The sequence below is a fragment of the Dendropsophus ebraccatus genome, chromosome 9 (assembly GCF_027789765.1).
Source record: "Dendropsophus ebraccatus isolate aDenEbr1 chromosome 9, aDenEbr1.pat, whole genome shotgun sequence".
Taxonomy (NCBI): domain Eukaryota; kingdom Metazoa; phylum Chordata; class Amphibia; order Anura; family Hylidae; genus Dendropsophus; species Dendropsophus ebraccatus.
In genome coordinates, this window is record NC_091462.1 from 94,056,802 (window position 1) to 94,128,890 (window position 72,089).

At 42.6% G+C, this 72,089-nt stretch overlaps 1 protein-coding gene across 3 annotated transcripts; it reads right to left on the reverse strand.

Moving 5' to 3' along the window:
- Positions 1 to 29,144: 29,144 nt before the first annotated feature.
- Positions 29,145 to 56,983, reverse strand: IL21R (interleukin 21 receptor). 3 transcript variants are annotated; one of them, XM_069982025.1, is made up of 9 exons: positions 56,898 to 56,983; positions 48,493 to 48,583; positions 43,927 to 44,041; positions 42,916 to 43,100; positions 42,514 to 42,659; positions 42,253 to 42,430; positions 40,104 to 40,200; positions 38,947 to 39,031; positions 29,145 to 31,102 (listed from the first exon to the last, which is right to left on the reverse strand). In XM_069982025.1, the coding sequence occupies exons 2-9, from the start codon at positions 48,560 to 48,562 to the stop codon at positions 30,371 to 30,373; spliced, it is 1,608 nt and encodes a 535-aa protein (XP_069838126.1). In that variant the 5' UTR covers positions 48,563 to 48,583; positions 56,898 to 56,983; the 3' UTR covers positions 29,145 to 30,370. The 3 variants fall into 3 exon arrangements, with proteins under 3 accessions (XP_069838126.1, XP_069838127.1, XP_069838128.1); XM_069982026.1 differs by lacking the exon at positions 56,898 to 56,983 and adding an exon at positions 53,148 to 53,221; XM_069982027.1 differs by lacking the exon at positions 56,898 to 56,983 and adding an exon at positions 52,953 to 53,040.
- Positions 56,984 to 72,089: the final 15,106 nt, after the last annotated feature.

Here is a 72,089-nt window from a genome sequence, read left to right on the forward strand (position 1 = left end):
ATTGTTAGTCTCACCATGGGCAGCAACATATGAAAAGTTATGTTTGAGTTGAAAACCCCTTTAAAGTGTAGTACTACAACTATAACAGACAGGAGCAACAATAAAGATGAATATTCAAAATAAATAACAGTTTTAAACATTTAACTGTTGTACTAAACTATAAAGAATACATGACAAAACATTATGTAACTTATTATGTAGCTTAAATAATAAAAAAAAAAAAAAATCAAGTTACCAGTGAAAGGAAAAATGTTGAAAAAAATGAAATCTTTGTAAGACACTTTGCAGAGTAATGTCAGTACCTGCCAGCAGACCGCTCTTCTTCACTCTGAGACTGTTCTGTATTTTGCTAAACTCATGAGTGGGTGAGCAGTAGCAGAAAATACATTATCTCCCAAAAAAATCACCCTTTTATTTCCTGAGAAAGGGGAGGGAGGATATAGATAATCATATAGAGGTTTTATTTTAATCTCTCCTGGGACACGTACGCAGACATGGGCTGTTAATAGTGACTTAGCATTGTGCTATTATGATGTAAAAAAAAATCAGTAATGTGAATTTTACACAGTATGATCAGTATACTGTAGGTAAGCTGTAATAGCACAAGATCTCTGGAGCGTGGAGAGATGAGTAAGGTTATGCTCACATATGTTTCTAGTTTTAGATGGTTAATTTTAACATATAGAAACACAGAATTAACCACGTTTTTGTGTACAGTCATGGCCAAAAGTTTTGAGAATGACACAAATATTATATTGATCACATGATCTGCTGACCTCTGGTTTTTATGTGTGTTTGTCAGATGTTTTTATCACATACAGAAATATAATTGCAATCATATTATGAGTAACAAAAGCTTATATTGACAGTTAGAATGAGCTAATGCAGCAAGTCAATATTTGCAGTGTTGACCCTTCTTCTTCAGGACCTCTGCAATTCTCCCTGGCTGCTCTCAATCAACTTCTGGACCAAATCCTGACTGATAGCAGTCCATTCTTGTACAATCAATGATTGTATTTTGGCAGAATTTTTTGGTTTCTGTTTATCCACCCGTCTCTTGATGATTGACCACAAGTTCTCAATGGGATTAAGATCTGCGGAGTTTCCAGGCCATAGACCCAAAATCTCTATGTTTTGTTCCCTGAGCCATTTAGTTATCACCTTTGCTTTATGGCAAGGTGCGCCATCATGCCGGAAAAGGCATTGTTGATCGCCAAACTGCTCTTGGACGGTTGGGAGAAGTTGCTCTTGGAGGACATTCTGGTACCATTCTTTATTCATGGCTGTGTTTTTAGACAAGACTGTGAGAGAGCCGATTCCCTTGGCTGAGAAGCAACCCCACACATGAATGGATTCAGGATGCTTTACAGTTGGCATGAGACAAGACTGGTGGTAGCGCTCACCTCGTCTTCTCCGAATAAGCTGTTTTCCAAATGTCCCAAACAATCGGAAAGGGGATTCATCAGAGAAAATGACTTTCCCCCAGTCCTCAGCAGTCCACTCCCTGTACCTTTTGCAGAATATCGAGTTGCCCCTGATGTTTTTTCTGTAGAGAAGTGGCTTCTTTGCTGCACTCCTTGAGACCAGGCCTTGCTCCAAGTGTCTCCGCCTCACAGTGCATGCAGATGCACTCACACCTGCCTGCTGCCATTCCTGAGCAAGCTCTGCACTGCTGGTAGCCCGATCCCGCAACTGAAACACTTTTAAGAGACGGTCCTGGCGCTTGCTGGTCTTTCTTGGGCGCCCTGGAGCCTTTTTGGCAACAATGGAACCTCTCTCCTTGAAGTTCTTGATGATGCGATAGATTGTTGACTGAGGTGTAATCTTTCTAGCTGCGATACTCTTCCCTGTTATGCCATTTTTGTGCAGTGCAATGATGACTACACGTTTCTTTAGAGATAACCATGGGAAACAGAAGAGAAACAATGATGACAAGCTCCAGCCTCCTTTTAAAGTGTCCAGTGGTGTCATTCTTACTTAATCATGACAGATTGATCTCCAGCCCTGTCCTCATCAAGACCCACACCTGTGTTAATGGAGCAATCACTGAAACGATGTTAGCTTGTCCTTTTAAGGCAGGGCTGCAATGATGTTGAAATGTGTTTTAGGGGATAAAGTTGATTTTCTAGGCAAATATTGACTTTGCAAGTAATTGCTGTTAAGCTGATCACTCTTTATAACATTCTGAAGTATATGAAATTGCCATTTTAAAAACTGAAGCAATAGACTTTGTAAAAATTAATATTTGCATAATTCTCAAAACTTTTGGCCATGACTGTACGCCCCCCCCCCAAAAAGGTTCCATTTTGATCCGTTTTTTAAATAATGGAAGTCAATGGAAAAATTGATCCAACGGATAACTATTAGAAGTTACTTCTTCCTCCAAGGGACTTTACTATTAACTCATACGCCCTTAACTCTCAACACACCCTTCACTATGTAGGTGTTAGCAGTATTGGCTTGGAAATACAGTATATGGCTATGTTTACACAATGGGGGAGATTTATCAAACTTGGTGTAAAGTGAAACTGGCTTAGTGGAATCTGATTGGTTGCTAGGGGCAACTGAGCCAGTTTCACTTTACACCATGTTTGATAAATCTCCTCCAATGTCTTTTTTTTCTGTTTACCATTTTGGCCCCAAAATGCATCCAGTTAAGGCAGATTAAGCCAGTGATGGCTTTAATTTGCTAAAATGGTTACAAAAAAACAGTAGCTATGACCAAAAAAAGACATGTATCAGGACTTGGGGACTGGAGGACACAAGACAGGTGATGTCCTAGCACTGACATCCGTCTGTTGACTGTTCTTGCCTGATTACCTCAACTGTTCTAAGTGGCAGTGGATAACTGGTCGACAGTCCCTGGCCTGCACAGGTGTAACACAAAAAACGGAGAAGAAAGAGAAACACAATAATACGTAGTCAGGAATCAAAAGCAACTAACGCTCTGCGCAGTACAAAAACATAGTCAATAGAGTAATCAAAAAGCCAAAGCCAAAATTTAAGAACCAGGATTACAATCTGAAGAAAAGGTAATGTAACAATCAGGCAAAGAAGACATATAGAGTAGTATATTTATGGAGGCTGAGACTCCAGCCCCAGACCACACACTTCAAGCTGACTGCCGTTGCCGGCCGCCAATTCACAATGATGGGCATCTGTGCTGCTTGACCGGGGGCGGTGAAGCCCCTCCCACAGCAAGATCAAAGGACGCCGCCACGCCCCTAGCAACCTGGCCGGGCCGGTTGCCAGAGATGCTGATGCTGTCTGTGTTGGCGGCCGTTATTTTATTTACCATTATTTTTACCTAGTGGGAACATAGCCTAACTGCTTGCTTACCGCCCATTGACTTCAAATGTCTGGCTGGTCAGCAATTAACTCTGCATGGATCATCAATATGGCCTCCTGGCGATCATATGATTGCTCATGCTGGGTAAGGACAGGAGCTGCAGGAGCTGCGCCAGAATTCTTTTTTAGCTAAATTTATTAACTGCGCAATTTTTTAAAAAGTCGCATATACTGGCGCATCGCTACGTCTGCTCCAAACCAGGTGAATTTATTAGACTAATTAAAAGACCATTATTTTTAAGACACATTTACAATGCTAATAGACAATTTACATAAATTTGACTAAACACATTAGATTGGAAATTATGCCAAAACATCTTTGACAAAATCGTGTTTTTAGATTTGTTAGTAAATGTCCCCCCATGTGTATGAGCAAGAAAATTTTTTAACCCGAAGTATCCCCTGAATAAAAAAGATATAAAAATTAAAACAAACTCTTGTGTTGTAATTTTTCATTTTACCACATGCTGACCCGCTGACCAGTTCTGCCCGGCTCACATCCCCCTTTTAGCAGCCGTAGAAGCTGTGGCCACTCAGCTTCTGGGGATTCCCCGCCGCTATAATGTTTAGCACGCTAACTGGGTGAGCGGGCTGAACATAAGAAATAGCCTCCTGCTGCTCTATTCATTATCATAGGCCGTGGGCACTTTGTGTCTGTAGCCTATAAGACATGATCTTTCCAGCAGGCGCAATGATATGACGTAATCTGAAGGATCCATCCTGCGGCTGACAAGGTGGAAGCTAGAAGATGGAGAAGAGCTGCTCCAGGCCTGGAATAGATGAGCATTATTAGGCTGGGATCACACACACTATATTTCAGTCAGTATTTTGCAACCTTACTAAGGCTGGGTTCACACTACGTATATTTGAGGCTGTATGTTTGAGGCTGTATAGCAACCAAAACCAGGAGTGGATTAAAAACACAGAAAGGCTATGTTCACATAATGTTGTAATTGAGTGGATGGCCGCCATTTAATGGCAAATATTTGCTGTTATTTTAAAACAACGGCTGTTATATTGAAATAATGGAAGTTATTTACCGTTATATGGCGGCCATCCACTCAATTTCAACATTGTGTGAACAGATCCTTTCTGGGTTTTCAATCCACTCCTGGTTTTGGTTGCTATGAGGACCTGACATGAGGACCAAATACAGCCTGAAATATACATAGTGTGAACCCAGCTTAAAGCGTAACTGTCATTTCAGGGTAATTTTTTTTAAAACATTAAATATCAATAGTACAAGCGATTTTAAGAAACTCTGTAATAGGTTTTATAAACCAAAAGAGTTTCCTTCTGGACTGAAAGAGCAATCTCCCAGCCTCCCCCCTGACTTCAGATGAAGCAGGATTTCTGTCTCCATTATGTGGCTATGGAGAGGGGAGGGGCTGTTAAGAGTGACTGAGCACGGAGGATTTCTGCAAAGCACAACACCCTGCAATCTTCTCTCAGTAAGTTCATAGATAAGCACTGACCTTTCTGACCCCAGAATCCTGCGGTTTAGGTGCCCAGACAGTCTACAAACAGCTGACCTTTATGTCACCTCTTCCTGCTCCCTCATCTCCCTCGGCCCCTCCCCCCTCCATAAGGATAGAATGGGAGAGCAGAACCCGTCTTCGCTGGCTTCTCTGTAATGAAGACGTGTTTGCCTGATAATGCACAGATAAGAAGTCAGGAGGGGAGGCTGGGAGATTGCTTCTTGAGTACAGAAGGAGGCTTTTTTGGCTGATAAAACCTATTACAGAGTTTCTTAAAATCGCTTATACTACTGATTTCTGCAATAAAAAAAAAATATGACAGTTACGCTTTAACCCTTTGAGGACCAGGCCCAAAATGACCCAGTGGACCGCGCAAATTTTGATCTTAGTGTTTCCGTTTTTCCCTCCTCCCCTTCTAAGAGCTCTAGCACTCTCAGTTTTCTATCTACAAGCCATGTAAGTGCTTATTTGTTACAGGAATAGTTGTACTTTGTAATGGTTTCTTTCATTTTACCATAACATGTATGATGGAATTCCAAATATATTATTTATGAAGATATAAATTGGTGAAATCGCAAAAAAGAATGCAATATGGTAACGTTTGGGGGGTTCCTGTGTCTACGTAATGCACTATATGGTAAAAGCGACATGATACCATTACTCTATAGGTCAGTCCGAACACAACCATATGCAGGTTTACGCAGATTCTCTAATGTTATATATATTTTTTAAATGAAATCCTTTTTTTTGGCAATTAATTATAAATAAAATGGGACTATTGTGACGCTTATAACGGTTTTATTTTTTCACCTACGGGGCTGTATGGGATGTCATTTTTTCCACCATGATCTCTAGTTTTTATTAATACCATATTTGTGAAGATCGGACGTTTTGATCACTTTTTATTAATTTTTTTATATATATAATGTAACATCAAATCGGTAATCCGCGCACTTTTTTCCCTCTTTTCGTGTACGCCGTTTACCGTTCGCAATGACGCTTGTTATATTTTAATAGATCGGACAATTACGCATGCTACGGTATATTATATGTTTATCTATTTATTTATTTTTATATGTTTTATTTATATAATGGGAAAGGGGGGTGATTTAGACTTTTATTGGGGGAGGGGTTTTGGGGTAGTGTGTTAGTGTTTTTAACTTTTTTTTTTTTACACATTTGAAGTCCCTTTGGGGGACTTCTACATTCACTACTTGGATTTTTACACTGATGAATGCTATGCCATAGGCATAGCATTGATCAGTGTTATCGGCGATCTGCTCATTGAGCCTGCCTGTGCAGGCTCAGTGCAGCAGATCGCCGATCGGACCGCACGGAGGCAGGTGAGGGACCTCCGGCGGCCCGTTTTACCGATCGGGACCCCCGCAGTCACACTGCGGGGGTCCCGATCAGTAAGTGACAGGGGACTCCCCCTGTCACTTACACTTAAACGCCGCGGTCACGCCGCGATCGCGGCGTTTAAGGAGTTAATGACACGCGGCAGCGCGATCGCTGCAGCGTGTCATTACCGGTGAGGTCCCGGCTGCTGATTGCAGCCGGCCCCCACCTGCTATGAAGCGCGCTCCGCTCCGGAGCACGCTTCATAGCGTGAGAAACACCCAGGGCGTACGGTTTCGCCCTAGGTCGTCTGGGGACAGACTTCCATGGCGTAACTATACGCCCTGAGTCGTCTAGGGGTTAACCAAGAGTGGATTAAAAACACATGAAGGATCTGTTCACACAATGTTGAAATTGAGTGGATGGCCGCCATATAATGACAAATATTTGCTGTTACAGTGTATTATTATTTATTATTCAGAATAAAAACAGAATTCATAATTGCTGAAAATAGAAATATTCTACCATAAAGGGAAGGAAATACGAATGTAATATAAATAGATAGGTTACACAATTGATGACAAGCAGATAACATATAAATACTCAGATATAAAAGGGAAAAAGAAAAGGGCAAAACAAATTATAATATCATTCCATAGACCTTCATATCTATATTTAATATGTACACTTTACCCAAAAGTCACAAAGTTCAAGTTCACTTATGGTAAGCCTACGCATACAGGAATCTAATCCCATTTACAGTCACATCTATATATATCGCTCTAGTAGCTCAGTACGTATATATGTGCAGAAGACCCTGATGCCCGTTTTGAATCATATTATTTATCATATTCAAATCTTTTCTAGAATTTATAAAGCAAATGTTAAAGGGATAGTTTACCAAAAAAATTTATTCATATCAGCTGCTGGCAGAAAGTGCCAGAGATTTGTAATTTACTTTTATTAAAAAGTCTCAAGTCTTCTAATAATTATCTGCTGTATGTCCTGCAGGAAGTGGTATTCTTTCCAGTATGGAGAACAAGATAGGTTTTTCTATGGGGATTTGCTACTTTTCTGGACAGTTCCTGTGACAGGCAGAGGTGGCAGCAGAGAGCATTGTATCAGACTGGAAAGAATACACTACAGCAGCTAATAAGTACTGGAAGACTTGAGATTTTTTAATAGAAGTAAATTACAAATCTCAGGCACTTTCTGGTACCAGTTGATTTGAAAGAAAACATTTTTTGGTGAACAACCCCTTTAAAGGAGTATTCTACAGATTTGTTTCTTTAACTGTGGGCAGTTAAAGAGAAAAAAACTATACTTACCCCTCTTGCTCCCCCTTTTGCACTTACTATCTCTGTGTTGGTCCCCAGCTGTGCTGGACTCTCTTGTATCTGTGTCACACAAGAACCTACAGGTCAATTAGTCAGTGGCCTAAGGGGCGCCCACCTCAGCCCTGATTGGCTGAGCAGGAAGGACCTTGTGTGACACAGATAAAAGTAATTGCAGCACGGAAGGGAGCCTACATGGACTTAGCAGGGGAACAATGGAGGATAAGTATAGGTTTTTTTCTATTGAAGTGCAGGCTAAGAATTTATGGAAGACCCCTTTAATTGATTTTTTTTTATTTTCACTATAGTAACTTTGTAAAATTGTTGCATATTGTCTCAAAGCTGAATATGGAGTAGTAACTGGATATTGCTGTATACAGTACAACTGAACATGTGCTACTATCCACCAAAACCTGTAATTGAAATATATCCAAGAATGACTGTGATATTAGTAAAAGTACCTATCTATCTATGACGGTTTCTATGGACCCCCCCCCTCCTTTTACGCCGTTCACCGTGCGGGAACAATAATGTTATATTTTAATAGATCGAACCATTCTGCATGCTATATGTTTATTTTTTAAAAAACTTTTATTGGGTGGGGGGTTTATAAGGTTTTTTTTTTAAAATATTTTTAAAAACTTTTTTATTATACTTTTTTAGTTAAACACTTTTAATCAATAGATTGCATATACTGCATAGCACAGCATAGATCAGTGTTATCTGTGATCTATGAATAGAGCCTGCCCGAGGGCAGACTCTATACATGGATCGCCCATCCGACAGGACGGAGGTAAGTGGCTTACCCCTGCCCGTCAGTACAAGCGATCGGGATCAGGTTCCAATCAGTCAGTGACAGGAGCTTGTCCTGTCACTGAGTACTTTAAACGCTGAGATCGCTATAGATTGCAGCGTTTAAGGGGTTAATAAAAAGAGCAGCTGCTCTCCCACTGGAGTGTACTCTGCCCAGACACTCGGTGGACGGGGTCTCGGTAGATTTGTCACACAGTGTCCTTGTTTACGGATAGTAACCAATCACAGCTTGGCGTTCACATATTATTTGCTCTGGTAGGGTGGGTTAGTGAAAGGGGAGCTCTGATTGGCTGCCATGGGCTACTAAGGACACTAAGGGAAATGTATTGTGCTGTCCTATAGCAAGAGACCCATAGTAACCAATCACAGCTCAGCTTTCATTTCTCACATTGTTCTGGGAATATGAAAGCTGAGTCGTGATTGGTTGCTATATGCAACAAGGAGAATACTACCATTAGAAAGCTTAACCAATCACCCCCATTCTTAGTTGCGTTCACACTTAGTGTTTTTGTTGCATTTTTGCGATTTTCTGGCTATTGTACTGCTAATTCTTTAGAATGCACGTAGGAACGAAGCACTTTACTTCGTTCCTATTGTAACTTTGCTCATCTCTAGATTCAAGGACTATAAAAGAGTCTAGCATAACCCCAAGACATTGCGTGTACTGCTTGAGAGTTATGGTAGTGCCACACACTGAGATGGAAATGTAGATTAACCCTTAGGGGACACAGCCAGTTTTCATTTTTGCGTTTTCGTTTTTCCCTCCTCGTGTATATAAGGCCATAGCGCCTGCATTTTTCCACCTAGAGACCCAAATGAGCCCTTATTTTTTGCGCAACTAATTGTACTTTGCTATGGCAGATGTAATTTTTGCCTAAAATGTGCCGGGAAACCAGAAAAAAATTCAAAGTGTGGTGAAATTGAAAAAAAAAAACGCATTTCTTTTATTTGGGGGAAATGTGTTTTTACGCCATTCACCCTGGGGTAAAACTGACTTGTTATGCATGTTCCTCAAGTCGTTACGATTAAAACGATATGTAACATGTATAACTTATATTGTATCTGATGGCCTGTAAAAAATTCAAACCGTTGTTAACAAATATACGTCACTTAAAATGGCTCCATTCCCAGGCTTATAGCGCTTTTATCCTTTGGTCTATGGGTCTGTGTGAGGTGTCATTTTTTGCGCCATGATGTGATCTTTCTATCGGTACCTTGATTGCGCATATATGACTTTTTGATCGCTTTTTATTACAATTATTCTGGATTTGATGCGACAGAAATTGCGCAATTTTGCACTTTGGGATTTTTTTGCGCTGACGCCGTTTACCGTGTGAGATCAGGAATGTGATTAATTAATAGTTTGGGCGATTACGTACGCGGCGATAGCAAACATGTTTGTTTATTAATTAATTAATTTATTTTTATTTATAAAATGGGGAAAGGGGGGTGATTCAGACTTTTATTAGGGGAGGGGGTTTTGTGTTATTAAAAATACATTTTTCTTTTACTTTACACATATACTAGAAGCCCCCCTGGGGGACTTCTAGTATATGTACTCTGATCTCTCATAGAGATCCATGCAGTATAGTTATACTGCATGAATCCATGAGATCGGTGTTCTATTACTTTTGGCTGCTGCAGCCAAAAGCAATAGAATGCCGAGCCGGGATCAGCGCCATTACGGAGCAGACCCCGGCCCGGGATGGATGCAGGGATCGCCCCCCCGCAATCGCGCCGCAGGGGGGCGATCCCCCCACTAGACCACCAGGTATGGAGATTAGCAAGTATTTAGAAGCAGCTGTCAACTTTGACAGCTGCTTCTAAGTACTTAATTAGCGGGCACGGCGATCGGACCGTGCCCGCTAATAGCCGCGAGCCCGGGCTACTCGCGGCACCCGGGATCGCGGCAGTTCAGAGGGTGGTCGCCGCGCGACCCCCCTCTGAACTCCCATAGCGGCACGAGGACGTTCAATAACGTCCTGGTGCAGCTATGGGTTAATAGATGAGGAACAACAAGATGTTCAGTTTTAGAAAGATTTAGTTTAAGATATAGGGAAGACACAATGTGTGAGATGGCAGAGAGGCTCCCAAAGATGTGCTATGTCTTGTTTTCAGGGGATGTCTTATTTTTCCATGAAGAATTCACAAAAAAAATTAGCAAAGAAAAAAAATTAACATTTACTGTACAGTAGTTGTCATCACAAACCAGCATAATCAGACATAACCCTGGTGGCAGAGGGGGTCTAAAGATCGGGGGATGCCTTATATTCAGGGGGTTGCCTTATTTTAAGCTATCCTGTAAATCCTCCAGTATTTTCAGAGGATGTTTTATTTTCGGGGAAACAGTAGCTGGGTGTCTTTGGTGTAGAGATGGTACTGAAAGCCAAATCTGCTGATACTTTTCCTGATGGGGAAAGTATAGAGTGAGAAAGAGGGCCCAGTATTTATGCCTGAGGAACCTTGACAGGAAGAGGAAGGAGGTCAGAGAGTAAAGAAGAAAACCAGTAGAGAACAGAGTGCGGGAATCACTGATTGCAGGGCCGCAGTCAGACAAAGAATAATAAAATATAACATGTCATATATTTTCATAAAATCACCCAATACTGGTCCATAACAAATTACATGTAACAATAACGTACCCAATCATGTGACAATGAGGGGTTAGAAACTGAGACTGGTACATGGAAAAGTCCAATGAAGAGAGGAAAGAAGTGCGCCCTGTACTTGACTAGCATTCTTTTCCTGCCTTTCAAGCATTTATTACTTATTGTGTGTATTTTTGTTGCCATTTTTTATTTTTCAACATTTAAATGATTCGCTTTTTTTCTGCCATTTTTTAGATCCTAAAGAGAAGCCTAAAGGAAATATGATAGATAGATATGATGATAGATAGATAGACTTCCACAATGGAGAGCACTCTGCTTCAACAGTGCCCGCGGCTGGAGACCGAATCCACATCTCCCCTTTAAATAGTCCAAGAATCCCGCAGCACATCCAAATATAGTGGCAAATCAAAAATGCGTTTTATTTCATATTAAGGGGAGAATTCACATGCAATGTTTCAATCTCATCACAAGATCTTTGCTTGAGAAAGATCTTGTGATGAGATTGAAACGTTGCATGTGAATTCTCCACTGAATATGGAATAAAACACCTTTTTGATTTGCCACTATATTTGGATGTGCTGCGGGATTCTTGGACTAGATAGATAGATAGGAGCAAACTGAAATTAAGTGAGGCTGGATATACACTGAATTTAGCAGAAATTCGATTCATTGACAAAGCGAATTTAAGCTAAATTCTTTAAAAATTTACCCCAAAAAATCTCATAAAATATAACCTTTACATCCTGCATTTAAAATACTTTCACAAATATCTTTACAAAAACCACATACTATTTACATTCTTAACGGTTATTTCCCGAGGGTTCATAAGGGCCAGGTCATGCAGTTCAAAAACTCAAGACTGCACTATCCCCCAGTTTTTCTACCTACTGATACTGTGCACACTTAGGAGGACTTTTATGAAAGTCCTGCCTGAGGCATACACCAGGGAGCCTGCCGCATCCTCCGCTTACCTGATAGGCGGGCTCGAGGGCGTGGAAAGACGGGGAAGAGGCTTATGATGCGTTTACACAGGCAGATTTATCTGACAGATCTTTGAAGCCAAAACCAGGAACAGACTATAAACAGATCCATTCCTGGCTTTGGCTTCCAAAATCTGTCAGATAAATCTTCCTGTGTAAATGCACCATTAGCCTCGTTCCGCGCTCATTTATCATGATTTATGCCTGTTAGCAGGTGTAAATCTTGATACAAATCTACACCTGCTGGAAGCCTCTGCCTCTTAGTGAGGCGGAAAGGGGACAGGGCCTAATTTAAGACCGGCATACAAGTACTTCAGTCTAGATAAGTCCCCTCTATGTGTTTCTATAGCGAATTCACTCTTGTGCAAATGAAACGTTACTTCTTAGATTGCTCAGTCCCGCAATTTTATACATTTCTACATGCATTCCTTTCGCAGATTTTTCTGGCAAATAGTTTACCCCTTATTTTGGGATGTATAGCACTCCTATTGCACTCACTCTTATATAGACTTATGTCCATTCATGTAACAAATTTACTTAGCTTAACCCTTGAGTTGCTCTTGGTATTTGATTAGTCCATGTTTAGAACTTACATTCAGCTTTATGCGTTTCCCACTCATCAGTGGTCATCAGGAGCTCATCATTTGGCCTCTATTAGGAGACTTCTATCACAGTCAGGGTCCTATAAGGCACTGGTGACTACTGTCAATGTTTATTTTTAATATTTTGTTATATACCAGATATTATATGTCCAGCCTTGTGTAGCTTTTTGCAACTAGTCCTAACTAAATGTTTATTGTTTTGTGTCTACAGCGTGTATAAAGACCTAAACAGCATACACTGTTCACATCTGCTCTATAATGCTCTCCCCACTGCTGCGGCTTCTTAGGGTAGATATGGAGACATATGAGAGCAGGATCCCCTCCTCCATGTGTGCGCAGTATATGGGAGACATCACAGAGGCTAGACTACTCCCACTTGCTCAAGAACAACAGAAAATTAAAGATGAAGTCTGCAGAAGGGAAAACTGCCATATACAAGGCTTGTATACACATATGTCATCCTGAAAAGTTACCTGAGGTATATTTTAAGTGGCTGTATTCACATTTCCTTTTTTTATTTCAGCTTTTTATGTGCTTGAGACACACACACACACACACACAATATATATATATATATATATATATATATATATATAGTAAGGGTGATAGAGCTACTTATAAAAATAAACTTTGGCTATTACTAAGAATTATGAGTTACTGTTATATGACTAATTCTATGTTTTTGGGGTTTAAATCTACAATGAAATAACATATTTACACCTACAACTGGGTAAGAAATAAGAACGTTGAATATGATTTGGTTACATCGAGGTATCACATAAGCCATAAATCGGACCGCAATTTGAACCAGTTTAAGATAGAGAAACGTAAACGAGTGAAACCAGTAACCTTCCTAAGAAGTCTGAATAACCCAGAAAAAACAACTTCATTGCAGTACAAAATTATAATTTTGGCTTTTTGGCTATTTTCTTTCTTTTATTTATCCTCACATTCTAAGAGCCACAATTTCTTTCTATTTTTCCACTGCCGTAGCGATGTCAGGGCTTGAACTTATCTTTTTTACAACAAAACCACTGGATGAGGCCTTGTTTTTGTAGGATGAGGCCTTGTTTTTAGTACCTTTTTGGGTATACAAGACTTTTTGATAGCTTTTTATTTCTTTTTCTATTCTTTTTTATGGAGGGGTGGCTAGGTGACAGTACAGCCAGCAGAGACAGGTAGCCATTTTGTAGGTCTGAGCCAGGGGAATAACCCTCCCCAAACTGACTTTTTAGCCTGTTTAAGGGTGAGGAGAAAGGGGGGGTAAAGTATCTCCCACCTGCTCTCTTTATGGAGGGGGTGCTATACTCAGCCCCCCCCCCCCCCAAAAAAAAAAAAAAAGTAAGACCCCGCTCTATGAAGAGAGCAGGTAAAAGATACTGTATGCCCCCCTCTGGCGTCAGTCTCCCTGAGTGAACACGTGTGCCTGGGGAGGACTGAAGGACTATTATGATGTCATGCCTATTGTGATGTCATAGACAAGAATCTTCCAATAGCATTGCTCACTAGCTAGTTGTACACAACTTTTTTTTATAGAAACTCTATGTGCGATTGCATGCTACTTATTGAGTTAAATGTCACGTTTGAGTCTAGATTCGGTCAACGATAGTCTCAGGAAAAAGAACAGCAGAAGTGTTGCTTATGTCAAATGTAATCTTCAGATCTCATCAGTTAAGCCGCCTGACCGTATCTCCCCAATCTGGGTTGTGTACATCTGCTCCATTTTTGTCTCCCTATCTAAATCTTAAGGTTACATAGACTTGTCCTTTTTGAATACCATTTCACATATAGTGTTAATGTACCTGAAAAGTTGATTAACTTTATTATTAACTTTAGTATTATAAACCAGAGCTGCAAGCTGCATTCACAATTCTGCAGTATTCAGAGCTGCAATCTCCCAGAATTGCTAAGTAGCTCATTATCTATACAGAGATTATTTGAGGTTATTGTTATCTGTACTCCAAACTACTAAGCTACTGTTCCGAATTATGATAAGAGCTCAGCCGAACCATATAGGGGAGCGTGCAAGAAAAAGCACGTGAGCTGTTTCCAACAACAATCAGAATCATGAATACAGCTCTGGAGCAGGCCTGATTTGATTAATCTGACTCAGATTAGACAAATGAATATCATACCCCTATGCAGATTCAGAAGTGTCCTGCCCGTGCCGTTTCCCATGCAAACTAAGTACAGTAAATACAGTACAGAGGTGCACGCCAACGGGACCTGTGCCTGCTGCGGGCCTGCACAGAAATCTACACCTGCTCAGCAGGCATAAACCATAATAACTAAGGCGTGAGAGGAGGCCATGCCTCCTCCCACCTTGCTACACCCTCCTCTTTCCTACCTATCACCGTAAAGGCCAAAAAATGTGCCTTTTTTTTGTGGTGTACCTTGGGGGCACATAATAGTAGATTTGCCCCACTAACTCAAAGTGAGTGGCCGATGGCTACCACTCACTGTACGTTAGGAGGCCACTTAAGTTCTCCCAATCCATTTCAGTCCTTCCCTGATGAAGGGGTTTTTATTAGTGTTGAGTAGAGATGAGCTAACTTTTCAAAAGTTCGTTCCGACCAGACTACCCCCGATGATACGGGGGTAGTGTATTTGGTTGAATTTAGGGCTCTTCACGTCAGTAACATCATTATCTTTTCAATATCTCAAAGTCAAATTTTTTTTTAGACTTCAATATTCACCATTACAGGGTCTATGCAGGAAATTCCCCATTACAGGGTCTATGCAGGAAAAAGGTCACAAATGCAGTGAAGGAGCAGCAGTAGTCATTGGAGGCCAGTGGAGGTCCAGCAAGTTTTTAGAGTTTTATTCTACACACATGTACAAGGTATATATTTGTGCCTCAGGAAAACACCTATTTCATATAAACTTCCCAAGGGTCCAACTATAGTACTTGTATATCTGTATAGCACGTTTTTGTTCTGTGCACCCTTTGCTCTCCTATGCCTAATCTATCTTTCGCCCTCTCTTTTTTTCTCTCTCAATCACTATATGTTTCTCCTCTCTGCTTTCCTAATAATTTTTTTGTCTTTGCTTTTGTACAATATCTTCTCAGTGCAGCAGCAGCAGCAGCAGCGTTTAAAGCAATACCCACGTCACACAGGGGGTGGGCTAGTGCAAAATCCCTGCTGATTGGATGTGTTCCGGGCATCATGGGAAAGCGCTTTTCCCGCCCAGAACACTTCCTGCTTTCTAAAATGGCGGCTGCCATTTTAGAAAGCAAGAAAAAAAAAATTTCGGAGCGGACTTCCAAAAATCCAAACCGGATTCCATACCAGCCGAATCGGTTCGCTCATCTCTAGTGTTGAGCAAGCACTTAAATGGTTGAGTGTTCGGTTTCAATACTTGAGTAGCAAACCCCATTGAAATCTATGGAAGACTTAAAGCGTAACTGTCATGTTTTTTTTTATTGCAGAAATCAGTAGTATAAGCGATTTTAAGAAACTCTGTAATAGGTTTCATCAGCCAAAAAAGCCTCCTTCTGTACTCAAGAAGCAATCTCCCAGCCTCCCCCCTGACTTCTTATCTGTGCATTATCAGGCAAACACGTCTTCATTACAGAGAAGCCAGTGAAGATGGGCTCTGCTCTCTCCATTGTAAGCCTATGAAGGGGGGAGGGGTTGAGGGAGATGAGGGAGCAGGAAGAGGTGACATGAAGGTCAGCTGTTTGTAGACTGTCTGGGCACCTAAAACGCTAAATTCAGGTGTCACAAAGGTCAGTGCTTATCTATGAACTTACTGAGAGAAGATTGCAGGGTGTTGTGCTGTGCAGAAATCCTCCGTGCTCAGTCACTCCTAACAGCCCCTCCCCTCTCCATAGCCACATAATGGACACAGAAATCCTGCTGCTTCTGCAGTCAGGGGGGAGGCTGGGAGATTGCTTTTTCAGTACAGAAGGAAACTCTTTTAGTACATAAAACCTATTACAGAGTTTCTTAAAATCGCTTGTACTATAGATATTTATTGTTTTCAGAAAAATGACCCTGAAATGACAGTTACGCTTTAACCCTTTGAGGACCAGGCCCAAAATGACCCAGTGGACCGCACAAATTTTGATCTTAGTGTTTCCGTTTTTCCCTCCTCCCCTTCTAAGAGCTCTAGCACTTTCAGTTTTTTATCTACAGGCCATGTAAGGGCTTATTTGTTACAGGAATAGTTGTACTTTGTAATGGCGTCATTCATTTTACCATAACATGTATGATGGAATTCCAAATATATTATTTATGAAGATATAAATTGGTGAAATCGCAAAAAAGAATGCAATATGGTAACGTTTGGGGGGTTCCTGTGTCTACGTAATGCACTATATGGTAAAAGCGACATGATACCATTACTCTATAGGTCAGTACGAACACAACCATATGCAGGTTACGCAGATTCTCTAATGTTATATATATTTTTTTAAATGAAATCCTTTTTTTTGGCAATTAATTATAAATAAAATGGGACTATTGTGACGCTTATAAAGGTTTTATTTTTTCACCTACGGGGCTGTATGGGGTGTCATTTTTTCCGCCATGATCTCTAGTTTTTATTAATACCATATTTGTGAAGATCGGACGTTTTGATCACTTTTTATTAATTTTTTTATATATATAATGTAACATAAAATCGGTAATCCGCGCACTTTTTTCCCTCTTTTCGTGTACGCCGTTTACCGTTCGCAATGACGCTTGTTATATTTTAATAGATCGGACAATTACGCACGCTACGGTATATTATATGTTTATCTATTTATTTATTTTTATATGTTTTATTTATATAATGGGAAAGGGGGGTGATTTAGACTTTTATTGGGGGAGGGGTTTTGGGGTAGTGTGTTAGTGTTTTTAACTTTTTTTTTTTTACACATTTGAAGTCCCTTTGGGGGACTTGTACATACAGTACTTGGATTTTTACACTGATGAATGCTATGCCATAGGCATAGCATTGATCAGTGTTATCGGCGCTCTGCTCATTGAGCCTGCCTGTGCAGGCTCAGTGACCAGAGCGCCGATCGGACCGCACGGAGGCAGGTGAGAGAGCTCCGGCGGCCCGTTTTACCGATCGGGACCCCCGCAGTCACACTGCGGGGGTCCCGATCGGTAAGTGACAGGGGACTCCCCCTGTCACTCACACTTAAACGCCGCGGTCGCGCCGCGATCGCGGCGTTTAAGGAGTTAATGACACGCGGCAGCGCGATCGCTGCAGCGTGTCATTACCGGTGAGGTCCCGGCTGCTGATTGCAGCCGGCCCCCACCTGCTATGAAGCGCGCTCCGCTCCGGAGCACGCTTCATAGCGTGAGAAACACCCAGGGCGTACAGTTACGCCCTAGGTCGTCTGGGGACAGACTTCCATGGCGTAACTATACGCCCTGGGTCGTCTAAGGGTTAAGCATTTAACCAGGTGCCCCCTACTTGGCAGAATGGAGGCAACCTGGTTAACCTATTACATTTTTAGTCCTAATTTATGTATATTTTTCCCCTTGAATGGATATTTGAATGAAATATACAAAAATTAGTTTTTAGTGTGGAAGCAAGACGCCTAAGATGTATGCTATGCAAAAATACTGCGAAGACACCATCACGTGTTTCTCAATGTTAGTGAGCTAGCCAGACCTTTTAACGAGAAGGAACAACAAGCCAAGGGGGTCTCCAGTCAATGAAACCAACTTCCAACAAGCCACAATCAAAAATGACAGGACTTGCAAAATACCTTAGCAAGGTATCCATCCACAGACAGCTGTTTTGGGGTATTTGCCCCTCATCAGTGTGCAGTAGGATTCTGGCTAGTGGGAGCAAAGCCTAGTAAGTGCTTTCAACAGAATGATGGTTAACCTTAGGGAGATCAACCAAAACACCCAACGTCAATAAATCTAGGAACATTTACTGTGGCTTGTTGGAAGGTGGTTTCCTTGACTAGGGAAACTTGGTTGTTCCTTCCCGGAGGAAGGTCTGGCTAAGGGTGCGTTTACACAGAAAGATTTATCTGACAGGTTTTGGAAGCCAAAGCCAGGAATGGATTTGAAAAGAGGAGAAATCCCAATATTTCCTTTATGACCTATTCCCTGTTTATAGTCTGTTCCTGGTTTTGGCTTCAAAGATCTGTCAGATAAATCTGTCTGTGTAAACGCACCATTAGTCACTGATGTTGAGAAACACATGATAATGTCTCAGCAGTATTTTTGCATATTTGGTTTCCCAGGCGGCAATGTTCCTAGATTCACCAACGTTCAGAAACACGTTATGGTGTCTCTGCATTTTTTTTGGTTGATCTCCCGGAGGTCAACCATCATTCTCTTAAGATGGATGCTAAACACAGCTTGTATTAGTGAGGCGGAGATGACTACTTAGTGAAGGGTGTTGCTGCAAGCTGGAGTCTCACATGTGGAGGATGAGAGCTGTGTTCTTGGCATGGGGGGGCATAGTGATCCACACCCCTCACAGAAGTAAGTTCTTTCTGCAGATATACCATCTATTTTTTACATCCATAAATCCATACCAGGCCCAGATTGGTAATCTGGCAGACTGCGCTGTTCACTGACCCGCTGTGCCAGGTTTAGGACGGGCCCCCTTCCCCCTGCACGCACACATAGGGGCCACTCTGCCTCTTTAAAATTCACTTCTGAGTAGCAGACGTGCCGCGCGCAGGCACCTCTGCTACAGTGCACCCCTGACGACTGACCTCACTTCCGTGCCGCAGAGGATCCTGGAGGGTTGAGCAGAAGACGCCATCAGGAGCCGGGACAGCAGGAAGCAAGAAGACGCTGCTGCTGGGGACTCGGAGCGATGTGGCAGGTGAATATGCTTGTTTTTTTTCCCCACTGGGGGGCTGCACTGCAGGGGCTGCCTGTTCTACATGGGGATATTACAAAGGGGGTGCCAGCTATTCTCTATGTGGGGGGAAGCGGGCTATTCTCTATGGGGGGGGGGGAGGTTGCTTAATACAGGGATGTTACAAGTGGGGCCTTTATATGGGGATATTACAAAGTGTGTGGGGGTAATTTTATATGGGGATGTTACAAAGTGGGGACTACTATTTGGAGGCACAAACTGGGCCTAACTGCTTATATGGGGGTACAGAGGGAGCAAGGTTACTGTGTAAAGCAATACTCTTGGGGAGTTTGTATATAGATGTGGATGATGCTGGAGTGAGGAACCTAAAATGTTTGTCTGGTAGATGCTACAGAGAGGAGTCGTGGCCGGAGAAGTCTTCATGATGGTCGAGCAAGAAAAATCGAACAACTTCAGCAAAAACATAACTTGCAATCCATGCAGAGAAGACGCCTCCTGTGAGTAGGTGGATGTAATTGCACTATAATCACTCCATTTATAATCATTCTTTTCATTACCAGCTGAAGTGTCACAGTGACAGCCGCAGCACCACCATGTATGTCAGTCAGAGGTGCAGCTGTGGCTTGGCTCCACCTCTGTGACACTTTTGCTAGTAATGAAATAGAGAATTATAAAATTTTACACTGGCTAAAGGTCCTGTCACTTATACTGTATCTCCCCCCCCCACACACCTTTCTACTGCTCTGTACTTTGTATGGCCCTCACAGATTCCCTTTAATGGCATGTACATACATAATCTATCGCAGATTTGATGCTGCTAAAATACATAAATATTTCACATCTAATCCACAGTAGATTATGTTTTATCTTTATTTTTATGCGTTGATGATGGGGTTCACATATTTAAGTAAGTAGTTAGGAACATGGCAAGTTAAAATAGAATGAAAGCAGAATTCGCTACAGCATGTATACACTGCTATCTATAATATATTGGGGATGATATGGTAAGTGGGCTGCTGAGGTTTGAGTGCCAGGGCTGATTTCAAGTCCCAGTCCTGCGCTTATCCATACATATTCATCCCTTGCATTATACTATATGCCTTAGATAACCTGAGACGCATAATGTAACGATGTATAAAATTACAATGCTGGATCACGTTTTTATAGAGATTTTTGCTGTTTCTCTGCTCTTTTATGCCTTCTGGAAATGTATGAATAAAGTGACAACTGGGCGTTACTATTCACATTCTGAAATGGGTGTGGTCCCTACACTGTGACGCTGTCCAATCGCTGCTGTGTAGGGAAACAATTTATAGGCATAGGGAATAGTGAATACCAGTAGTCACTTTATTTATACATTTCCAGGAAGAACCTCAGAGGAATGGAGAAGTTACAAATTCTCTTTACAATATGAACGGCAATAAACAAGAGAACAACACTAAAATTCTAGTTCACATGGTTTACACTCTAACCACTCATGTTGTGGAAACCAGTCATATGGTGTTAGGGGAAACCAGTCATATGGGGCCTTTTATGTTGAATAGAAGGTACCAGACTTTAGTATCAGTTATACTTTTGTGTTACATGTGTTATTTTCTGAGGTTTTCACTGGAAACATATTTTAAACATATTCACATGAACTGTACATAACTTTGTGAATTTAGTAGGTTAATTCATGTATGCATGTGATATTCTTTTGGGGTATTTTTTTTTGTTTAGGTTTTTTTATCACTTTAAATTTTTTGGCGTGGTGTCCCACTATTAAGTGCCTTATGCACCTGTCACAAAGTTCTCTCACAGGTTAAAGTGGTGATGAGGTATTCCGAAGTTTCAACACTAGGTGTCAGTGCTTTCTATATGCTTATGTATTCTATGCACAGCTGCAGGAAGTTATGGGTTAATGTTTCTGTTATGTCATGAGTTTGTTGCTCATCAATAGGAGGTGCTTTCTCTTTTTCTACCAATCCCTGCTCTCTACACACTCACCCCCTGTAGGAGGAGTTAGCGCCGTATGGGAGACAGTCAGTTGAGTGCAGTCTAGTCTAGACACAGGAGTGTATAGATGCAGCAAGAGACAACCAATTATTTTACTACTACTATTTTATCTATTATGCAGTTCTAAACACTTTAACCCCTTAAGGACCGGGCCAATTTCGATTTTTGCGTTTTCGTTTTTTCCTCCTTGTGCATAAAAGGCCATAGCACTTGCATTTTTCCACCTAGAAACCCACATGAGCCCTTATTTTTTGCGTCACTAATTGTACTTTGCAATAACAGGCTGAATTTTTGCATAAAGTACACTGCGAAACTAGAAAAAAAATTCAAAGTGTGGTGAAATTGAAAAAAAAAACGCATTTTGTTTATTTGGGGGAAATGTGTTTTTACGCCATTCGCCCTGGGGTAAAACTGACTTGTTATGCACGTTCCTCAAGTCGTTACGATTAAAACGATATGTAACATGTATAACTTATATTGTATCGGATGGCCTGTAAAAAATTCAAACCATTGTCAACAAATATATGTCACTTAAAATCGCTCCATTCCCAGGCTTATAGCGCTTTTATCCTTTGGTCTATGGGGCTGTGTCAGGTGTCATTCTTTGCGCCATGATGTGTTCTTTCTATCGGTACCTTGATTGCGCATATACGACTTTTTGATTGCTTTTTATTACAATTTTTCTGGATTTGATGCGACCAAAAATGCGCAATTTAGCACTTTGGGATTTTTTTGCGCTTACGCCGTTTACCGTACGAGATCAGAAATGTGATTAATTAATAGTTCGGGCGATTACGTTTGTTTATTTTTTTATTTATTTACTTTTATTTATAACCTGGGAAAAGGGGGGTGATTCAGACTTTTATTAGGGGAGGGGGCTTTTTATTCACAACAACACTTTTCTTATTTTTTTTACACATATACATGTTTGACAGCTGCATCTGATTACTGTATTAGCGGGCACGGCAATCGGACCGTGCCCGCTAATACCTACGGTCCCGGGCTACACGGGGCACCCGGGACCGCCGCGGTTCAGAGCGGGGTCGCCGCGCGGCCCCGCTCTGAACGCCCTTACCGGCAATAGGGAGTACCTATACGCCCTTTGTCGTTAAGGGGTTAAAGGGAGAGGTCACCAAGGAACACCCTGACCCACACCGAGAACACGTCTACACAGAGCATGGCAGTATCCTGAAACAAGAGGAACTAGCCTCGATAGGACAAAGCAGCCAGTACTGAAGGCCTACGTATCCTATCGTGCAGTGCAGGTAACTGGCACACCCCCGGACACTTAGCTACACCCAGATAACCACGGCTGGGGCTTGTATTACCCTACTCGGACAGATGGGTTCAACGATAACAGGGGGCAGAAGATGAGCAGACTAAAGTTTATACACAAATACAAGTAAACTTCTCACTACAAAGATTTCTCCAGGTTCCGGCAGAGTACATTGCTACACTGGGTTGGTGCTCCTCTGGCCAACTCCTCTACGCTACTCTACTCTACTCCACTCTACTTTGCAAGCACCGCTACAACTACCTCTCTTACTTCTTCTTAGGCACCTCCTCAAGCACAAAAGGTTAAGGACTAAAGGCTGTTTAAAGATTTATCTACTCTGTGAAACGTGTACTGTTATCCTGAAAAGTCTGACAGTAAAGCCGTTTTAATTTTATACTATCGGGACTCTGTCATCTTTTAGACACACCAGCACCTATACACACAACACCGTAGGCCTTGGGTCGTTTTTCTCCTTTCTGTGGGTGGCGGTACCGACAGTCTGGATTGGTCAGTTGCCACTCAGGACTGCCGTGACAAGAGCCCAAGGGAACCGCAAAAACCCGGCAGGTTGCAGACCATTTGGGGACACGAACCGGGCATCTACAAAACAGGTATTAAAATCACACCTGTGTGCTGGACAAGCACTGGCGTCACAACAATAATACTACTGGCCGAGTACCACACATGTTATATTGTTTTATATAAATAAAAAGGTGTCATTGTGCTGACTGTTTAGTTGATGAAATGTCCCCATTTATTCCTGGATATGCTATGAAATGCATGCAGCGCCCCACCGGGAATACACAGCTGTTAGGTGTAGGACCAGCTGGAACTAGGAGACACCAGCATCCATTTTGGCAAAAACATGGGGTATGGCAGATGTACTACTCCAGATAGAAATGGTGATGTCATAGTTGGGCTGAGTTCACATCTCATTTATTATGTATGTGAGATGTGCATGTTCTTTCCCCCCCCCCACCAAAAAAAAGCATCTGAATGTACACTATGACGCGTTCATTCACTTTTATAGCACAACGTATGCACAAAGTGTGCCCTTTTTGTGTGTTTTGCTTATAATGTGTCATTACCCTTTCTTTTTTCTTTTACAAAGTATGCTAAATCGAGTACAAAACGGATCCATTTTTTTTAACATTGCTGTCTATGGGTGACATGCACGGCACATGCTCAACATATGCAATGCAAATGTAAAAAAAAAAAAGTAGGCATATGGTAAAGTAGTACATAGGTTCTAGGGGTAAGTTGACATATATAGCCACTGTATGGCAAAAAGGAGATGTGAACATTGCCTAAGACTAACCCTTATAGGGGAACTCCGATGAAAAATGTTTTCTTAAAAATGATGTCAGAAAGTTCTATATATTTCTAAATCTCAAGTCTTCCAGTACTTATCAGCTTCTGTATGTCCTGCAGGAAGTGGTGTATTCTTTCTAGTCTGACACAATGCTCTCTGCTGCCACCTCTGCCCATGTCAGGAACTGTCCAGAGCAGGAAATGTTTTCTATAGGGAGAGAGCACCATGTCAGACTGGAAAAAAATACTACACTTCCTGCAGGACATACAGCAGCTGAAAAGTACCGGAAGACTTAAGATTTTTAAATAGAAGTAATTTACAAATCTACATAATTTTCTGGTACTAGTTGATTTGAAGAAAATACATTTCCATCAGAGTTCCCCTTTAAGGACTTTTTGAGTGTTACTGTAAACACAGTTCATATATATGCAGCTACTCATCTGTGCAAGAACCATTGTAGCATAAAGGATTGTGACATAATGCTATATATGTAGCAAAAGTACAAAACTCCAGCACAGGATGTAAGCTGCATAGTCCATTGCTTCATTGGTTTTCTAGGTAAAAGGGTGTGAAATTTTTAAGTGTGAATGTAACTGATTTGCCAACTATTTTTGGTTACTTTTGTGTCATAGTAGTGTTGTAGTGTACTGAGAAAACATAAAAACACTTACTGACATTAGCATTAGTACCAGGTCTTAGTTAAAACAGCATAATACTTAGCTAGGGCCAGACTGGGAAACTCAGCTCTGCCATTCAGAGTACACAGGCCCACTTGCTGTGGGGCACTCACCCAGGAATCCGGGAAAGGTGTCCTGGAGTGCTGAACAGTTTAACACTGGCCCTCCGAGGGCCGATCCTGCCTTCCTAGTGGCCCGGCGACTCTTTCTCCCTACTGTAGGGGGAGGGAGTCATTGTGCCTGGAGGAAGACAGCATGGGCCCACAGAGGGTACCGGCCCATTTGGCACTTGCCCGAAATGCTAGATGGCCAGTCCGGCCCTGCTTATAGCTTACTATAGAGTCTGGATGATATTATTGTCTGTCTGTGGGATACAAAGTTGTGGTTAAATTGAGACGTTTTGCTTCAATTTTGTGAAAAATCACAGTAAAAATGCAGTTTCTATACATTTAACAATAATCCTATCACAAACCTTCTGGGACTTATGGCAAAAATGCATTTTTACGTTTTTTTGCCCCCGACCATCAAAAATGCACCATGTTAGACCAGCCTAGGGCATCAGGATCCTGAGTATAAATCTAAGCATTAGACATTGGTATGAGTGTCTCTGTATGCCTACTTATGAGTCTCTGTGCTATACCTTGTGATCTACCATAGATTGGTGTACATATCTGTATCTACCTGTTGCGGTTTTTGGCTGTTTTCACTGCTGACTCTGCCTTCCTCTGAGGATATCCTGGAGATAATGTCTAGAGTTCATTTTCTCATTTCTTGCTGAATTTTTGAACTCTTCTGTGTCTAGTATTGAACTCTTCTGTGTCTAGTATTGAACTCTTCTGTGTCTAGTATTGAACTCTTCTGTGTCTAGTATTTTACAATACTTGAGTGCTCTATTAAAGTCAATTGGAGATTAGAGCATTTCTTTTGAGAGGTCCTACTCAGCAAAGGGGAGGGTGCCTGGTCCACCTGAAAACCGTTCAGTAATGAAAACACCACAAGAATGGAACAGCAGGGGGAGCATGTATGGATGCATCTAAGGGCCCTATTCCACGGGACGATTATCTTTCAGATTATAGATAAATCATTCAAATCTAAGCGATAATCGTTCGGCTGAATAGCAGTTAACGATTAACAACCGAATGAGAAATCGTTGATCGTTTAATAAGACCTGGAACTATTTTTGTCATTGCTCGTTCGCAAATCGTTCGCATTGAATAAGACTTTGTTCGGTCGTTCGCAATAGTGACGAACGCAATAACGATGACAAGACGACCGCAAGAACGATCATAAGTAACGATTATTGTTCCATGTAAATGGGTGAACGATTTCAGTAGGAGACTTGCACACATACCACGTAGTACTCAAAATTCAAATATTAAGTACTTTCGAGCACCACAATTCTCAAGCAAATAGTATACTCGCTCATCTGTAGTTACAGATCTACTTAAGTCTCTTATCGGGCTGTAATGTGCCTATGTAAATGGAGCCTTAGGCTGCTGGATCTTCATCAGTGTAATCCTTCAGAATATCATACATTCAGTGTAATTCTCTCATTCTGAACGTCTGTTTATACAGTGTGAATGGAGGGTGCCATCTATTGGACAATTTCGGAAACTTTTTTAAAATCAAAAGGTTTATACCCCAAATCGCATTAGAGTAAAGTTTGGCCGGAGGAGGAGGGGGGAGCGGAGGGGGATGATAGCTGCTGCAGAGTGATGAGCGGCTCCCCCTGCGCCCATCAGCAGCAGCACCAGCGGCGGCAGCAGCGGCGATAGAACCCAGCTACTACTCTCTCTGATGAGAGTAGTAGTTGAGCGTAGTCCAGAGTGGCGGTTCGGCGGGCGTTCGGTGGCGGCGGCGGCGTGCTTACTGTTATGTACTGATTGATTACATTTATGGAATACTTTGGGGGGCAAGAACACTTGCTCCCCAAAGTATTCCATAAATGTATTCAATCAAAAACACTGTATACTGTACATACACATCCATTGTAATTTCAATGGAGTGTCCAGCAGGGGCGCACTATATATAGAAGTCAATGGTACTCATTGACTTCTATATATAGTGCGCCCCTGCAGGCGATCCATTGTAATTACACCCCCGGTTCGTGACGTCATCTCTTTTTAGAGAATCTGAAGTTTTCCTGATCTACTAAATTAAGGGAAATAGCCATATATGTGCATTTCCCATAATTAATGTACATTAGAAATTTGTCTAACTTTCTGTAAGTAATAACATATAAAAAAATAGTTTTGGCCGGACTTCTCCTTTAATGCAGTAGTAAGTGCAGGGAAAAAAGCACTTTATAAGCATTTCCTGTAATTTTGTACATTGGTGATTTGTATAACTTTTGGGGGGCAATACAATACTTTAATAAAAAATTTCACCGGACTTCTCCTTTAAGTCCTCTCACTACTTTTTTTTTTACTACTACAGGGCTTTAATAAAGTTATATTACTTTGTAATACAACTTCTTTAAAATAAATGTATATAAATGTGGCAGGGGCCACCTGCTGCTTGTCATGGCAAGGCGTGGCCTCATTTCTTGCCTAATTTATCATGATTGGGTGTAAATCATGGCAGAAATCGACATCGTCTCTGGTGCAGGTGTAGATTTTTGTGCAAGCACAGGTCCTGCAGCGGTAGCTCCTCTTTGTAAATCGGGGGAAGGGGGGGGGGGGGCTTAATGTAAGACCAGTGTCGGAGTACGCTGGTGTATAAAAATGTCCCCCTATACAGTAGTTCCACTACTTTCTGGACGTTGCCTATCCCTTCCAATTAGACATCTATAACAGTTTCACATAACACGATGATGAACAACTTGCCTTCATTCAGTTTATGTTGCTTTATCCAGGCGCACAACCCTTATATTGTTGTTGTGAATCTATTGAAGTGGTTTCCTGAGTGCTAGTACGTGTGCACCAGAAAGACTAGCAAACATCTAAATAAAACACATTTAATGCGCCCTTCCTTTCCTACGCCAGACAGTAGACAAATAATAAATCAGATACACACCCTCAGAGAGAGAAAACAGGAAGGGGTTAAAATCAGTCAGACACCCTCAGACCCATCTTACCAACAATTGACTAGCATGACATTCAACTGTTTCTATAGTCTTATGCAACTTGTGGTAACACAGCCGCTGGGCCGGTTACAGAGCTTCACCAGTATTTGCCACTGTCTCCTCTAAGCCTTTGCGGCTAGTGAGTGGGAGAATTCTGGCCACTCTTCTTTTTAAGCCAGACAATCCAAAACAGCATCAGATTCATTTGGCCATATAGCACCCAAAGTAATAGCCGCATAGTAATAGTAACACTGCATCCAGATAAATAGTGTTATACAGCATTCAGATATATAGTTTGACCCCTTCTCAACATATGTTACATACATCAAGATGTCAGTGGGGAACAAATGGTGGGTTTACTACTGCTGAAACCTGTACTGCCCAGGATCAAAGATAGCTCAGATCCCAGCTATTTAAAGGAGAAGTCCGGTGAAATTTTTTATTAAAGTATTATATTGCCCCCAAAAGTGATTCAAATCACCAATATACACATTACGGGAAATGCACATAAAGGTTTTTTTTTTTCCCCTGCACTTACTACTGCATCAAGGCTTCACTTCCTGGATAACATGGTGATGTCACTTCCTGGATAACATGGTGATGTCACTTCCTGGATAACATGGTGATGTCACTTCCTGGATAACGTGGTGATGTCACTTCCTGGATAACATGGTGATGTCACTTCCTGGATAACATGGTGATATCACTTCCTGGATAAAATAGTGATGCCACGACCTGACTCACAGCGCTGTGCGGGCTGTGGCTGCTGGAGAGGATGATGGGAGAGGGATGCTCAGTGTCCCTCTAGTGCCCTGTGTCCCTCAGTGTCTCCCTGCCATCATCCTCTCCAGCATCCACAGCCTGGGAGTTGGGTCGTGACATCACCATGTTATTCAGGAAGTGACATCACCATGTTATCCAGGAAGTGAAGCCTTGATGCAGTAGTAAGTGCAGGGAAAAAAGCACTTTATAAGCATTTCCCGTAATAAGTGTATATTAGTGATTTGCATAACTTGGGGGGGGAAGCATACAATACTTTAATAATTTTTTTTTACTGGACTTCTTTAACCACCTAGATGCTTCAGTCAATAGCAGCCACAGCATCTAAGCAGTTATAGAGCTGTTAACTAATCAGTCCTGTCGAGACATGAATATGGAGCAGTTAAGAGTAGGCAGGCTTAAGGTCCTTTGAGACGTAACAATTTGTGGCTATCCACGGCCACAAACAAGATTGGCGCTCGGCTGCAGTGCCTTAACAAGGCAGGATCATTCACACGGACAAGTAAATTTTTACACAATGAGAGTTGGGCGGCTGATAATGATGATGGCCTAGGAGGGCTCTTTGCCAATAATCGGCCCATGTAAGGGGGCCTTTACTTAAAATCCCCCATTTCTGCTATGTTACTCCTACTACACCTTAACAGAGGCAGGGTGTATTAGGAATTGTGTTCATAATGCAATACAGTGTAAAAGATAAAGTGAAAAAACAAAGATGTTTAATAAATAAAAATATATAAAAAACCCACAAAAGTATGTAAAGGTAAATCCCCCATTTCCTATTTGCAATACATTAAAAAGCAATAAAAATACTAACATAAAATTGATATCACTACGTCTTAAAAGTTTAAACTATTAAAATATCATGTAATTTATTTTGCATGGTGAACACTTCACCCTTCTCTGGAATTTTACTTTGGGTTGACCTTGTACTATATGGTACATGGTGTCAATGATACCAGTACAAACAACCGCTAACCTCACACAGGCCCATTGGTAGGGGGAAAAAAAGGTATGGGTCCCAGAATATGTCAATGCGGAAAAAATATTCAAAAATTTGTAAAACATAAAAAAGTATTATTTGATATCGCTGTAATAGTATAGACCCACAGAATAAAATGAACATTTCATTTATACCACACAGTTAAAATATGGCAGCTGTGCATACTTCATACATCAAAAGTTTTTCACTATATTCGATGGTAAGTTACACACACATGGTAAAACACTTATGGCAGAGTGAAGAGACAATAAAAATGCTGTCACCAAAATTGCTGCATTAGGAAAGGATCAATAGTGTTTTGCCAATGTCCCAGGGTACATAGAGTATTGCAGGTGTTAATGCAAACATCCCAGGTGGTTTTGGCAAGGATTTCGTCTGGGGCTACACAACTAATCCCATTTCCATGACCAGAAATCACAGTGTCTCACTGCTTTTCTCACCATCGGAAATCACCATGTAGCCCCAGTCTTATGGTAACAGTGCATAGGTCTAAGGCAGTGGGAGTTTTCAACTCCACATCCCTGGTGGGCTAGAGCAGATAAAAGAGACACTGTTTTATACCTGGAATCTAGTGGGTTGCACCAGTGTCTCCTCTGTAACAACTGATAGCTTAGTCCTCCCTGTTCTTAATCGGGACCTAATAACTCTATGATCGAGCAGAGCACTTATTACTCTTTCGGTCTGATCCCCAGTGGGCGGCTCATGAGATTTTCGATATGGTGTGGATACTATGTGCACTCTTCTTTGAGCTAAACACAGTGGTAGCACACATATCTCTACTGAGAGTATAACACCAACAGCTGAGTGAGCAGGACTAGGCTGGGACAGGTTCTAAGCCTTCTTAAAGTAAACCATGCATATTTCCAACTACTACCTGAATCAACAACCTGAAAACACAGAAGTTGCTTGCACTTCATTATACAAAGAGTGAGCCATAGTTCCATAGAATTCTACAGCCCTCCGCATGGTCTTTGACTAGAGCGCTTTGGGCACCCATTGCTGCACATAATTTCTTCTACTTATTACATCTTCTTCATTGTCCAGATCTGGTTTTGTTGGAATGTCATTATGTCCGAAATCACTGTCCACCGGACTTCCACATTCAGAGTCTACAAAACCACTGTCAATAGTGTCCATGTCCAGGCGTATCCTAGGATAGCCAAAGTCACCACTATTTCCTGAGTCCGGAGACAGTGGGTTATAATTATCATCCTTATAAAACACATTCTCATCATCCTCACGGGAAGGAGATTCCTGCAGTTCCCATTCTTCTGGAGGTACTGACACCAAGTTTAATATATTTATGGATCTAAGGAAATCTTCCTGAAGACCAGACTTTAATGTTATTGTGCTTTGTGGGTTTGATCCTTGATCTAGGAGGCGATCCAACATGTTGCCACTATCAAGATTAACGTCAGGGTAGCTATCGTCTCCACTCCTTTCTTCTTCATTATTGAGGTCATCAATGGTGGTGGTGGTAGAGATCATGCATTGAAAACCACATGGCGCACCAGGCTCCTCTTTCATGCAGCCACATATTCTGAAAACGTCATTCTTCTCAGTTAAACACATCTTAGGAAGAAACAGCATCGTATTTTTCAATTTATTGCCTGAATTATTGAAGTCGACTTCAAGATCTTCTGTGTAAGTGGAGACTCCCTCATATGGGGTTATTGGGAATGGGATGTAGTGAGGACCCAACCAGCTCTGTGAAAAAAAATTCAAGAAAATGATAAAATAATTCACCCTACACAGAATACTAATTTATACAAAGCCATATTTAAAGGATAGTGATTACAAAGAGCACTCCAAAGCACACCATGACAAGCGGTAGCAGCATGGAGGGCATTATAGAGCAGTACTGAGCACTGTAAGCTAGAAACACCAGGTGTGTGGTCTCCTTGCAGATTTATATTCCTTCTGACACTTTTCAGTCTCATGGCACAAAACAAAACACCACCTAAAGTTTCCTGTCTCGTTTTCTTAAGTGCATGTGTAAAGAACACTGCAAGTTTATCTAGGGTTGCAACTTCACCTCTGCATCCTCAAGATGGTGCTAAAAGATACTCTGTAGAAACAGCTGAGATGGTGTGTGCATAGATCAAACGTGCTGAATTCTGATCTTAAGGACTACAAGGGGGGACAAGGATGGGTTAAATAGTAGACAACTGCATGTAAATATACTGCAAAAGGCTCTGTTCCAAAACTATGCATGAGTCCTGCAGGGAGATGCCGTAGGGTCTCTTTATTCACACATCTAGAATTATCCACCAATGTGTCTACTGTCCCTGTTGCAGTATATTCAGTGGTTTTGCACTTAAAATGATTTCTCGTTTTCAGTCTTGTCTTGACTACCCTCCTTTTTGAGCTTTTTTTCTTTATGACGTTTGTGTATATAACACGATCATTTTGTTCTTTACTCTTAGCACTTATACAGTATATATACTAATTGGGGTAAACCACATCCTTTATCGCATTACTGTATGTATGAGGTTCCATTTACAATAATTAATGCTGTGGGTGGAAAGATTTTGCCGGTAAATTTCTTACCAATATTCTTTTTTCTTTGAAATTTTTTATATTTTACTAGTTTTATGGTGTTTTAAAATTTGTGGATTATTCTGTATTAACCCTTCTTATGTGCGAATATGGGCTATTGATGTAAGTAGAGTTTTGTAGAATATCACACTCTCACACCTCAGATACAAGTGACACATGCAATGCTTACACTTAGGACATAGGTGATATGTGTGATAATTACAAATGGGAGACGTGCCGTGCTAGTGCAACAAAGACATACTGTAGGACACATGCCATACACAAAGCAGCTCATCCGTAGGACACATGGAAAGTATTTTTGCACTACGGGTTTATTTCGTCCAGTGGCACATATCAAACATGTAAGTACCCATCATAGACATAGACTCCTGTGTTAAAAAAAATTGCGCAGTATATATTTTCTTTACAGGATTTAACCATCTAAATGAAGGCTAAAGAGACCCTTTTTTGTCATTAAGTTATTGGGATCCATGAAAACGTATACGTCATAACTATAACGTGTAGGTATAAGTTGAAGAGTGCCTTATACCCTAGCCAAACATAATGGGAAAAAAAGTCCACTATTTGAATATATACTGGCACTACTGTAATGGGCAATCCCAAGCAAAGGACGTGTCTATAGCAAATGGCTTTGGAACTAGGGATGGTCCGAACCCGCTCGGCATCGCTGTCCCGCTGTCTGCCTGCTCCGTGCAGCGGGCGGATACAGCGGGAGGCCTATGGCTATGGCTGTATCCCAGTTTTCCAGGCGTTCCTCCCACTGGATCCGCCCGCTGCACGGAGCGGGCAGACAGTGGTAATCATTGCGGAGGGTTCGGGTTCGTCCGAACCCCGTCCGAACCAGGTTCGGACCATCCCTATTTGGTACAGTAATGCATTCGGGAAATGCACAGCTGCAGATAAGACTGTCTTTAATCCAATACCTGAAGAAGAACATAGCGGCACTCGCCACAATCTGCAAACGAATACTTTATTCCAGGGTTAGAAGCATCGTCAAACAGGTGCAATAGACATAATGGGGGACATTTATTAAGTCCGCCGTTTTTTTACGCCGGACTTAAAAATGTCCCCGCATCTCCAGCGCTACGGGGATTTATGTAGAGGCGGACTGCCTCTACATAAATCCGTGCGCTCGGCCGAAAACCTACGCCAGCTGAGGACTGGAGTAGGTTTTCGGCCTATCTTTTGGTGGAATGGATGGTGAATCGCGCGGACTCTGAGTCCGCGCCCTCCGTTTCGCCCCCTTCACACCCCCTCCCCGCCCCCCCCCGCGTACTTGGCGGAAAGTGCCGATTTGAGAATATTTTATTTGCAAATCTGCCATTTGCGAATAAAATAATGCGCAAATCGCCACTTTCCGCCGAAAATAATCCGTACGCCGGATGATACATGTCCTTCAATGTGCTAATTCTATAAATTGCACCTGTTTGACCCTGCTTTTAATCCTGGAATAAAGTGTTTGTTTACAGATTGGGGTGAGTGCCGCTACTTTAAAGGCCCTATTCCACGTAACGATTATCGTTCATAAACTCGCTCCAACGACCGCTCGTTAACGATAATCGCTTTGTGGAATTGGTGTAAACGAGCGAACGACAAAGGCGAAATTGTTATACTGTTGTTCAAAATTGTATTTCAGCATGTCGAAAAAAAGTCGTTGGTCTTTGAAAGACAATTCGCTTATCGGTTCGTAAAATTAGAAATCTTTCAGTCGTTTGTAAAAAGGTTTAAAAAAAGTAGGTGTGTCGTATGGTCATGATCACCCCGTCGAACCTTTTAAACGACCATGTAACGACCGCAAAATATATCGTTCACGTTATGTGTTATCGTTCGCTAAAAAAAATCGTTTAGTGATCGTTAACGAGCGGTCGCTGGAGCGAGTTTATGAACGATAATCGTTCTGTGGAATAGGGGTATTATTCGGGTTTTGGATTTTAGTGTGAAAAGACACCTGGTTCCTGACTAATAAATTCCCTCCATTCAAGCAGGATCTCTCTCTGAGACACATCCTTTGCAAAAGTAACTTACGCCCCTCGTTCATTGTTGTACAAAGTGAGCCCCCTCCTATCTAGGCCCCTGTGCATCTTCACTGGCTTCAAAGTCAATATGTCTGCCTCTCCATCTATTGGCCCTGCTGTATTGGTTGCAGATTATAAAAAGGCCTCTTCATATTAGCATTTCCCAGTCATATAAAAGTGTAGGACCGCATAATATTGTCATCCCTCATAGATTTTATATAGCATATCATTATCAGACACAACAACATGAAAAGCCATTGGTGGTTAGGGGCAGGGCCCAGATATAGCATTTCCCAGGACCCAGGATGAAGAAAGTATATGAAAACTACAGAAAATCTGCAACCTCCCTGGTTTCAGATCTACCTCGGTTAGTTTGTCTTGATTATAACAGGAAATCACAGGAAACGGAAATCTTCTTTCTTTGTATTCTTGTGGCTGCACAAGTTTGCAGGTAATATCCCTATTCTGCAGGTAAAACGGTGGTATGTTCTGTAAACTTTTGCAGACAACCAGGGCCGGCCTTAGGGTAGATGGCGCCCTGTGCAGAATATTCTATCGGCGCCCCCCCCCCCCCCCCCGGGTGATTGTAGCCCATCCCAAGCCTATCTCTTGGAGACACACACTGTATATACTGCTTACACCAGGGGTGGAGAACCTCCGGCCCGCGGGCCGCATCCGGCCCCTGAGACCTCCCGATGCGGCCCGCGGCCCGCAGCTCCCCTGTGATGCGCGCCGCTCTGGAGGAGGAAGGAGCCGGCATACACCGCATCCTCCGGTGTCTGTGACAGCTGCCGGACACAGGAGGATGCTGTCTATGCCGGCTTCTTCCCCAGCAGAGCGGCGCGTGTCTTCAGTCTCCTGCGGGCCGCGCGCGATGACGTCATTTCATCGCGCGCCGCCTGCAGGAGAAAGACTGGCACAGAGGACCTGGGACAGAAGAGGACATGGGCAGCGTGGGAGCGGAGGTAAGGTGAGTGGGATGTTTATTTTTTTTATTTGGGGGTTAACTAGGCCACCAGGGACATGCCTGATGGGGGTTAACTAGGCCACCAGGGACATGACTGATGGGGGTTAACTAGGCCACCTGGGACATGACTGATGGGGGTTAACTAGGCCACCTGGGACATGACTGATGGGGGTTAACTAGGCCACCAGGGACATGACTGATGGGGGTTAACTAGGCCACCAGGGACATGCCTGATGGGGGTTAACTAGGCCACCAGGGACATGCCTGATGGGGGTTAACTAGGCCACCAGGGACATGCCTGATGGGGGTTAACTAGGCCACCAGGGACATGCCTGATGGGGGTTAACTAGGCCACCTGGGACATGCCTGATGGGGGTTAACTAGGCCACCAGGGATATGCCTGATGGGGGTTAACTAGGCCACCAGGGACATGACTGATGGGGGTTAACTAGGCCACCAGGGACATGCCTGATGGGGGTTAACTAGGCCACCAGGGACATGCCTGATGGGGGTTAACTAGGCCACCAGGGACATGCCTGATGGGGGTTAACTAGGCCACCAGGGACATGCCTGATGGGGGTTAACTAGGCCACCAGGGACATGCCTGATGGGGATTAACTAGGCCACCAGGGACATGACTGATGGGGGTTAACTAGGCCACCTGGGACATGACTGATGGGGGTTAACTAGGCCACCTGGGACATGACTGATGGGGGTTAACTAGGCCACCTGGGACATGACTGATGGGGGTTAACTAGGCCACCAGGGACATGCCTGATGGGGTTAACTAGGCCACCAGGGACATGACTGATGGGGGTTAACTAGGCCTACCAGAGGCATCACTGGGGGGGTTAACTAGGCTACCAGGGACATGACTTGGGGGTTAACTAGACTACAAGGGGCATCACTGGGGGGGTTAACTACAATAGCAGGGGCACTAGGGGAACAATACCTTGCCTTGCCCTGGGTGCTGCTAACCCCCGCTACTAACTGCCGCACACGGTATGCGGCCCTCGAATGATTTTATTAATGCCCGACCGGCCCTCGACATGAAAAAGGTTCCCCACCCCTGCCTTACACAGACAGATACAGTCACATATACACATACAGACACAAGGGGGAGGTTCATCAAACATGGTGTAAAGTGAAACTGGCCCAGTTGCCCCTAGCAACCAATCAGATTCCACCTTTATTCCTCACAGACTCTTTGGTTGCTAGGGGCAACTGAGCCAGTTTCACTTTACACCATGTTTGATGAATCTCTCCCACAGTGTATATACTGCTTACACAGACGCACAGTATATATATCCTGCAAACACAGACACACATACAGTCACATATACAGATACACACTACACATACCCACCACTGGGAGTTGTTGTTGTCCCACCAGAGCCGCACAGGAGCATGCTGGGAGTTGTTGTCCCACCACACAGAAGTATGCTGGGAGTTGTTGTCCCACCACACAGAGCCACATAGAAGTATGCTGGGAGTTGTTGTCCCACCACACAGAGCCACATAGAAGTATGCTGGGAGTTGTTGTCCCACCACACAGAAGTATGCTGGGAGTTATTGTCCTACCACACAGAGCCACATAGGAGTATGCTGGGAGTTGTTGTCCTACCACACAGAGCCACATAGGAGTATGCTGGAAGTTGTTGTCCTACCACACAGAGCCACATAGGAGTATGCTGGGAGTTGTTGTCCTACCACACAGAGCCACATAGGAGTATGCTGGGAGTTGTTGTCCTACCACACAGAGCCACATAGGAGTATGCTGGGAGTTGTTGTCCTACCACACAGAGCCACATAGGAGTATGCTGGGAGTTGTTGTCCTACCACACAGGGGCATGCTGGGAGATGTTGTCCTACCACACAGAGCACTAACACACACAGAGCACACACAAACTCCACTAACACACACAGACAGAGATAGATAGATATACTCACAGTCACACTGCAGTAGTAGTGGAGAATGTCTCTGCCCATGAGGAGAAGCAGGTAGAGCCGAGGATCACACTGCTGATGTCTCCGTCGGGGGAGGGGGCGGGGTTATGGGCCTCTGTGAGCTGGGAGACGCTGTGGGGGGCGGGGGATGGGGGCCAGGCTGCAGTCACATGTGGAGAGAAGAGCTTCCTCGGCTGCTGTGCTGAGGCAGGGACGGATATATGGCCTCAGGGGGATGCAGGTGGCGCCCCCCTCCTGCCGGGAGTGCACAGCGCCCTGTGCGGCCGCACTGCTCGCACACCCCTAAGGCCGGCCCTGCAGACAACACAGTATATAGGTGTGGTTTCCGCCACATGTGGCTGTCTCAGCATTTATACCCAGCGAAAGGCCAATTTTAGATGAGCGGAATATGGCCACATTCTTCTGTTTGTATTAAGTCCCAGCCCAGTCCAGGCATAATAGATTGAGATCATCAGATCCACTATCAGGGCCTTAATACAGATGCTAAATTTCCAAATTTTAAACCAGCGAAAGGGTCTTCATTACATGGTTAGGAAGAATTGTGGTGGGCGCAAGTAATGCACAGATTATTTTCAGCTTAAAGGGAATCTGTCACTAGGTTTATTCCACCTTAAGGCTGCGTTCACACTACGTATATTTCAATCAGTATATTTCAGTCAGTATTGCAACCAAAACCAGGAGTGGATTAAAAACACAGAAAGGATCTGTTCACACAATGGTGAAATTGAGTGGATGGCTGCCATATAACAGTAAATAACTGCCATTATTTCAATATAACAGCCGTTGTTCTAAAATAACAGCAAATATTTGCCATTAAATGGCGGCCATCCACTCAATTACAACATTATGTAAACAGATCCTTTCTGTGTTTTTAATCCACTCCTGGTTTTGGTTGCAATACTGACTGAAATATACATATACTGACTGAAATATACGTAGTGTGAATGCAGCCTAAATGAGTGCAGGATACACTAGATATGCTGAACAGATCGGTGTATTACTTACATCATTTTGTTCAGCCGTTCTCCTAATATGTAGGAGAATAGGATTTTTGCCACACCCCTCCCCCCACCCTCCAGTTGCTGATTAACAGTTGACTGCCTATACACAGCATGGATAGATAACTGCCAATCAGCAGCTGGTAGGCGGAGTTTTCTGCTTCTTATGAATATCCAGGACTACTGGGCTCATTCCTATAATGGAGAGGACTACTTATTGTCCATGTTGTTCAGGAGGAGATCTCTGAATGAGCCACACAGAACAAAGTAATTGATACATCATTCAGCTTCTCTGTCACTATTTTATGCTACCCTGAGATAGGACAGCCTAAACCTGCTGACAGAGTCTCTTTAAAGTGCTCCTGTATTTCAGCAATCTAATAAGAACCATAAGAGGGCGCTGCACTTAGCAATGCCAATGCATCTAGAGGGCATGCTAAAAGTTATCACAACAGCTAAAGTACCACACGGTGAACACTCCAAGGATAAAGCATGCATACTATACATATTGAAAAAGTTACATTGAAGAAATTGTAAAAATAAGAGAAACATGTCTGTTTTCCTCAGTGGGAAACAGTACCACTCTGGTGGTGTCTGGTATTACAGCTCCATCACAATCACTTGAACGCAGTACCGGACACAAACATAGACTAAAGTGGTGCCCTTTCTGTTCCTTTATTAGTCACCAGACGTGGTTTTAGAGAAAAATATATAAAATATCAACATGCTTCGCCCATATGATCAGATATCTGAGCAAACATGCAGCTAAATGTCACATTACACGTCAAATGAGGAAGTAAAACTATTTTATTTTCCAGATCGTGCGAGTTCAAGTGTTTTCTCGCAGAGCCGAGATGTTTACTGCAAAGATGAGCAAAGTGTAATTTCCACCATAGGTCAGGGCAGCTGTGCGCTCCTATGTACCCCCACAACTCCTACAGGTCTTCGGTTTATAGCATCGTCCATAGCGTTAACCGTAATTGGCTTCTTCTACTAAACTGTGACTAATCTTAAAAATAGATATCTGTTTTTTTTTTGTGTTACCTTAAAATCTCCTTGATGGCCTTCATAGAGCGGTATGAAAAAGGTCTTCGGGTCAGGGACCAGCACCCACACCTTTTTCCACATGCTGCGAATAAAAGAGAAACAGGAAATTTGTGTAGTGAACAGGAAAGCTTTGCCTTTTATGAATGGCCATGTCAGTCTGAGGGCAGCTGCGGAGAATGATACCATCAGCCTAGTGTTCATATTAGAACTGATGCTAGCACCCTTGACCTTAGACGTCCATAGAATTGGGATGTTGCGTCTTTATAGACCCGGAAATATGATTGTTCAGAGGAGAATCTTTAAGTATTCGTGCCGCGAGGCAAATAAGTGACATGTCAGTTCCTCTTTGTGAACCCAACAATGGACCCCATTGAGGACAATGAAGGTTATCCTGGTGTGGATCCACAAATCTGAGGGTCAGCCTTGAATTTCTGCCATGTAAATATATTGAACGGTATTTGACTCCGGCAGTCTTCCCGTTCCGTGGGGAAGGTGGAGACAGCCCGAGTACCGCCTGGAATACAGGAATACAACCTATGGCCCAGGCTGTATTCCTGTTTTCCAGGCGGGACTCGGGACTGTCTCCATGTTCTCCATGGAACGAGGAGACTGAGGGAGTCAAATACCAATGGCTCGAGTTCCTACAAACCTGAACATCAGCGCTGTTCGATCATCTCTAGTTATTTGGACACTGCCATATTGAATAAAACAAGATATTCTTTCCCTAAATAATTGTTCCCCAATGTATGTCTCTTCAGCCAAGAAAAAACAAACCCTTTCCGACCTAAACAGCTAAACATGTCAGAGTAATTTCTATTCAGTCTAGTTCTTTCTGCTAAGGAAAATATATAATATAAAATCAGATCTATATCACTTCATCCAAGGGTGTGGAAAGAGAGGCCACCATAGATACATCCAAATTGGTGATGGTTCATGCCATCACATCATTCTATTACTAGAGGTAAGGTCATGGTGCTTTCTATGTTCCCATCCCTTGTAGTAGACGTCTTTGGAGAAATGGAAATGTTCACTAGCCTATTTGAAACTGGGATCAAGTCAACATGCAGCTCTCTTCTAAATGGGATCCATAGCCAATGCAGGTTCTACATCAAGAGTATAAATGTAAGTGTAAAAAACAAATAAGATGGACTTACAGTGGTGAATATCGAAAGCAGGTTACTAGGATCACCAGAAATGCCACAATGGCAACTATCCCTGAAATCATCCCAATCTGCAGTCTGATTTTTTCTTCTGAAAAGGAATGAGAAGCAGAAACTATCATCTTGGTGATTCCCAGATAGACATTTTTTCACATATTTTTACAATGCAAAAAATCTCCCAAACATTCTGTGGAAGCCAAGGGCTTAAGCACATGACAGAACCTGAATAGGCCCTAGTTTGGAGTTACATAACCTACACGTGCTGCTGTACAGGCTCCATTGGGTGCTGCCTGTTGGTGTCTATTTTTCTATAGAAGGTAAGCTTCTAGGGACAATATACAATGTTTAGTGGAGCATGTTACATGCATGAAACCAGAGACATATCCAGATACAGAAAGGGCCAAATTGGGCAGGGTCCATGGTGCACATCTGATTTTGTCCATGTCTGGCAACAACTGCACTACAAAATGGCCAAACATGGCAGAATATTGGGGGCCCCAAAAAGTTGATTAAAGAAAAACAAGGGACATCGCTCCATGGTGCAGATCAGCTGGACTAAAAGGGGTGAAGGGATAGAATATGGTAACCCTCACCCGATAGAGTTGTGCTGAACAGGAGGCACAACTCTCGGAATAGCATGAAAAGTATAAACCTGCGAACCGCAGCCAATTCACCAAGGGAATAATGAGGAAAAACACCACCAAACTCCAACAACGAGGATCCAGGTGCAGGTTTGACTAATGGTGACCAGATGAATAAGGTAAAACTATAAAAGTTTATTAAAAAGACCCAAGGCGTTTCGGAACCGTACCGGTTCCTTTTTCAAGAGTCATATAACATTACAGGAGAGACACACAACACAACTTATACCAAAAGGAAATAGTGATGTCAGAGTTAAAGAGCTGACACAAAACATATACAATTTATTAGTACTACAGCTGTAACTACATAAAAAAACATGCAAATAGCATACAAAACAGCGTGCAAAAATATATAAAAAGTTAACCCTGATGGGTGGAGTAGCTTCACCTACCTTATCATTATTTCTTTTTGGTTAAAGTTGTGTTGTGTGTCTCTCCTGTAATGTTATATGACTCTTGAAAAATGAACCGGTACGGTTACAAAGCGCGTTGGGTATTTTTAATAAACTTTTATAGTTTTACATTATTCATCTGGTCACCATTAGTCCGACCTGCGCCTGGATCCCAGTTGTTGGAGTTTGGTGGTGTTTTTCCTCACAAAAAGTTAATGGCATTTGGCAGAAAATGGTCTAAATCTTAGGGCCCTATTACACACAGGGAAAATTGGCCAAATCTGCCTGATTCAATAATAGAGACGTCGATCAGCTGATGAAATGATCATCACCTGATCGTTGCTTTAGGCCCAAACCTAAAATCATTGGCTGCCGACCGTGCATCGCTACGTGTAATAGTGATGCATGGCCGGCGGCTGACAATTCTGCAAACAGTATACATTGCCCATTCATGCTCCAGGGCTCCTCCTGCGGTCTGCTTATTCCGGGGTCGGTCACTGCAGCTTCAGAGTGGCCTGTCTGAGCTGACTGGCCACTCAGGCAATCACTGGCCGTGGCGGTCCCGGCCAGAGATTGGCTGAGCAGCCTGTCAGCTCGGCAGGAGGAGCCCTGGAGTGTGGATAGGTAATGTATACTGTTTAAGCAGGGGCTGCAAGGACATCGGTAACAATGTCTGTGCAGCCTTTGCTAAATGATTATCGGGCGGTGTATTAGGCCTAGTAAATGAGGGCTGATCTACCAGATCGGCGGTCCTTTACAGTATTCATTAGGCCCTCATCCGCCCATGTAATGGGGCTCTTAGTCTATAGTGTATGACCAGCTTTAGACATGTTATATAATAATACTGGTGTGGGTCTGAAGGTCCAGGTGAACAAGATGGCACAAAGCCAGACTCTGGTTTTATAAGGCCCCTGAATTGGGTATAGCCGTACATGAATGAACAGCCTTGGTTGCTATGCAACTCTATGGTTAATCAATGGCCCAACTTTTTTTTTTTCTACCATAATGCCAAGTCACATATCAAGAAATACTTAACCCAAAGAACCTTTTTCAGGACCAAATTTATTCAGTTTTTTCATGACCTACAACAGTTTCACAAATTCTTCATACCATCTATTGGGGTAGTCCACGTTACAGATGCGCTCCATTCACTCCAGTGACCACGATATATAGATGTGCTTTTAGGGTTTGCTCGGATCCTGGCTACATATTCTTCACCCGCTTGAAAAGTTGACCTCAGGAGGATCACATTTTTTTCATCTTCAAGGATGTTGACAGTCGTTTGTTTCTAGCAGACCATAAAAATGTACGGCTCAATCTTTAACCAATATTCAAGAACCTATAGAATTGAAAATAGACACATCTTCTTACCAGCCATGACTCTCCGTACTTCTTATAGCTCAGCTCATAGGCTAGCTCCCCACCTCTCATGATGTCGTCATCATAGATAGTCTCCCAGGAAATGTTATAGTGCTCAGACAGAGACACTGTGAGATTCACTGGCGGCACAGGCTTGACTGTAGAAAAGGACATAATTTCACCATAAACCTCTAATTCAACACTGTCTACAACAATACCTTCAAATTAAGGGGGCTGACTAGGATTTAGAAAATGGTCTCCTAATTTTTAAACAAACAGCGCCCCTCTGACCATAGGCTGTGACTGGTATTACAGCTAATTTCTAATCAAGTCATTGAGGATGAACTGCAGTACCAGCTACAGTAATCTTAGATATCCACTATAACCATTCTTAGAAGCATCGGCATAACTTACATTTGTGACCCAGAGTGAAAGGTTTGCAGATCTGATGCGAGTGATATCGTCCATTGATATTTGTTGTTACGGTAATTGTGCACGTGTCATCTACGCTAAAGTCTTCCATATTAATCGTGCATATGTACTTGTGTTTCTTCTCACACTCAACCAGGTGACACGTATCCTCTGACTCCTCTAAAGTCCTTTGAAGAAACAAATACTCTTAGTGGTTGTTTGTAAATTTTGCTAATAATTTGCAAAAGTGTAGATCCATTGGGTCCAATAAAACCAAATGGTAGAACGTACCCAGGAAGAGAGATACCTATCATATTTTTAATAACCTGACATAAGGGCAGTGATAATCAATGGGAATTTTTTTTTAACTGTAGGGGAAAGGCTCTGTGGTTTTCTAAAGAAGTAGCAGACAGTTGTCTTGCAGCTGGAGCATTACCAATATAGATAATAGGCATGACAGTGCTGAGAGCATTAGTGTATTAAAGGGGTACTCCAGATTTTTTTCCCTCCAAATCAGCTGATGTCAAAAAGTTATAAAGGTTTATAAATTATTTATTTTAAAAGTTTAATAGAAATTTAATTAAAATTTAATTAAATTTAAATTGAATAGTCTTATGTACCTATCAGATGTTGTCTACCCTGCAGGAAGTGGTGTATTCTTTCCAGTCTAACACAGTGCTCTCTGCTGCCACCTTTGTCAGTGACAGGAACTGTCCAGAGTAGCAAATCCCCATAGAAAAATTTTCCCGCTCTGAAACAGTTCCTGACATGGACAGAGGTGGCAGCAGAGAGCACTGTGTCGGACTGGAAAGAATACATCACTTCCTGCAGGACATACAGCAACTGATAAATACTTGAAAGACTTGAGTTTGTTTTTTTCTTAAATAGAAGTAATTTACAGATCTATATAACTTTCTGACACCAGTTGATGTAAAGTATAATAAAACCATATAATTTATAGGAAAATATTTTTTATGACTTCTAGTGTTACCATAATAAGATTTATATTCTTACCAATTTGCAGTCAGTGTATAGGAAATGCTGGGATTCAGATCTTCTTCCTTACGGTATTCACATGCCAATGTGTCAATGAAGTCTATATAACAGAGGAGATCTTGGCAACACTGAGCTGAAAATCAGAAAAAAGACCACTGTGAATTTCTTCTTCTTTTAAAGGGAAACCTGACATCTGCATTCTTATTCTCTAATGATTCCTCAGTGTATTCCTCCCCAGGGTATCCACTACACATCTGGAATTAGTGATCTGGATGTGGAGAACCATCTACTTACATAGAATGTGTATATCTGTGTTAGAAAGTTGGTTAAAGGAGAAGTCCGGTAAAAATTTTTATGAAAGTATTGTATTACCCCCCAAAAGTTATACAAATCACCAATATACACTTATTACAGAAAATGCTTATAAAGTGCTTTTTTCCCTGCACTTACTACTGCATCAAGGCTTCACTTCCTGGATAACATGGTGATGTCACTTCCTGGATAACATGGTGATGTCACTTCCTGGATAACATGGTGATGTCACTTCCTGGATAACATGGTGATGTCACGCCCCAACTCCCAGAGCTGTGCGGGCTGTGGCTGCTGGAGAGGATGATGGCAGAGGGACACTGAGGGACACAGGCAGGGGCGTAACTAGAAAGGGCAGGGCCCCATAGGAAACTTTTGATTGGGCCCCCCTTCTTTTCCCCATCCCACTGTAGGTAATCCCCCTTTTTGTTAGCTCTCCATCCAGTAGATAGCATATGTTAGGCCTCTCCCCTGGTAACTCCTGCAGTAGATAGTGCCCTTCATGGTAGAAATCACCTCTAGTGTCCCCCGTGGTAGGCATCTCACCTTGTATCCCCCACGTACATAGCGTCCCCCCGAAAAGACATCTCCTCTAGCATCCTACACCCCCCCCCCCCTTCCTACACATAGTGTCTCCCATGATAGGCATCTTCCTTGGTAGTATAATGACAGCTCAGGAGGCCCAGTGTATTGCAGGGACCGGCCCCCTGATGTGGTGGGCCCCATAGCGGTTGCTATGGCTGCTACAGTGGTAGTTACGCCCCTGGACACGGGGCACTGGAGGGACACTGAGCACCCCTCTGCCATCATCCTCTCCAGCAGCCACAGCCCGCACAGCTCTGGGAGTCGGGTCGTGACATCACCATTTTATCCAGGAAGTGAGGCCTTAATGCAGTAGTAAATGCAGGGAAAAAGCACTTTATAAGCATTTCCCATAATAAGTGTATATTGGTGATTTGTATAACTTTTGGGGGGACATACAGTACTTTAATAAAAATTTTTACTAGACTTCTCCTTTAAGTCGATCAGTTGGGGTCTTTGTGCTGATCGCTGGATATAGCTAAAAGAAGCGCTTGGCTGTACACTTTACTTCCTGGACAGGTTCCATAGACTTCTATGTAACGTGTCAAAAACTTTTTCTAAAGTGAAAGTATATGCAAGGTAGGTTAGCACAGCATGAATGGCTTGTAATATGTTCTAAAGGTGCCATGACAGTAATGGTTTTATCTCCTTACTTGAAGGGGTTATTCCAAGAATTAATTTATCACCTATTTGAGAACAGTGCTCTGCTCCAGAAGGCCAATAGTGGGTGAATGGAACAGAAGTGCTCAACCTTCACTCTATTGAGAGGACAAGGAGCTCTCCTTCTGGTAATCATTGAAGATACAGTAGGTGATGTTATAATCTTAGGATAACCCCATGACCTATCCTGACATGTCTGTATTAGTAGATACTTGTATTTCCCAAGTAACAGTGTTAGGCCTTCACACGTTCAGTAAAGTTGTCCATAATTGCGGATCACAGTTCAACTTAGAGAACATTTATATTGGGCTATTCACACAGTCTGTTTTAATTTTGATCTGTTATCCTTTCCTTAAAGGGGTAGTGCGGCATTTCAAAATTATTCACTAAATAACACACATTACAAAGTTATACAACTTTGTAATGTATGTTATGTTAGTGAATGGCCCCCTTCCCCATGTTCCCACCCACCCATGCTAGACCCGGAAGTGTAGTGCTCTATACTCACCTGAGCATAACTGTGCTCAGCCAATCGCCGCTGAGCAGCTGATGACGCGGCAGAGGGGGGCCTGCATGAGGGACGGATGGAGCGGTTCGGCCGCCCTCCTGAAGATGACATCATTGTCCCAAGATGGCGGACGGGGGTCGACACGAATCAGGTGAGTATAGAGCACTACACTTCCGGGTCTAGCGTGGGTGGGGGGAAACACGGGGAAGGGGGCCATTCACTAACATAACATACATTACAAAGTTGTATAACTTTGTAATGTGTGTTATTTAGTGAATAATTGTTTAGCTCCGCACTACCTCTTTGAAAAAATAGACATCCTAGTGCGGATTGTGATTGCGGTACGGATTGCCAATAGAATTCTATGGGATCTGTATTTTTTACAGACATCATGGATGTCCCATCCATAATGTCCATAAAAAAAACACTGAATAAATCTATGCAAACTAGTAATATTCACATTTTCCGGAAACAAATGCAAATATGAATGATTTTCCACGGATCACGGAGCAAAAAATAGCGGGAGGTTTTGAGGCCCAGAAAAATCACTGAATGTGTGAATGAGGCCTTATCAGTGTTGCGCTTTTCTTTTCAGTAGGTTGTCTTCATATACAGTCTGACAATACTGTATAGGGACATATATCCTATTATGTGGACACTGTCTTTTTTATATGTCACAGGGACATGTCAAAACTTTCGATTGGTCAGGGTCTCAGCAGAGACCCCCACCAATCAGGAAAATGAGCTGGGAAAAGCGTTCAGTGGCCCATTTAACTCCCTGTCCTCAGTGATCTCTGTCCATACTTTTCCATTATACGGCTAGGAGGCCATTGGATGGAGATGACTGACAGTTGGGAAGTGATGTGCTCGTTTCCCCACTCGTTCTCCTAAATGGTGGAGGTCTCAGCAGACCCTAACTGATAAAAACTTTGAACATGTTCATTTCCCTATTCTTCTGAATAGGTTTATTTTAGCGGCAGGCACATGGATTTCTGCAAGTCCATGGGTCAGAGGTATCTGCTGTAAATCTACTGTATGTGAATATACCCTAAAAAGACAAATGGTAATGTTGAGTTGTCAATTTAAAGGAAAAGTCGGGGGCTTCAATTATTTTTGGAAAAGGCAGGGGCAGGTGGGGTAACATAATAACGACCACTACTCACCTGTCCCGTGCCTGTCCAACACTGGACTGACGCTACGGGTCCCCGCTGGCCTCCGGGATCTTCTTCTTAGGGGCCTATTCCACAAGCCGATGGGGGCCCGATCAATAATGTAAACGAGTGCTGATCTACTAGATCGGCGCTGGTTTACTGTGCCTATTACACGGCCCGATAATCGTTTAGTGAGGGCTGCAGGGACATTGTTAACGATGTCCTTGCAGCCCTTGTTTAAACACCATACTTTACCTTAAACATGTTGCAGGTCTTCTCCTGCGCTCCTTCTTTCTCCCAGTCCGGCGCGCAGCAGCAGCTTTGGAGCGGCCTGTCTGAGCTGACAGACCGCTCAGCCAATCACTGGCCACGGCGGTCCTGGCCAGTGATTGGCTGAGCAGTCTGTCAGCTAGGTCAGGCCGCTCTGAAGCTGCTGCTGCGCACAGGACTGGGAGGAAGAAGGAGTGCAAGAAAAGACCTGCAACATGCATGGGTAAAGCATGGTGCTTGTGGAATCGTCGGTCGCCCTTCGCGCAATGCTATTCCATGCAGCAATGCATGTTTAATGATTTTAGGTTTGGACCTAAATAAACGATAAGCCAATGACACGACCATCGGCTGATCATTGCCTCTATTCCACGGAGCGGAATAGGACCCTTAGCCAACGTCACAACCTCGCTGATTGACAGCCCACTCTGCGACCAGGGTGGGACGCCGCTCCAGTCACTGATTGGCTGAGCGGGCTGTCTATCATCCGGGTCAGGCATTTTCTCCTGAGTCGTGATGTCATCACAACTTGGGGGAAAATACCTCCTGGCGGGGGTCCCGATACTTTTGGCACGGGCCGAGGTCAGTAGCTGTTCCGTATGATGTTTCCCCCCTGACCTTGCCGGATTTTAAAATAAAAAAAAACAACAAAACCCTGAACTTCTTTAATTTTAAATTTTCATGAAAACTAATAAAGGAATGTCACAATACTGTATAGAAAGCTTAACCACTTCAACATTGTTGTTTAAAGTATATTCTGAAACCAACATACGTCATGTCAAAAAACAAGAACAAGACGATAAACATGAATGATAATACTGGTAATGTATATTCCGACTTTGAGACACGACATCTGATAAATGACCTTTTAGTTAAACCTATATTGTTGGCATTGAAACACTTCTATAGAAGTAGCAATATCATGTGGTGAGTCATTTCTTTCATGTGTTATTTTAGTTTGTTAGTGTCTGAGTCAGCAGAGGTTTGTGTAGAGGTTTTGTATTGATGTGGCTAGTAGGGGGAAAGAGCGTCTATATAGGGGGTGCGGTGAGTGATGGAAAAAACAGCAGGCACAGGTTCAGGCACTCATACGTAGGGTGTACTTACAGACCGGGGCAATGCAGCCTAATGCCAGAAGTATCATCGCTAGCGGTTCCCAGCTCTTGTTCTTCCTCATTTTAATATCCTTTGATCTTTCCTGTAATAAGAAGTAGATTATATATCACCACTGGAATATTCTTTACGTATACTTTTGATTCAAAATCACCTACCATTTTATGTATACAGCTCTCATACACTCTGTATATGTATGGTTGCAGACTATGTATTCCGTGTAGTCATATTCTTTTCAGTATGCTTATTAAGTGCTTTTTTCCCTGCACTTACCACTCCATCAAGGCTTCACTTCCTGGATAAAATGGTGATGTCACGACCCAATTCCCAGAGCTGTGCGGGCTGTGGCTGCTGGAGAGGATGATGGCAGGGGGACACTGAGGGACACAGGGCACTGGAGGGACACTGAGCATCCCTCTGCCATCATCCTCTCCAGCAGCCATAGCCCGCAAAGGTCTGGGAGTCGGGTCGTGACATCATGATTTTTTCCAGGAAGTGAAGCCTTGATGCAGTAGTAAGTGCTGGGAAAAAGCACTTTATAAGCATTTCCTGTATAAGTGTATATTGGTGATTTGTATAGCCTTTGGGGGGCAATACAATACTTTAATAAAACGTTTTGCCGAACTTCTACTTTAACATGACTTGGGATTCATAGGGGTTGTCTGAGGAGCAGAAGATGACTGAAGCTTTCTGCTCCCTGGACCTTCCGTATGTCAATCTTAATAGTTCAGGAAACAAAAATTATTTTGGGTTTATGAAGAAGTTAAAAGAAACAATGGGGGAGATTTATCAAACATGGTGTAAAGTGAAACTGGCTCAGTAGCCCCTAGCAACCAATCAGATTCCACCTTTCATTTTCCAAAGAGTCTGTGAGGAATGAAAGGTGGAATCTGATTGGTTGCTAGGGGCAACTGAGTTATTTTTACTTTATGCCATGTTTGATAAATCTCCCCCAAAGCGTTCAAAGCATAAGCTAAAAAGGGTAATGAGTTTCATTTTTGGTTTTCTATTTTATAAATGCTAAAAAAAATGTGCCATTATTGTCCATTAGTTGAGCCTGGTTTATCAGCTCATGGAGCTAAAAGTTTATTAGCCCCCTCCCAATGATCGATTAGAACGAGCGGGGAGTAGTGAATAGCTAAATACCTTGGCTGAACCTTTCAACTTTTGTGGATTCAGCCTGTCTAAAGTGTATGCCAGCCTCCCGACTTTCCCTCGATAGATGATGTCAATAGACAGAAGGGTTGAGTTTGTTGGCTTTTTACTGTCCAACCCTATTGTGGTGCTGCACCAGCAGTGTGGTGGAAGACCGGTCACTTACCAGATGGTGAAGTGTGACGCCACTGTAGTAGTGGATGGTCGGGGAATAGCTCAGCCAGGTGTTATGTTGTCGTGACGCCGGTGCCGGTTGAGCACACAGGTATGATCGCACACCTGCTTTAATTTTTTAGAAATACTTGATACAGTGATATACAGCGAACTTCTATCTTGACAATACACTTTAGACTTTGGAGACAGGATCTGTGCTGAGAGCTGATAGAGTAGTTGAGCCGTGCTGGCTGAATTGCATGCTGAGAGGTAGAAGAAGTTCAGAGAAGTAGAGAGGAGGATGTCGCAAGGGTCCCAACCCAATGTAGTACTGTGCTCTGCCAGAACTTTAGAAGTAGAATTAGTAGAATACTTGAGAGTAGAGAGAATACTTGTGCCCATGTTTTGACTCCTTGGTCTTTGCACCACCTATTGCCCACCAGTGTCGGGCGACCCGTCCTATGAGGGTTACACAAGCTTCAGTCCTTGTTACCTGGGTTGAGCAGAGTGGTCAGAGTTTTCTGATTACACCTGTGCAGCGAGATAGGCTTCTAGCAACTTTGCTCTACCTTGATCAGTTCCTTTTTCTTCAGGATACTGTCCTGCACCTTTAGACTTGTTCGCGGCGTGGGCTGGGATGATCTCTGACTTTGTCCTCTTTGTGAGCGTTTAGCACTGCATAGCGTGTAGAAGTGCTGCATTCAGGAAAAGGTTGTCTGTTCCCATATTGCTGTTCTGTACTACACCTCAGACTACACTGGACTTGTCCTCTAACAGGGGACCTGGCATAAACCAGGGCCCAAATTGACTGCTGCAGGGACTGTGTCCTTCCTCTACAGAAACCAGAGTGAGACTTACTAAAGGTGGGGCAACACTTCCACTCCCCATGTGACAACTTCCTACAGCATACGTAATACTTGCTGTGAGTGGGTGAGAAGAGAGTGCAAGAGAAGAAAGGAGAAAGGAGATAGGTAGAGAAGAGAAAGAGGTCTCATTGGTGCACAGATCACAGAAACAATAACCCTTTAGTTACCTACAGCTGTGCATACTATCGACATCTTCTGGCAAAACTTAGGTACTACTTTATTACCACTATTACTTTGAAGTACAGGCTTTTGCGAGGGGTGTAAAAACAAGTAACACCCGTGGTGGGACACCACATAATTGTCCTAGGAGAGGTCAGACAGCACCATAGTTGGCAAGCTGTAACCTACCCAGATCCATCTAAAGAAGAAGCATGAATATTTTGCAGTATGTAATGTCTTTCATATATATGAACAAGTTGGGAGAGATAGCTGTCGGACAAACAAATTTGACTTGACTTGGCAGTTATTGAAATGTATGGTCACCATTACCCAGTTTCTATCAATCTTTTGAGGTTGACCTATCAATCAGCCCTCAAAGTGAGCCAAGACCCCTAACAATTAAGTCCTCTGTCTAATGGACTATATTTCTTACTTAGGTCCCCAAGCCCCTTCATAGGTGGGCAAATTTTTTTTATTAATGTCGAAAATCTTTGAAATTACCTTTAAGTAACAAAAAGGTTTTAGGTGCTTTTCCGAAAGAGCAGCTAGAGGGAAGTTACTATATTGACAGTGTTACAATGTACTTCACAAGTTGACGGGTGACAATATCTATGGTATTTGTTTCCGTGAGAAAGTTGAAAAGTTAGTTTTCCATGGCAGAATAGCGAGACATAAGGAACAGATAGGTGTGAGTGTGACTGTAGGATCAGACTTCAAAATTTGTTTCTAGTCTGTAACCATAGAGATATATAGACTATATGGACATTGAGCCCCATCTTTGAATCATCATAGTCTTTAAAGGGATTTTCCAGCACTACAAAAACATGGCCACTTTTCCCCCTACTGATGTCTCCAGTTCAGGTGCAGTTTGCAATTAAGCTCCATTTACTTCAATGGAACTGAGTTTCAAAACCCCACCCAAACTGGAGACAACAGTAGGGGGAAATTGGCCATGTTTTGTAGCGCTGGATAACCCCTTTAAGTTTATTCAGTCCCAGTGCCACAAGTTTATGAAATCCAGCATTTACTAATACTGTCTGCCAATACAAACATTTGTGAAAAAATGGCTTATTTCAAAGAGCTTACCGAGTTTACCAGTGCTGTCTTATAATAGGTGACGCTGTTGCAAGAAGACAGATCCTGAAATTTCATTCTCCTAGATCTTCCACCATTATTATTGAGCAGTAGAAGGTTTTTAAAGTGTCACTGTCACTTCACAAAACTTTTGACATGTCATAGAGACATGTCAAAAGTTTTGATCGGTCCAGGTCTGAGTGTTCAGACCTGTACCGATCGCAGCACGTCCTCTCCCGAGTCTGAGTCACGTGATCAGTCGGATTTATAATGGATCTCTATGGAGCCCAACTGATCAGTCTGACTGATCATATGACACAGAGCCAGGAGAGGACACACTGCAGCGCGTCTTTTTCCGGCTCAGTAGCGGTCTGGACACTCAAACCCGGACTGATCAAAACTTTTGACATGTCTCTATGACATCTCAAAAGTTTTGTGACATGATAGTGACCACGCAAGGGGTGCCGAGTGCATATAAATAACCAATGCTTCACTGACTTCACTGAATAACTGCAGAGTTCTAGCTGCAGTCATCTGGGTTGCCGGGAGCTTTATGGCATTGGTTTTCATGGCCATACAGCTTTAAGCCTTATATGACCAAGCACAGTGCCAAGAGTCAGATGGAGTAGTGTAATGCACTGTTGGAAATGTGTCCTATAGAGTTCAGATCATGCTTCCGTATTTGGTGTCTGATGGACCAGTCTGGGTTTGGTGAATTTGGTGAAGGAGTTGTTCTTTGGGGGTTGGCCTAGGGCCTTCGTTCCAGTATAAGGAAATCTTAATGTTTAGTTTAGGTTTAGTCATTTCTGTTCCAGCATGACTGTGCCCCAGAGCACAAAACAAGGTCCATAAAGGCGTTGTTGATGCCACACAGACCCCTGACCATAACCCTATCCACCACCTTTGAGATTAACTAAAACAGAGATTGTGAGCAAGCACCTCAATGTCTGACCCCACAAATGCTCTTCTGGATGAAGGTGCAAGAATTCCCACAGATACCTCAAAATGTCTTAGAAAGTCTTCCGTAAAGAGTGGAGACTGCTATACCTGGAAAGACAAGCAATTCCATATAATTGTCTATGGATTTAGAATGGGATGTCCTAAAGACTTAGGTGAAGTGAAGAGTGCCTAATACTTTTATCCAAATAGTTTAGATCTGCATAGGAGCTGCTTGCCCAGCTCCTTTATTGCCTTTATTGTTACAGTTAATGTATGTCTGCAAATGCATACTATATATCTTACATAAAGTGAAGGGCCAGCTCTGCAACTAATTTTGCTCTATTGTGTCTGATGCAAAGACACAATGGGGGAGATTTATCAAACATGGTGTACAGTGAAACTGGCTCAGATCAGATTCCACCTTTTATTTTCCAAAGAGTCTGTGAGGAATGAAAGGTGGAATCTGATTGGTTACTAGGGGCAACTGGGCCAGTTCTACTTTACACCATGTTTGATAAATCTCCCCCAATATTCATATTAAGTAGGCTATACAGTAAGTTGTTCCGGACAAACTTACTGATACAGTAAAAGTGAGGGAAATTTCGAGGCTCTAGAGTCATTATGAACTTCATTATTTGCATATCATCTCTAGGGGTTTTACATTAATATCTATTTGAGTGCATTGAACCTGTGGGAAGTTCATGCAACCAGGTAAATATCTCCAACTTAATACAAGTTAGGATATGTAAAAATAAATAATGCAGGTTTATAAAAAGATTAAAACTTGAAGGTAAACCGTGTATATGAGCCTGTCATAGATTATATTGTATGATCTGTAGGGATGGATGTGATGGGATATGTAACTGTTTCCACTATTGTTGGTGTTGTGGTTAGTCCCAGTAAGACCTACCAACCAGTTTCCCTATCAAACTTGAGCAAACTTACCTATTCTTGTGTTTTTTTGTTAGAAACCTCTTTATGCACAAGGAGAACCTATCAACTCCATACAACTCCTGGCCAGGTCCTTAAAGGAAACCTGTCATCACTTGCTGCCCAAACCATTAGTCATCAGGCGTTCTCTGGGGGCTTCACCATGCTCCACCAGCCTTGACTGATAAATCTCAACCTGTTTTGCTAAAGGGAGACATCTATCAATCAAAGCTGGTGGGGCAGGCAGAAGCAACCAGGGACTGCCCCAATGGTTCAGACAGCATAAACGTGATCACAGGTCCGCTTTAACCAAGTGCTGATAATCACAGGAATAGGGTATGAGTATTTTATTTCTTAATGATTCCAGAACCACGTCTTGAAGTTCCAGAAAAAATCTATTCCAAAAAAAGTTCCAAAAAAAAATCTATTCCATGCCCCGTTCCGTACCTAGCATGGTCCGATTAGAATATTGTCAGAAGTTCCATTGGACTACATCAGACACTGGCGCTTGACACGCTTGAGGACAGCGCCAGGAGCGCTCTCACTGCCACAACCACTGCGACCTTTAAAAGGCTCTGGATTGGGTCAAAATGTCCATTTTGTCACAAACTGAAATAAACCTTGTTTTTGTATTGCACCTGCTAGGTGCTCAATTTTGTGAATACCTGGCACATTTGTGCCCTATTGCACGGTGTTAAATAAACGTATGAACACTTTTGCATACTACTAATGAGTGCTCCGGATTTTCTTTACTATATGACTTTGGGTTGCCCCCACTTCATGTAAAGCACCTACAAAACCAGACACCTGTTGTGCACCCCTATCTTTTCTAAACGTACATCAGACACTGGGGCACATTCGTGGCTGTTACCTCTGCAGGATGAGACTCCTGGGATCACTGCTTGGTGGGACCATTTCAGTAAATGTAAAAGTAAATCAGTAACTGTATAGAATTCAGACGGTATGATTGCACCCGGGCCCTAAAGCCTTAGGGGCTCATATGTAACATCACTATAAAAACATCCTTTATTGGCTCCCCCCATCTTCGGTCCATCCATTACCCAAAACTTACAATACTGCAGATGCTCAAATCTAATTCTCTGCTTGTAGCTGCGTTTAGATCCATACCTGAGGCCGAAACTGATCCAATTCTAAAACGCGTTGTCTTAGTAAATCATATGGTCCCAGCAGCACTTCTGTTCACAGTCTGGTTTTCGCCCTACTCATTACTCTTTTTATGTCTGAATTTCTATTTTTAACAACAATCGTGTCTTAAGCAACACCGTATCAGAGACTCTCCAAACCTCTTCCTCTTTTCTTATTTCTTTTTAGTCATTTTCTTCAAATTTCAGTGAAGTTTTACTATGGAGGCATTTTACTATTAAGAAACCTCATTCTTAGTACTTCACTAACACGCTCTTACTAGGAGAATCACTTCTCTTACAAGCAGGAGCTATTCCAATCATAGGGGAGGGAAGTGGTAGGAAATCTATTAGGTCACTTAGGGCCCTATTCCACCGGACGATTATCGTTTGCATAATCGTTAACGATTAACGATCTCAAATGACCGCTATTGCGAAAGACCTGAAAACGTTCACTCATTTCCATGGAACGATAATCGTTACTTATGATCGTAATTGTGATTGTTTTTCTTCGCTATTTATTCGCTATTGCACTCGTATCTATTGCGAACGACTGAACGATTTCTTATTCAATGCGAACGATTTGCAAACGTTTTGCGAACGAGTAACAATAAAAATATGTCCAGGTCTTATAAAACGATCATCGATTTCTCGTTCGGTCGTTAATCGTTAACTGCATTTCAACCGAACGATTATCGTTTAGATTTGAACGATTTAACGATAATCTGAACGATAATCGTCCGGTGGAATAGGGCCCTTACAGACCAGCAAATTGCTGCGCAGATCCTGAAAAAAGCTTTATTTATAGACTACAGGTTGAACATAAATCCAGTCTCTCCAAGGTAGTGGTTTTACAAGCATAAAGGTAATACAGACAATGTAGGTAAAGCTTGATATAGGTATATTATGGCTCTATATAACCTATAGACACTGAAGAAGACGCCAGATCAGCAGTGAAACACGTTGTAAGCAATAAAAGAGTAAGTGCATTAAATGCATTAGATCTGCTGCTTCTCTATACATCCTGTGCCTGAGACAGAAGGGATATTTTTGTTCCTGTCTGTAATAGGGTGCCATATGGAGGCACAATATAATGGCCCATGGAGTTCCTATGGTTTTATAATAGGGACTCACACTATGGGTTAAGAATAATAATATCTATAAAATGAATCTGAAAATATTCAAAAGCCTAAAGGATGCTGTATATGTTTGTTTTTTTTAAAGGAGAAGTCCTGCAGATTATAAAATCAGGCCCGCCCCCGTGGTGAGTGGCAGGACCGGCCTCGGGACCCCCGACGGAAGGCATTTTCCTGAATTGTGTTGACGTCACCACTCGGGGCAAAAGGCCTGTCCCAGCTAATGGACTGACCGCTCATCCAATCAGTGACTGGAGCGGCGTCCTGCCCTAGTCATTGACTGGAAGAGCGGCCAGTTAATCAGCAGGGTCACGACATGTACACCCCAGAAACACCGGAGCCTGGCAGCCGGTCCCACCACTCACCACTGGCACAACGTAAGTTAGTACTTGCAATCAATTTCCCCCCTGCCAGCTGCACAATTTTATAATCCACCGGACTTCTCCTTTAATGTCACTAGAAATAAAGCTTAACATTGTAATAAAACACAATTGTCGGATATTTGCTGCACTGTACTTTTTGGCAACTTTCAGACGACTCTAAAAAAAATGTCTTCTGGAAATGTATTTTTCTTACCCTGAAAAAATGTCTCGAAATGTCTCAGCATATGCCTACATGTGTAAGAATCCTTCAAACAATGTGCCGTTATACATGCCATATTGTATACCTGTGTATTGTAAAACGCTTTACGCACAGACACAATGTTATCACCTATAGGTAAAACTACACAAAACGTCCAAAAACATCAAAATAAAATAAAATTGTAAAATAATTATTGATTGAACTGTATAAAAATGAATAATTTGGAGAATTTGGAGAATAATAATAACTAGACAATGTATTACCTTGCTTTAGATTCCCATTGTGTCTGCTATGGCCAGTCCTCTAGGGGGTTCATAGTCTAAGCTCAGCTATGACTTCACATTGGCAGGATGATTACAATCTGAAGCTTTACGCAGATGAAGAACTACGTTGTATGACACATGTCAGTAACAAGGATGTGGTCATGAGGGAGTGGAATATACAGACAGAACCTCTAGATGTGGCTGTGAAAATAGTGGGTGATGCAGTGCATTAGTTCTAATATACCAATGAGTCACAATGATAACCTTCAATATTCATGATTTCAGTCACTGGCTTTGCTATCAGACACAAGACTTAAGCGTATGTTCACACAGTGGATTTTTCCGTCGAGATACTTGATTTCTGTGTTTTCACTTTCTGCTGTGGGTTTATATAATGAGGCTAAATCACATCCTGGCCACTCACCGAGGATGTTGGCACTCAACCAGTCTGACATTGATGATCTGTCCTATGGAGAGGCGAGCAATCATATAGTTTCCAAAAACCCCTTTAAAGAGGCCCTGTCACCAAATTTGACATGGCTGTTTTAGTAATCAATCGTATTCCTCAAGAAACAAAAATTCATCTTTTCTGATAACTCCACGTCGTGCCATACTCCCATTGCCCTATTGACAACTGGTCATTACCATCCCCAACTCAAAGAGGTGTGCTCCTACACTATTGATTGGACAATGTTAAAGGGGTACTCCGGAGAAAAAAAAATCTTTCAAATCAACGTGCCAGAAAGTTTTATAGATTTGTAATTTACTTCTACCTAAAATCTCAAGTATCCCAGTATGTATCAGCTGCTGTATGTCCTGCAGGAAGTGGTGTTTTCTCACCAGTCTGACACAGTGCTCTCTGCTGCCATCTCTGTCCATGTCAGGAACTGTCCAGAGCAGGAGAGGTTTTCTCTGGAGATTTGCTTCTGCTCTAAACGGTTCCTGACATGGAAACATAGACAAAGTGCCATCTGCCAAGAAGAAAACATTGCTGTTACTTCCAGCCTACAAATGATTAATAAACAAGTTAAACTTAAGGGGGCCTAGTACTTAACCTTGGGGTACACCACTTATAACCGGGGACCATTCAGAGCAGGAATCATGGACCACCACCGCTGGGTACAGTCTGTAAGCCAGTTTTCAGTCCAGTTTTTTTTTTTAAACCCATAGACCTTAATTTACCCATCAGACGTCTAGAAAGGCCAGTGCCAAACACTTTAGCAAAATCAAGACACACTATATCCACAGTGTATATAATCCTCTCAGCATGTTTGGTGGCTTAAATTAGCCAATAAACATGCGGGTAAGGGGCTGGCACATAGGGGGCACTAGGGGAACAATACTTTGTCTTGCCCTGGGTGCTGCAAACCCACACTACTAACTGCCGCACACAGTATGCGACCCTCGAATGATTTTATTAATGCCTGACTGGCCCTCGACATGGAAAAGGTTCCCCACTCCTGACATACGGTATACTGATAGCAATAGTGGTACAGTATACTGGTAGTGGTATATAGTTAGTATATGCAGTTGCATTATGTGTTACAGTTTGTGTTATTGGAGTATATGGTAGGAGTACTAGCATTAATCCACAACTACCCAAGGCAGTCTTAGATGCATCCATGCATGCTCTCCCTCCTGTTCCCATTCTATTTCCATGGAAATTCTATCACTTTCTAAGGATTTCAGGTAGACCAGACACCTTCACCTCTGCCGGGTAGGGGGCTTCTGAAAAAATGCTCTAGTCTCCCTTTCACTTTAATAGAGTTCATTACTCGATCGTGCACTGGAGTATAATAAAAATACTTGACAGGAATAAGGACCATTTGAGTATTTTAGTTGCTGCTCATCTCTAGTGTATAACACTTTTCCTTAGTTGGTTTGCAGCTACCACCAGAAAACCAGACCTCTAAATCTACCAAGCTGTCAGGCAACTCATTTCCTGCCTCGAGAGCACTAGGCACATTTCAATGAACCCTCCAATATCTGACCTCTAGGATGCCCCCATGTCTGAGGTTAGAGGCCTTGTCTCTGTACATATGTGCATACTGTACCTTCAACATTCGAATCCTCATTCGTAGTATGTTTAAGTCCTCTTTCTGTTTCTGATTCTACATAGGGTATACATGTATAAGATCCACTCATTTAGAGGAAGGCTCAGTTTGAAAGTCCAGAAAAATCCATGAGAGGTGGATGATACATATATAGAAGCTGGTCTCCAGGATTATGCCTTCCTTCCATTGACGTCTGTTGTTGGGGGCCAGCCGAAAGCCTCCCATACGCTTCAATAAATCAGAGGGTTCTGACAACTTTGATCTCAACTGTATGACAATCTTAACAAAGTATAGGACAGAGAGCAGAGACAGGAGGAACATGGATTTCATGCTGTGGTTTGCATAAAAAAAAGCCCCTGGACAGAAATAGCTCCTGGTGATAAATAAAAACTTGTCCTCCAAACACTTCTGAAGTGTTCATCAGAAATCACTCTTACAGCCAGACCCTGTCTTCTTTATGTTTCTCACAGGGAGTAGGAGATTCATCTCAAGAAGCTGAAAAATGTCCCAGACGAGAACCTAGTCATGTAGAATAACATATCCTAGTAGAACAGGTTTGGACGGCACTCAGGGCTAGGGGTGCCCGGACAGGATACAGTCTATGCAAAGAAATTTTTCCGGCACTCACCCAATCTTCTGCAAGTGAATTTATTTATGTACAAATATACACAGTGAAACAGCACACTATACAGGACGCGTTTCGGCTCTCTTCGACTAGTTGAGAAAGGAAAGAGAGCCAAAATGCGTCCTGTATAGTTAGCTGTTTCACCGTGTATATTTGTACATAAATAAATTCACTTGCAGAAGATTGGGTGAGTGCCGGAAAAATTTCTTTGCAATAATATATCCTGGGATATACAGTGAGGATGATGTTTCTATTATGATATCCTTAAAGTGTCACTGTCGTTATAACTTTTAAAATCTAAATCAACAGTAGATGTGATATAAAGCAAGTTTGCAATATAGTCATTATTTTTCTTTTTTTAGTTATCATGGAAAACACAGCACTTCCTGTTTTCTGACTCTTTTTTTTTTTTTCTCAAAAAAAAGGAAACAGTCTGAAAACAGAAGTCCTGTGTATCCCAGGCCATCTGAGCGCTCACAGAGAGAAGGCAGTCATGTCACTGATATGTGGTGTGTGCTCGACTGGTCACTTGCCAGATAGTGCTGTGTGACACCACTACTGTGGTGGTTGGTGAGAGTATAGCTCAGTCGGATGGTAGGTTGTCGTGACGCCAGTGACGTTTGGGCACACAGGTATGATGGCACTTTTATTTTAAGGAGGCTGGTTATACTGTTTCCCCTGTGGTCGGTGACCTGCCAGGCTATGAGGGGGTCCTATGGGTACTTATCACAGTGGTCCGTAGTGGAGTTGTGACCCACCCGGGCTATCGCCACCCACAGGAAGGGGAGATGACCCAAGGATGGTGTAACGATTGTGTAGGTGCCGGAACACTAATCCTATTACCAAAAATAAATTCTTCTTTACTGCAGGAATACTTAGTACACCAGCTGACAATAGGCTTCTGACTTGACTAGACACAATCCGTGCTAAGAGCTTTAGAGGTAGAATAGTAGTCATGCTGAGAAGTAGAGTAGGTTCCAAATAGCAGAGTAGAGTAGGTTGTTAGAGTTCAGAGTAGCAGAAAGGAGTTTGGCATGAGAGTCCCAACCCAGGGTAGAAGTGTGTATACTTATACTTAAGTGAATACTTAAGAATACTTGAAAGTAGAAGACTACTTGCGCCTGTGTTTCGACCTCTGTTTTGATACCACCTATAGCCCTACAGTGTCGGGGGACCCGTCCTCCTAGGGTGACACAAGCCCCAGACCTTGTTACCTGAGTTGAGTAAGGTGGCCAAGATTACCTGGTTACACCTGTGCTGCGAGATAGAGTATGTAGGCTTGTAGCAACTTTGCTCTATCCGGATCAGTTCCTCTTGTTTCAGGATACTGTCCTGCACCTTTAGAGATGTTCACGACATGGATTGGGGTGATCTCTGACTTGTCTTCTTTCGAGTGGTTTAACACTGCATTGTCAGGATTGTGCTGAAACCTGGTGTGAACTGAACCTGCTTTTGCTTCTGTGTGCCACACCCGCTTGCTTCTCTGCTACCTGGCAATGCGGGAGTTAATCTGATTTCCTAGGAGACTTGATCTTTCCAGCTGAGTAGGTCTTTAGACTGACAGGAATCTCTGCCTATCTGGAACCTGGATATCTGAGCGCCGGTCCAATGGGGGATTCGGACTGGGCTCTGGTTCAGTATAAATAGGAAGCTAAGACAGAGTTCCAGTGCTGGTTATTAGCTTAATACCCTGATCCCAGCTTCCCTTGTCTACTCCTGCGATCCCCACTCCTAATCCCTCTGTTTTGCTCGACTTGATCCCTGACCTCCTGCCTGACTTTTTGACTACCCGTTTGCTTGCTGATTTTGTACTGCATTGCCTGTTTGGATTTTGGACCCGGCTTGTTTGACCATTCTTTTGTGTTGTTTGTCCGTCTTGTTCCGTGTGCACGTATTTAGCGCAGGGAACGTCAACGTGGTTGTCCACGGCCGCCTAGGGCCGACTGAGGCAAGTAGGCAGGTGACAGTGGGTGGGTTCAGATCTAGGGCCCACTGTCTCTTGTCTTGTCTACGTCTGCCAGTCCTGACATGCATAACTAGAATAAGAATTGCTTTAGGAAGAAAGTCTCTGCGACTCCCATGTGTGTCCGTCTACTACCAGACTCCAGACTAGACTACACTGGACTGTTCTTCTGTCCTTGACAGGGGACCTGGTCGAGCCAGGGCTCAGCTGAACTACAGCAGGGACCGTCTTATGTTGTGTCCTCTCTCTATTAAGACATCGATAAGACTCCCTAAGTGTGGGTGTGTAGTGTACTTCCTTTCCCCATGTGACAACTTCCGACAGGGTGTGTAATACCTCCTGTGAGTGGTGGAGAAGAGAGTGTAAGAAAAGAGAATAGAGATAGGCAGAGAAAAGAAAGAGCTCTCATTGGTGCATAGATTACAAACATACAATAAACCCTTTCTCACTACAGCTGTGCAATATACAAGTACATAGAATAATAGCGGCATCTAGTGGCAAACCATAGGCATAACTTCATTACCACTTTACTTGAAGTACAGACTTTTGCGAGGGGTGTATAGACTAGCAACACCAGTGGTGGGACACCACAGATAGACACACTGTAATGCGGCACTGTGATGGACTGCTCCTCTCCCCTGTACTGTACTGGTGAGCCCCTGTCCCCCTCAGGGCCCCTGTGCAGCCAAGCCAGCTGCACAAGCGGTATGTCCGCCACTGACCGACCGGGATGATCTTTTCAGAGACCGGCTGCTGTCGGCCACTGCTGGTCTCTTACGCCATGTGAACATGGCCTTATAATGTTAGTACAGAACACAATCCATTCCTACCTATAAAATATAGTAATGTTTGAGCGAAAAAAGGGGAAAGTTCAGCTAATGGGGAGAAGTAGAACAAGGGCCCCATAGTTACATATTAGGACCGAGGTGGGCTTCTGGCCAGGCCTAGTGCAGCGTGGCTTCCTTTGTTTTTGTGATTGTCAGAGATCCCAGAAGTTGAACCCCAACAATCAGGTTTTTATGCCTTATCCTGGGGATTCTGTGGCAGATAAGTTTATGGTCATGGGGGTCCAATCACTGGGATGCTCTGTGATCTTCAGAAGAGTATTTCTGGAGCTGTCTATGGTACTTCCATCCGTGCTACTACAGACTGCTGCTCCATTCAGACAGGAGATTTGGAAGTACAGTGGTGCCTTGGATTACGAGCATAATTCGTTCCGGGACTGTGCTTGTAATCCAAATCCACTCTTAAACCAAAGCAAGTTTTCCCATAACAAATTACTAAAATGCACACAATTGGTTCCACACCCCAAAAATAGTGAATTTATATTCTGAATAACATGTAAAACAAATGAAACAAACATTTAAAAACAGCTGAATATGTCCCATTATAAGTTACTGTACAGTATGGAAATCAGCATGTGGTGTATAATATATTATAGAGTAAGTGCAGAAACCTGAAAAACAGCCGCAATTTGTAGATACAGAATGGAACTGCAGATGCCCCATAATGCAGTAGCGTAGTACAACAGGCTAGAATAGAGAAGCAGGGCTGCTATCAGAGGTCTGTGTGGTCACATGACAGCAATAGGAAAGGGGGTATTTTCAGCATGGACCAATCAGAGCTGACAGAGACTGCAGGGAGCATGAAGGAATGAGCAGGACAGATGTGGGCACATACATGCAGCACTCTCTCTCCGGGGAGAGAGGGGTTACAGCTATGGAGAGATTACCTCCACAGTCCTGTCCCCTGATGTAAACCCCAGCCTGAAGTGGATCTGCTATGATTTGGAAGGTGAGGGAGACTTCCTGGGTCAGAGTACAGGGCTGTAGACCCCACTGTGCATGCCAAGCCCCTCCCCCACTCACCCTCCTGCCCAGTGCAGGGAGCTCTTAAACCAAAACAATGCTCTTAAACCAAGTCACAATTTTTAAAAACTGTGAGCTCTTAAACCAAAATGCTCTTAAACCAAGTTACTCTTAAACCAAGGTACCACTGTATTATTAAGATTGCAGGTGGCTCCCAGGACTTGAACCCCCTGTGATCGTACACCTATCCTGTGGATCAGTAATAGGTGATAACTCTTAATGATAGAACAGCACCGTTAAAGGATCTGCTGTTAACATCTTGGTGCCAAGTACCACAGGTAATTCTTTAACCTTCAATACTAAAACCTTCAAGATAATTGGTATCGAGCATCTGTGGGATGTCCAAGAAAAGAACGAATCTTACAATTTACAGGTCTTAGAGGATCTGCTTTAGGGATTAGCTGATTCAGTATTTGTTTTCCATATTATTTAAAAGTTTAACATTTTGACTGATTCAAAACTTTTTGTATGAATTCCACAAAATAGCTACAATTCTAAAGATAAGAAGGATCACATAACCTCCAGTGGCAGCCTGATGGACTTCCCCATAATGTGTTGTGGGTCATGAGGAATTGTAATTGCTGATGACTGGTTATCGATGCTGATATATAAAGATAGTAAACATAGAAGTGGAAGTGGATAGTAAACAGAGGAAAATAGTGGATTACTAAGTGTGTTTTAAAGTTAGAAGAGATTTTTTTTAAAAGACAGATATTATAGAGAGAGATATGAGCCCATCAGTGGACTGTCATGTGTTAGGACCCTTGCACCAGACCATAGAGAATGATTTGTATACTATCCGCAAATGCAGGCCTGCAGTTGCAATTAGTATAGGACCCATTCTATTCTATGGGGCAATACTATGACCATGGCTTCTATTATTTTTGCATTTGCCGTGAGTTTAAGCCACAAAAAAATTGGACATATCATTACATGTTCCAGATTTGCAGGCTTCTATACTTCTATGTTATGAATAGAATAAGCAGATGACACTCCATGGACCATATTAGCCAAGGGATTAGTAGTTTTAAGTCCAGCAAAACCACTACAGCCACCAGCAGAAAGACTTAGGCAGGCACAGGAAGCCATTGCTGTGCGCGCAGCTGCATCACCAACCTTCATATCTTTTACAAATTTTCTTCAATAATATTAATCCTAGTGCTAATGGCATGCCTCTGCCTTTGGACACAGATGTCCATGTGTCACAGATTTGATGTAACTCATTGTTTTGCATATATTAATTGGTAACAGTGCCAATTGTTCGGCGTCATGCATTTGTAAAGAGACATTATACCTCAGTCTGTGTCCAAGTGACAACTTTTTTTCAAATTTAAATTAAATTCCTGGTGCTCATATCATAGCACTGCCCATTGATACATATTGTTCTGCATTAAACCTAGCCAACAATGGCACATGCAACATTCAAAATGCTTAGTATTTAGACCATGTTTTTAACATATCTATGAGCTTGTGGTCTATGTGGTCGGACTAATTCATTCACGTAAAAATAAAAACAGAGTGACAAAGGATGTGGTAATGTTAGAGGAGCTACTCATGCCATGTCCTCTGCCAGTAAGAATGTGGGTGGGAGTGGTGCTAGTAGCAGCAGCCATCTAGATAGTAGTGGCAGGCCACTACTGTCCATCATTTCCCATAAGCGTAGTATTGAAGAGGAAGCAGGTGATATTGGGGACTGGATGGTTTACCTTGACTCATCTCAGTCAAAGCAGAATAATGGTACCTGTAACTTTAAGAAAGGGTTCAGCACATTCCTCCTCCTTTACTGTTAATTGTCAGCCCAATTCATTTCCACAATCTATGTCTTTACTAACCTCTAGTGGGGCCCCTTCTTTTTTCCTATGAGACAAAGGTTCTAAAAAGGAAATTCAAAATAGTGTTCTAGTTAATGAGTTGTTTAAGAACTATTAGACTCTGGACTGCGATGAGAAGCAGGATCGGGTGGAGGTGGAGGACATGGCTACAATGCATGGCTGTGTTAGCGTTGGTTGTGGTGGCACTTGCAGCCAATGTGGTGGTGCTGTAGTGGTGGTGGCACTCACGGAAGCATGTGGGGAGGGGGCAAGAAGCCCATGACATATCAAAGTCTGAGAAAAGTGTTGGGAATGACAAAGACAACAATGATTGTGTATTTGTCCGGACCAGGGAACCAGATCAGGGTCAGGAGATCATCATGATGACATCAGAGGAGGTTCTCCTTCAGGACATGATTAAGAATCACTTAAACTGGTGACCTTCTTCTTCCTTTCCATCAACTTCATTATCTACTGCCTCTCTAACTCCTTATCAGCGTTTCACAACAGAGTGAGGATGAGTGCCAGCTGGACTCCCATTTGGTAGTGCTATCAGTGTTGTCTCTGCCATAGCACTCAAGGTACTCCACTGCTGTGACAGCGATCAGCTGAAGACCGGGTAAACACCTGAACCTCAGCTGATCAGGTTTTAAAATTTATTGTTGTTGGCCACACATCTTCCTGTGTAAACAGGGTTATGTGTGGCTGATAAAGGGAAACAGACAGCACAGATATGTATATTGGATATGTATATATATGTGCTGTCAGTTTCCAGATTATAAGCAGTCTATACTTACCATGCTGCTTGTGATCCGGCATCTGGCTTCTCTATTTCTTCTGACACTGGCTGTATCTTCAGGCCGCCACCTCCTCTGGTATGATTGACAGCTGGAGAAGACGGGGCTTGAACTTACAACTGGCAGCCAGAAGACTGGAGAAGCCAGATGCCAGATCACAAGCAGCGTGGTAAGTACTGTATAGACTGCCTATGGTCTGGAAATTGACAACACAGATATATATACATCTGTGTTGTTAATTTCTAGGCCTGTACAATCAATACAGTGTTCATTTGTGCAGCCAATATTTTGCAAAGAAATCCATCTCTGCCTTGTAGTCCGCTCCTTGGAAATGTTTCTGTGTGGCAAGGTGCACATCACCATCAACACATAGAGCAGCCAATTACATGCATCTCTTTTATGTCCCACTAGGTCAATGCCTTGAGCGGCAATGCCAACGATAAAGCATAAAAAAAAATTGCAAAGAGGATGATACTGGATCCCACCATATACTCAGAGCCATATATATTACTGACACTCTTATTATTTCTTCTTTAGCATTAAAGAGCTTGATATGGGTAGAGTTCTAGGAGATCTTGAAGTCTCATAATTAACTATTTCAGTGGCAATCGGAGCATCAGGATTGAATACGATTTATTTAAAAATTAATTTTAGAAATTTAGTCATCTTAAGTAATGTGGTCCATTGTATACTTAGGAAAACATCATTGGAAAAACTTTCACCGTTTTAGATAAAGCTTAGGAGTCAATGTCTATATATAGAATTAAAGAAAACACAAAACCTCTAGGGGGAAATAAAAGTAACATAAAGCACCCTCAGACTGTCTTTAAGTAGCTATGGTGGGCTAGTTGAGAAACTGTCATATCCTGTAGCAGATGGTAAAGTAGAAGTTTTCTGCAAATGGTATATATCGGTGTGGGGGAAGATTACAACCTTTATTATGGCTGGTATCGAACATCTGTGGGATGTGCTGAAAAAACAAGCAAAGACGTGAAAGATCTGCTGCTGATGTCTTTGTCCAAGATATCAAAGAGCACCTTCAGAGGTCTTGGGGGTCCATGCCTCAGAGGACCAGAGCTTTTCTGGTGGACCTACACAATAAAAGGCTGGTGGTTTTCATCTTATGGTTGTTTGGCTTGTAATATATATATAAAATGGCAGTGCATTGCGCTATTGGCGAAATGTGTAATGTGTTATATATATCTAGACCCAATGTTAAAACCAAAATTACCCGTTAATGTAATCCCTTGAGTCATCCTGTTCTTTACAGTTCATAATAATTTCACTCAGCAGTTTTTTTGGTTCTTCTTCCCTCTATATTTACCAGAAATTATATAGCATCAGGGAGGGGGAGGAAGTTGTACATGCAGATAAGGGTTTGGAGAGGATGGAAATCATACAAGTATTCTTTTTTATTGTGTAGATACGGAGAGCACCCACAGCATATTCTGCCGAGGAGGGGTAGAGAATCACATACCCCTCACCATCTGTATCTGTCAGCACGAACTAGAGGATATCCCTCTGTACATAAAAATAAGAGCTAGTGATAGCAGCAGCATCCTGGACCTCATATCCAGCATATATAATGAGCGAGACGCCCCCACATTAAAAAAGTCTGCAGGCTATAAACTGCATATCAGGGGATTGGAAAGTAAATAAGGGAGCGGAGGTTATGCCACAGAATTTTGGTACATTTTTTAAACTCTATACCAAAAACTAAAGAGTGTGTATGACTGGGTAAGAATGTGTAGACCGTGTAGAGAAAATCCAAATGCCTTTAGCTACGTTGTAGTAAAACTTGTCATCAAGAATAACGATTGACATGTCATCAGACAACTCTTTAAGGAGCTTTATACATTTTCTTTTTCTTATTTATTATTAAAAATTCACAACATATTCCATTATTCCAATCAAAAAAACAAACATTTCTCATACATTCTAGTTTCTTCTAAACCATTATCCTCTTCTCAATTTCCTAACCCCTCCTACCCTGTCCGCTTGATGCGGGGGGGGGGGGGGGGGGGGGGAAGCTTTATTCTTTTAAATGCATTAGCGTTGTTTTATACACATTGATGTGGATGTTCTTTTAATCTTATGTACCAATAAATGTTTTAAGCGACTCTGTACCCACTGTGCAGCCCCCCGCCCCCAACTACTTATACCTTTGTGCAGCTGAAGTGAAGACCTTTACAATGGTCTCTTTACAAATGCTTTCCTGAGGCTGAAAATTAAACTTTTAGTGGGGTCTAGCCATGTCAAAGAGGCGTGCTCTAGGCCAGCACCGCCTATGTGTGTTGCTCTCCATGTCCCCCTGCCTCCCGTTCCGCCCTGTCTGACCACACAGTGTAAGTGTGGTGTCCCACCACAGGTGTTTCTAGTCTTTACACCCCTTGCAAAAGTATGTACTTCAAAGTAAAAGTGGTAGTGAAGTAGTACCTAAGTTTTACCACTAGATGTATATTGTGTACCTAATTATTGCACAGCTGGGTGATACTAAAGGGTTATTGTTTTAGGATCTGTGCACCAATGGGAGTTCTTTCTCTTTTCTACCTATCTCCACCCTTCTCTTTCTTTTACACTGTCCTCTCACCCACTCACAGCACACCTTACAAATCCTGTAGAAGGAAGTCACATGGGGAGAGAAAGTGTAGCCACATCTTAGTGAGTCTTACTCTGATTGTTGTAGAGGAAGGACTCAAGCCAGAATGGTCCCTGTAGTAGCCGAGGAGGGCCCTGGATTATGCCAGGTCCCCTGTGGACATGAGACACCTTAGCACTTGTTTCTTGAAAGCAGCACTTCCGCACACTATGCAGTGCCAAACGCACACTTAGAGAGGACAAGTCAGGGATTACCCCAACCCACACAGAGAACCAGTTTAAGGCTGGGTTCACACTATGTATATTTGATGCTGTATTTGGCCTCATGTCAGGTCCTCATAGCAACCAAAACAAGGAGTGGATTGAAAACACAGAAAGGCTCTGTCCACACAATGTTGAAATTGAGTGGATGGGCGCCATATAACGGTAAATAACTTCCATTATTTCAATACAACAGCCGTTGTTTTAAAATAACAGCACATATTTGCCATTAAATGACGGCCATCCACTCAATTACAACATTATGTGAACAGAGCCTTTCTGTGTTTTCAATCCACTCCTTGTTTTGGTTGCTATACAGCCTCAAATATACAGCCTCAAATATACGTAGTGTGAACATAGCCCAAGGCTGCGTTTACACTACGTATATTTCAGTCAGTATTGCAACCAAAACCAGGAGTGGATTAAAAACACAGAAAGGATCTGTTCACACAATGTTGAAATTGAGTGGATGGCCACCATATAACAGTAAATAACTTCCATTATTTCAATATAACAGCCGTTGTTCTAAAATAACAGCAAATATTTGCCATTAAATGGCGGCCATCCACTCAATTTTTCAACATTGTGTGAACAGATCCTTTCTGTGTTTTTAATCCACTCCTGGTTTTGGTTGCAATACTGACTGAAATATACTGACTGAAATATAAATATACTGACTGAAATATACGTAGTGTAAAAGCAGCCCCAAAGTGCAAGACAGTATCCAATAGAAAAAAGGAACTGATCCGGATAGAGCAAAGTTGCTAGAGGACTACTTACTCTATCTCGCAGCGCGGGTGTCATTAGAGAACTCTGACCATTCTGCTCATCCCAGGTAACAAGGTCTGTGGTTTGTGTCACCCTCTAGGACAGGTCGCCCGAAACTGGTGGGCAACAGGTGGTGCTAAGACCAAAGAGTCAAAACATGGGCACAAGTATTCTCTCTACTCTCAAGTACTCTACTTATTCTCCTTCTAAAGTTCTGGCAGAGCACATTTCTACCCTGGGTTGGGACTCTCTTGACATCCTCCTCTATACTTCTCTGAACCTTCTTCTACCTCTCAGCACGCAACTCAGTCAACACAACTATACCTCTCTCTAAACTCCCAGCACAGATCGGGTCGCTAAAGATTCAAGGATATTATCAAGTCAAGATCCTACTGTATATCACTGTATTAATCCTTCCTGCAGTAAAGAAGAAGTTATTTATTAGAATTGGACTACACAGCCATTGCATCCTCCTTGGGTAATCTCCCCTTTCTGTGGGTGGCGGTGAGTCACAACTCCACTCCGGACCACCGTGATAAGTACCCAAGTAACCCTCAAACAGCCCGGCAGGTTACTGACCACAGGGAAAAGGGTATAGCCAGCCTATAAAAAAAAAAAAAGCAGGTGTTCGACCGTATCTGTGTGCCCATCCGGAACTGGGGTCACAACAACCTAACATCTAGCTGAGCTATATTCTGACCAACCACCATAGAAGTGGCGTCACACGTTACCATCTAGCAAGTGACCGGTCGAGTGTCCACCACATAAGCTGTCACTGCGCATGTGCCACTGTTCTCCCCCACAGGGCATCTGGACTGACAGTGGTGGTCCCGCACTCTGTGGTTTGTCCACCTGCGCCGCCCCCACCCCATGGTAGCGATGTATGCGGCCCTGCACCGCCTCTCCTGTGCCTGTCACTGCCCCCCATCCCCCACATAACGCAGTGACGCCTTCTGACTGGGTCCGCTTCTCCTCTTCTTTGCACATGCGCCATTGAGTGCCAATCCGTAGCAGATGGAATGATGCACAAGGCTAGAAGGAGAAGGCTGATCGCGTCACTGCGCCGGGGGGGGGGGGGGGGGGGGTGTTTGGTTTGGCAACAGGCACAGAAAAGGCAGGCGGCGCTGGCCTAGGGCACGAGGGCTCTAGGCCACGCCACTTTGACATGGCTAGCCCCAATAAAAGCTTAATTTTCGGCCTTAGGAAAACACCACCAGCGTTTGTAAAGAGACCACCAGAAAGGACTTTACTTCAAAGGTAAGTAGTTGGGGTGGGGGCTGCACAGTGGGTACAGAGTCACTTTAAGGCTGGGTTCACACTACGTATATTTGAGGCTGTATATTTGAGGCTGTATAGCAACCAAAACCAGGAGTGGATTGAAAACACAGAAAGGCTCTGTTCACATAATGTTGTAATTGAGTGGATGGCCGTCATTTAATGGCAAATATTTGCTGTTATTTTAAAACAACGGCTGTGGTATTGAAATAATGGCCGTTATTTACTGTTATATGGCGGCCATCCACTCAATTTCAACATTGTGTGAACAGATCCTTTCTGTGTTTTCAATCCACTCCTGGTTTTGGTTGCTATGAGGACCTGACATGAGGACCAAATACTGCCTGAAATATACATAGTGTGAACCCAGCTTAAAGGTTTACTACAATGGAGCTGAAGGCATTTGGATTTTCTCTATTTTTAAACTAAAGGTACCAACTAAGGTATGTAAAAATGATTTTTTCATGTGAATGGTATAAAGACCTCTGCTTGTTTTTACTGAACAATAACTGAAAAAAAAATCTGCCATTGTGATGATCACATAACTGAAAGAAGCCATGCCCCGGTACGATGATACCAACAGAGAGAGAACGTTCATCATCCAGGATGCATAAAATCCCTGAGAACACGGACCTGAGTGCAGATCCGCAGCGTGTCATATGGTTGCAAACATGTTGTATTTATTGCAGATTTTTCCTTTGACTTTAGTAGGCAAGTAAAAATTTGCAATAAATCTGCAGTAATGCATTTTTTGCTGCGAAAGTAATTTGCATTATCTGCAATAAAAGTCAGCACTAGGAAATCCTGAACAGGATCTGTATGTTTCGCTGTGTATATTGTGCTGCAGATTCTCTCAAGGTTCTGATTCAATGATACAGAACTAATATCTAGAAAACCACAAGAAACTGACACATGGAGTAAATTAGAAAACCTGTAACTTTTCAGTTTGTAGTGAAGATACTTGCTGACCCCCCCCCCCCAAACATACTACAGAATATGTATCTATATATTATACCCAGTATCTATCTATCTATCTATCTATCTATCTATCTATCTATCTATCTATCTCCTATCTATCTATCTATTATTTATCTATCTATCTATCTATCTCCTATCTATCTATCTATCTCCTATCTATCTATCTATCTATCTATCTATCTATCTATCTATCT

Bases quoted from the DNA above. Each gene is read 5' to 3' on its own strand.
- IL21R (XM_069982025.1), bottom strand. From the start codon at position 48,562: ATGAGGAAGAACAAGAGCTGGGAACCGCTAGCGATGATACTTCTGGCA. The intron at 39,032-40,103 runs GTAAGTCCATCT...TTTTATTCGCAG, and splicing joins TGCTTTCGATATTCACCACT to CATGTGGAAAAAGGTGTGGG. The intron at 31,103-38,946 runs GTAACACAAAAA...TTTTTTTCACAG, and splicing joins GCCATCAAGGAGATTTTAAG to AGCTGGTTGGGTCCTCACTA.